General features: G+C 40.1%; 1 long non-coding RNA gene across 1 annotated transcript; it reads right to left on the minus strand.

Moving 5' to 3' along the window:
- Positions 1 to 46,308: 46,308 nt before the first annotated feature.
- Positions 46,309 to 50,608, minus strand: LOC121398321. The gene is made up of 6 exons (XR_005964247.1): positions 50,553 to 50,608; positions 50,321 to 50,368; positions 49,545 to 49,632; positions 49,170 to 49,237; positions 47,778 to 47,949; positions 46,309 to 46,855 (listed from the first exon to the last, which is right to left on the minus strand). It is a non-coding gene; the product is annotated as an uncharacterized LOC121398321 (long non-coding RNA).
- Positions 50,609 to 60,948: the final 10,340 nt, after the last annotated feature.

The raw sequence follows: 60,948 nt of genomic DNA on the forward strand, positions 1-60,948 counted from the left end.
TTTCTGAAAAAAACTCCGACCAAATCTGTACTGTTTTTTTCGGCTTATTTATTGATACACTGTCCCGAAAATTTTGTTTGTGGGAAAAAAATCTGAATTTTACAAATTTTTCGGAATTTCCACCCAAAAACCCCGAAAACTTTTGATTATTGCACGAAACCCAGCACAGATGAAGAAATCTTTGGGATTTTTCCTATTGACTTATATGCAACCTAGGCAGGTCTGAGATTCCAAGTTTTTCAGAATCTTTTTTAGGATTCAGACTTTTTCCATCCTCGGGGTATAATAAATTCAGAAAAATGTGTGATTTTTTAAAATTCAGATTTTATACTAAAAAAACAAGATTTTTTTCAGATTTTCTGCATTCAGAGTTTAGTAAATAACCCCCTTGGTGTCCGAATGCTAAAAATTCAAATTGAGATTTATTATACCCTGAGGATGCAAAAAGTTTGAATCCTGTAGAAGTCAATGGCACAGGTCATTTTTGCAATTTGAAGATATTATAGTCTGCGCTGGGTGTACGTTAATCGGAACATTTTGGGTTTTTCAGCTGATTTCATAAAAAATCGGACTTTTGGGGTGTCAAATCTGAAAAATTTGATACCCCACGCGGCAATCCAAAAAGTCGCAGTTTTTCCCGATACGATTTTTTATGGCTTTTTTAATTATAAATAAGGATAAATGGATTCTAGTTTGGTAAAATTCGGATTTTGGTAAATATCCCCCTTGAACTGCTCTCAAGAGTGCTTCTTTAGCTGCAAATTACTATAGTTTTTTTTACTCAGAATGTTACATTTCTTCCTCTGAATCCAATACAAAATAAGCCAGCAGTAAATTTCATCCACCACAACTTTCAATGGGATCTGCTAGTGGGACTCTTGAACTACTGCCTCATCCAAGCTGGGTTAATTGAAGGGTTCCTTTGTCCCAATGTGAGCTCTTGTGCAGAACTCAGCATCAGTGAGCGAACAATTTTTGCCACGTTTTAGCACTTGAACATAAATAACGGTTCAGTTTTTTTTTAAAAGAGTACAGGTATAGGATCTGTTATCTGCAAACCCTTTATCCAGAAAGCTTCAAATTGAGGGAAGGTCGTATCCCATAGACTCCACTTTATCCAGCGCCGGATTTCACTTTTGGGCGCCCCTAGGCCGCGCGGTCCGACCAGGCGGGCGCGCGGTCCTAGCGCCGCCTTCCCAGCGTGCCGGCGAAAAAACGCCGGCGCAGCTGGTGCAGTTGAACGGCGGCTGGGCGGCATGCTGCCCCTATTTCTTTGCCGCCCGGGCCTATGCGGCCTTGCCGCAAATCCGGGCCTGACTTTATCCAAATACCAAGTAATCCAAATTTTTTTAAAAATATTTCTTATTTGACTGTAAAAATAAAACAGTAGCTTGTACTTGATCCCAACTAAGATATAATTAATCCTTATCCTATTGGGTTTATTTAATGTTTACATGATTTTTTTAGTAGACTCAAGATATCAAGATCCAAATTATGGAAAGATCCATTATCCGGAAAACCCCAGGTCCAGAGCATTCTGGATAACAGGTCCCATAGCTATATTGCATACAAAAAAAATCTAACATCATTACAGTTAGACTGTAAGATCCACAGTACAAGAACATCCTTCCTATTGACTCTTTAACACCTGCCCCTTAAATACAACAATACAGTTTTGCACCAGACACCCAAAGAACAAAGATAATTCACCTGTATGAGAGGGGACGGCACCAAACTGGGGTGCTATTTTTCCCTGGAAAGATAGGGAGGCCAATGAAAGGAGGGAGGAGTTATTAGCATTAATCTAATTTGCTCTGCAAACAGTCAGTGTGTTTGTTATTGTCGGCCCCTCCCATTATTTTGGGAGCACAAAGTGTAAGGTACCTCTTTTTGTTCCAGTGGTTAAAGGGATACTGTCATGGGAAAAAAGTTTATATTTCAAAATGAATCAGTTAATAGTGCTGCCCCGGCAGAATTCTGCACTGAAATCCATTTCTCAAAAGAGCAAACAGATTTTTTTAAATTGAATTTTGAAATCTGACATGGGGCTAGACATTTTGTCAATTTCCCAGCTGCCCCAAGTCATGTGACTTGTGCTCTGATAAACTTCAATCACTCTTTACTGCTGTACTGCAAGTTGGAGTGATATCACCCCTCCCTTTTTCCCCCCAACAGCCAAACAAAAGAACAATGGGAAGGTAACCAGATAGCAGCTCCCTAACACAAGATAACAGCTGCCTGGTAGATCTAAAAACAACACTCAATAGTAAAAACCCATGTCCCACTCAGACACATTCAGTTACATTGAGAAGGAAAAACAGCAGCCTGCCAGAAAGCATTTCTCTCCTAAAGTGCAGGCACAAGTCACATGACCAGGGGCAGCTGGGAAATTGACAAAATGTCTAGCCCCATGTCAGATTTCAAAATTGAAAATAAAAAAATCTGTTTGCTCTTTTGAGAAATGGATTTCAGTGCAGAATTCTGCTGGAGCAGCACTATTAACTGAAAACTGATGTTTTTTCCCATGACAGTATCCCTTTAAGCTACAGCTACCAAACAATGAGGGATGCTGGGAGTTGTAGTTTAATAGCAGCCAGACAGAAACAGGTCGCAGGTCCCTGAGTTGTATTCCCTTTGGGAAAAAAAGCCACCCAAATTGCAGGTCTGTGTTTTACAGCCGTTAGGTTAATTATCCTGATGTTTTTACTATGTCTGGGCCACTTTCTGGCTTGTAAAGCAAACAACATGATGGCTATAGAGTGCTAAGCAATTATCAGCTTGTAAATAGCTCTGGCTGATTAGCACAAAAGGTGCAGAGAGGGGGAATGTCCCAACTGTAATCTTAACCACATTCACTGTAACCTTAATCCCCCTTAACCATAACTTTTCTCCCCTTTTATTGTAACCTTGTCCCCTGTCCCCAAGGTTTGGACAATAGATTTATAATGGGCCCACAGAGGCCAAAAGAGCCAACCACAGGCCCAATAAATAGTGAGTGTCTATGGCATCTTACAGCAGCCCCTCTAGCATTTGCCAGAACTCACAGATTGCCAGTCCAGGCCTGTTTGCAGAGTCGGACTGGGAAGTCAGGGGCCCCCAGAAAACCTTAGACCATCTGTTTAGCCTTTTTGTTCCCATTCAAAAAATAGAGCAAATGGTTAGAACCAGAAAGGTCCACTGACACCTGGGCCCACTGTGAGTTTTCCTGGTATCCCAGTGGGCCAGTCCGAAACTGGCTGTTTTCCCACCATTCACCGTACTCTGTCGCCCACCTCCTCCCAGGCCCCGGGGCCACATGCTGTGACATGACAATGGCACTTGGAGGAGAGCGGGACGAGCAGTTTACTCACTTTCAGTAAACACATTACTGTGGCTCTGCTCCAAAATCACTTTATGACACTTTATGCTCTGCCTGCCAACAGTTGTCACTGTACATTGGGCCCAGTGAAAAAGTAACCTTTAGCAACAGCAATAGCCTTTAGTTGTTATGCATTTGGGAATCAAAATGGAAACATGATTGATTGGATTTAAAGGATTGGATGTGGGGTACAAACAATTGTCTAATGGTCATGGTTTAATAAAAACATGACAGGTTGTGACTACTTAGATTGCAAGCTCTATGGGACAGGAGCCTCCATTCAAGGACAGATTTTGGCTGCTGCCTTCACCTCATAACTTTAACTGATATCTGATCAATTCTCAGTCACTGGGGAAGGAACCTGTTGCTCTGCAGAATTTGTGTTTTTGCCTATGGGGTTTTTTTCGAGACCCCTACCTGCAACCTCTGATCGGATCAGCCTAATCTGGCCCCACTGTTCCTCTGGTGAGGTGGCCTTATGAATATTCATCTTCACTAGTACCAGGTCAACAGTAGAAGTGATCGAAACACTTGGCATTTATGGTAGTGGGAAGCACTTCAAGAAGACCTTGGCATCCAAAAGAAGATTTCATCTACAGATGCCCCTTTTTGGTGTGGCCATTAAAAGAAAGATTGCCCTGTTTTTGAATATTTTTTGTAATTTATCAGAATCTGGAACTGGAGTGCGAAGATGAAGATGTCAAGTTGCCACAAGACTGTTCTCTCCACTTGTCACACAAGACTGGACAAACCCCAAAAGCATGTCTTTTTTTACCCAGAACAAGCAGCGGAGGGTTGTATTTACCCGATCCTATAACTTTCCCTTTCACTTGAATCCTGATGAGGACAAATGAGCAGAGTATGAAGAGCCTTTTGTTTTGCTAAACAGCCATTTTTTCCAGCGGAGATGATGACAAAGGTGTGTCCAGGACCACTGAATGGAACCACTGTGACCGATAGGTTGATTTGTTCAGCCAAGATGGAGAAAAACAGGCTGGGGTTGAGAGGAGCAGTAGGGGGGCTGGGTGCATGAGTCGCCTCAATTAGACTCATAAGGAAAGAGATTCTTCCTATTGTATCAAGTGTTATAAAGCTGTCAGGGCCGGGAGCATTTGAATTTTCTCCCATGTCTGCACTGCTACTTAGCTCTGAGCGCAAGCCCCCGCTCCCAGCCTTTGTTTCCATGAGAATTCCTGGCACCTTCCATTTATTAAGACATCTAAGATCTTCCCTATGAAAAATAACGGCTTCTCCATGAATAGTCGTTTTCACTGGTAACAACCATGCATTGCTGTCCTACCTCTAACTGATGGAAAGGTAATTTTTTTTTTATCTCACCCTTACAGAGAAGGAACAGGCTTTGGGAAAGTGCCCACAAAAAGACAATTAATATTTAAACTGCCATTGGGAAGTTTTCCTCTATTTCTCACAGGAGGAACAGATGGGAAAGGAGCTTATATGTGGGCACAAAGGGATCCTTAGGTTACTCTTGCATGGAGCTTTAAATAAATGCAACATGGACATTATCCTTAGATATTGTCCCTCACTTATTCATATGAAATACATATTACAAATTTGAAAACAAAAGAAAAGATCTGAATTATATGGCTCCGTGTACTGATTCAGTTCTGCACCAATCACCTCCTAAACTGGATATGCTGTTTTCCATGGATCGTTCCTGATCTTTTTTCAAGGCCAAGGAAAGTGTAAATCACTGGGGGTGCCAATATGTTCTAAATCAGTGATCCCCAACCAGTAGCTCATGTGCAACATGTTGCTCTTCAACCGCTTGGATGTTGCCCTCAGTGGCCTCAAAGCAGGTGCTTCTTTTTGAATTCCAGGCTTGGAAGCAAGTTTTGGTTACATAAAAACTAAGTATAGTGCCAAGTAGAGTCTCCAGTAGAGTCTACCAAACAGCCAATGGCAGCCCTTATTTGTCACCCAAGGGACTTTTTCATGCTTGTGTTGCTCCACAACTCATTACATTTGAATGTGGCTCACAGGTTAAAAAGGTTGGGGACCCCTGTTCTAAATAGTCTTGTAGAGTTCCTGGACCACATACATAGACAGTATACTTAAAATGATTTTACTGTACATCACATGCCCTAGGTCCTGCCAACCAAATTCAACCACTGGGACCTTTAAGAACATGGCGGTATGGCAGTGACAGTTTTGACTCTAGACCAGTACCATATTCATTGAACATTGACCTTGGGAGAGAATGACCGGATCATACTGAAGACCCTCTGGAGACCCATTGGGTTGGGACTACTTCATTGTGCTAATGTGGACCTCACCCAACAGGTTTTCCAAACCTGCCATGTGAAATCTGGCCAAATGTTGGGCAGGCTTTTCCAAAGGCCCCATATATGAGCCAATAAGCTGCAGATTTTCCTACAACAAAACTATATTTTACAAATTGAATCCTTACATACATAATTTCCCCCCTATAAGTGAGTTTTCTCTATGCCGCCAATACTATGACCAGTATTGAAAATAGAACACCAGCAAGATAGTTCTCTGTTTGGAAAAAAACCCGATGGCCAGTCTTTTACCCCGTGCTGTTGTTTGTATTATTTGTTTATATAGGGACACTAAACAGAACTGGCGGGTACATTGCAGCCGGACCCTCTAATCTAAGGGAAATCTAATAGCTACTGTAGTCAGGAAGATATTTATGTGTTTTAGCTAATTAATTTCATTATATTTTTCTGTTTGGTCTCCCTAGAATCAATTTGAAATCACTCATCAAAATCTATCACAGTTAAGGTTGTGTCTCTCTAAAGAGTTTATATGACCAAAGAGAACATTTCTAGAACCTCTGAGCATGTACAGAACTGACAGTTAAAGGGACAATAACACCAGAAAATGTAATTGTTGTAAAAGAAAGACAATGTCATGTACTGGTGCCCTGCACTGGCGAAACTGGCGTGTTTGCTTCAGAAACAAAACTGTAGTTTATATAAACAAGCTGCTGTTTAGCCATGGGGGCAGCCATTCAAGCACAGGATACACAGTAGATAACAGATAAGTACTACTATAGTTTATATAAACAAGCTGCTGTGTAGCCATGGGGGCAGCCATTCAAGCACAGGATACACAGTAGATAACAGTTGAGAACTACTATAGTTTATGTAAACAAGCTGCTGTGTAGCCAAGGGGGCAGCCATTCAAGCACAGGATACACAGTAGATAACAGATAAGTACTACTATAGTTTATATAAACAAGCTGCTGTGTAGCCATGGCGGCAGCCATTCAAGCACAGGATACACAGTAGATAACAGATAAGTACTACTATAGTTTATATAAACAAGCTGCTGTGTAGCCATGGGGGCAGCCATTCAAGCACAGGATACACAGTAGATAACAGTTGAGAACTACTATAGTTTATATAAACAAGCTGCTGTGTAGCCATGGGGGCAGCCATTCAAGCACAGGATACACAGTAGATAACAGATAAGTACTACTATAGTTTATATAAACAAGTTGCTGTGTAGCCATGGGGGCAGCCATTCAAGCAAAGGATACACAGTAGATAACAGATAAGTACTACTATAGTTTATGTAAACAAGCTGCTGTGAAGCCATGGAGGCAGCCATAGAGCTTACAGTCTATGGTTAGAATGCAGTGTATTCACTCATCAAATTCAAATGCATCAAAGAACTTTCAACTGTTAAACACAAACATGGACATCACAGGCTTATATTTCCATGCCAACATGTCCTTAACCATAGTTTCCTCACTTTTTTTGGAAAAATAGGACCCCCTTATAGGTCCATCATCTGGTCAGAGCATCCCTTATAGTAAAAATAGAACAGTCATAACAATTATGTTTCATGAACACCAAGCGTACCCTGGTCAGCTAATGAGCTCCAAGAGGAGGAGGCCAAAGTGCAGCACATACAGTTGCTTGGCATGAACACACTCTCGTAACAATCACACATATATGAGAAAACTCTCTGGAATATGTTGGAACTGAAGTTATTTAAGAAATTTAAGACAAGGTTCAAGAAGCAACTTTTTCTGTACATTGGTAGTCACGTCTTCACAACCACAAAGTGCTTCCAACTCCTTTAGGGGTTGGAACTTCATTATTTGGCATTTTGATGTTTAATACAAGTATTTATATTTCCCAAAATTCTTAGGAAACAGGAACAATTCCAACATTGAATTTACTGAGAGTTTTGGTCTGCTTTGAGACTATGCCACGGATCAGTGCTCCACCATAATAGATGAGTGAATTTCCCCTTTTCACTCCGCTGAAAAATTAGCAAAACTGCAAAAATAATTCGAAATGTCTGAAAATTTGCAAAAGCATTAAAGTCAATAGGCATCAAACAAAATTTTCCACGCAACAATTTTGTGATGCACACGACAATTTTTTTCACTCCAAATGCATTAAGGTCAAAGGGCATTTTTTTGTCCAGGCTACTTTTTTGTTGCAGAAAATTTTACGCTGCAAATTTTTACTGCAGTTTCTCAAAAAAAATCACAGATGAAAAATGTGGAATTTCGCCGCGAATCCATGGCTGCCGAAAAAGTTTGCTCATCACTATCCACCAGCAATTTTACAATGAAAACTGAAGGGTAATAAGGACAATTGGTTAACCTATGTTTGCCACGCAGGGCTGTACAGGTATAGGATCCGTTATCTGGAAACTTATTAAATTACAGATTATGGAAAGGCCATCTCCCATAGACTCCATTACAGAGCAAATCTGTCCCGTTTTGACTTCGCCAAAAAATTTAAGAAATTATGAGACAATTCACAAAACTGCAAAAAAAAATTGAGAAACACAAGTTTATGGGCGACATTTTAGTTGCAAAATATATTAGAGTCTATGGGCAACTTTTGTGTCTACTGCAAAAATTTTGTCTACCGTGTGACATTTTTATCTTCCGAGTGACACTATTTTGATCACATGCAAAATTTTTGTTGCACGCAAAACTCTGCCATTGCTGCCATTCCACTAGGTTTGCTACCTTTCTAAACAGTGGAGGAGGGGGGGGGGCCATGACATAGATGGGAGGGACAGTGATATAGAGTGGCGGGCCGTGACATCAGGGGGCGGGGCTATGATGCGACAATCAGCGATTGGTCGATTGCCTCTTCAATCATGGGGAATCCTGCCTGGTTCAAAACCGGACAGGTGGTAACCCTACATTCCGCAAAACTTTTTGCCGGGGCAAAACCATCTATGGCAAAAAATTCGCTCATCACTACTCCATTATAATCAAAAAATCCTAATTTTTTTTAAAATGATTTCCTTTTTCTCTGTAATAATAAAACAATACCTTGTACTTGATCCCAACCAAGATATAATTAATCCTTATTGGAAGCAAAACCAGCCTATTAGGTTTAAATAAAATTTAAATGATTTTTAAGGTATGGAATCAAATTACCTTATATGGAAAATAGGAATCCACTATTTGGAATTCGGCCGAATCCCGGAATCCTTCATGAAAGATTCAGCCAAATACCAAACCTAATTTGCATATGCAAATTAGTGTTGACAAGGGAAAAAGTCAAGTGATTTCCCTTCCTGCCCCTAATTTACATATGCAAATTAGGATTCAGATTTGGTTCAGCCAGGCACATGGATTCTGCCGAATCTGAATCTAATTAAAAAGGCTGAATTTTGAACTGCATCCTGGATTCTGTGCATCCCTAATGGAAAATCACAGGTTCTGAGCATTCTGAGTAATACGTCCCATACCTATATAATATGTCTGTAAGCCTTAAATGGAACTATCTGAGCCAAACTTAGCTACACAGCAGGGAAATTACAAGAAACAATATCAGCAGAAATGCATTGTAAATAGGAGAGGGTGGGAAAATGGAAACATTATATTTAACAGGAGCAGTTTTCATACTTTGTCGAAAGAATGACCCTATTCATAAACCATTTAAGCAATATAATTGGCCCAGTTTGGTTAAAATGTAATTCTTTTATCTAATTCTGCTCATAAAACTCCAGTTTCCATGGAAATGTTTCATTTTAATGCATATTTTAAGCTTCCCCTGACTAACAGCAAAAATTACATTTTCTTCAGTTCAGACCTGGTCCAATGCCATTATTTCCCATGGGAAGATGAAGACTTTATTTGGGGCAAAATGAAATGAAAACTGATTGGCATTCAACTAATTTTTATTGTTTGATCCACACTTGAGCTGTTGCTGAATTGGATGTAAGAAACATTTTACTACAGGAAATAAAATTCCTGGTACTATATTAACAGCTGACTATGTATCCTTGAGGCCCCAGAGAATATTTTTTTTAAAAAAACATTGGTGGCAGGAGCCTATAGAGTATTACAATAATACATTGGTGACCAGGGGTTTAATAAAATAAAAAACAGACATAGAACTGAACTGAACTCATGACCTCGAGTCTTTAGCTTTGGCTCCCTTCATAATTTCTAGTCTTTATGTAGCTTTAGGACTTCAGGTTTGACTCCTTTCATAGTTTCTGGTCTTTTTGTGCCTTCAGGACTTCAGCTTTGACTCCTTTCATAGTTTCTGGTCTTTTTTGCAGGATCAGGACTTCAACTTTGACTCCTTACAAAATTTTTAGTCTTTATGCGGCTTCAAGACTTCAACTTTGGCTCCTTTCACAGTTTCTGGTCTTTTTGCGGCTTCAAGACTTCAACTTTGGCTCCTTTCATAGTTTCTGGTCTTTTTGCGGCTTCAAGACTTCAACTTTGGCTCCTTTCATAGTTTCTGGTCTTTTTGCGGCTTCAAGACTTCAACTTTGGCTCCTTTCATAGTTTCTGGTCTTTTTGCGGCTTCAAGACTTCAACTTTGGCTCCTTTCATAGTTTATGGTCTTTTTGCGACTTCAGGGTTTCAACTTCGGCTCCTTTCATAGTTTTTAGTCTTTATGCAGGTTCAAGACTTCAACTTCAGCTCCTTTTTGACACAGTTTCACAAAAAAATTATCAGATGCCGAAGTGTGGAATTTCTCAGCGAATCCATGCCTGGTCAAAAAAATTGCTCATCACTATTTATGGCTGGGTAAGATGGGACAAAGCCAAAAAATATGGCTACGGTCTGTATGTCAGTATAGGGGTTCAGTATAGGGGTTCAGTATAAGGGTTCAGTATAGGGGTTCAGTATAGGGGTGCGTTTGGCTTGTGAAATCTCTTGAGTCCAACTAACAAACATTGCGCATGAGGTATGGGAACTTACATGTATATTTGGTTATTCCAAATTGGATTAACTTGCAATTTAAGGATGAAAAATAAATGTAAACAGCTCAACCCCCGTCCAATAGTGGCTCAATCCATTGCTTTCTATCCAACATGATAATGAATGCACTGGTCCTGGAAAGCTGACGGATTATCCGTGCGGAAGAACGCAGGAATGTTCCTAGGCCAAGCGAAGACTCTTTGCAATTGAGTTATCGTTACATTTCATCCTTCATTCCACAGCTCCCCGTGATAATAATTGTTCCTTTTATATGATCTTTGCATATCAGTAAGAGCCCGCAGTGTGTTTGAGGTAATGACAAAGAGGAGGAGAGCGAGTTCCATTCAATGGCTTATCGTGGGATGAATACAAATTTCCTCAGCCACCGGTGCAAACAAGGATTAGAAGGAACGAGGTTTGTGAGTGTCAGAGGCCATCTGTCCGGTCCTGAGAACTAATTCTTCTCACTCTTCATGTATGTTAATTAGTATTCTCATTGGTTCAGCTGTCACCCCTATACAGCTCCCTCCCAATCACGGCTCGCCTACTTTATTGGAATCAATCTAACCTTGACATTCTATATTTATCATCACCTTACAGAGGACAGGGCCTGTTCTGTTGTGTTACAGGGGTTTATGTGATTCATTGTTTTATTCTCTTTATTTTGGAAATAAATGTGTTAACAAACGCAGCCCCCCCCCATTTGCAAATCACACAATTTAAATGTGAGAATGAGGAATGTCTGGTGGAATTTGGGGCAATTTATTTATTTATTTTATTTACATGTGTAATGGAATTGTATATTAGGAAGTAGGGTTTGTTTGTTTTGGAAGGGGGCAGTTCTAGGTTGTTGTTGTTTTTTTTTAAACCTCATTTCTCAAGGTTATCAATAATCTTGGCCATATTTTGGAACATCCAATTGCCTGTGTGTTGATACTGCTAAATACTGTGTGTTGATACTGCTACTGCTCATGTGTGTGAATACAAACTATGGGCATTCTGATTGGTCAAGTTGCTACTCAGTAGTGCAGGTCAGTGGAGTGGCTAAAGGACTGATACATTTAGACAGTGGCATAATAAGTCGGCCTAGTGCCTCCTGAAAAAAAAAATCTTCAGAGAGGCCAATCATAACATAGCACCCTGCCCACCCACTCCTTGCCCGCCGGTGTCCTCCACTCCATTCCCAATGGTAAGAAAGTGGCTGGGGAGGGGGATTTCATTACTTTCTTCTTTAATTTCTTAACTAGAAAATGAAACTAGACTTAATTAGAGAGAAATCGACTGTGGGTCTACTTCCTCTATAGTTACACCAGGACTTACTTAAGCTGGCCTTAAACAAGCTGATAATAGTTGTTCTCAGCACATTCAGGCCAAGTCTGCAGCCCATGTATAGGACCTTTAAGACAGCCTGTTCAATAAATATCTAGCCAAATGTTTTCCAGGTATCCAGAAATCCCATTGGGCAAGGAAATCCTGGGCACGTTAATGTGGTCCTTGACTGTTGGCTATCCATAGGCTGACCCTGGAGCCAATGATTGGATCAGCCCAATTAAGCTCAGTGAGTTGCTGAGTCACATTGGGCAACCTCACCAAACAAGCGGATCTCAACATGTATGGCCAGCTTAACTCAAGCTATGGACCATCAGAATGGATGGCCAAAGCCTGATAATATCACAGCTATTGGCACACAGACCAGTTGGTTGAATGGTGTATGGTTATCCTAATGTAATCACACTGAGGCCTTTTAGTAATGGAAATGGCTCAAGGGGTATTTTGTCACCTGCAGTAAATCTACGCTATCATGGGTGACAAAATGTCCCCAGTTTCAGGTCTGGACTGGGATTTACAATAGGCCCTGGCATTCCAAGTATACAGAGGCCCAAACAGCCCCCCACCAGCCCAATAAATAGTGAGTGTCTATGGCATCTTACAGCAGCCCTTCTGGCATTTGCCAGAACTCACAGATTGCCAGTCCGGGCCTGCCCAGTATCCTTCTCACTGACAATAATGTGAATTTCCAGTGGGAAAATATATGTGTAGTAAAGTAGACTGAAGTTTCCTTTTTTTACAAAGTAAGTAAAAAGTAGAGCGCCTTCCCCTAGTATAATTCCATTTAAACGTTTTTGGCTTTATTAGAATAACAAACCTGCAAACTATGGGGCGGTTTGTGTTTGACGAAACTCTTACCGATCGCGTGCCCCTGAAGAAGTCAAGGATCGGTAAAGAAACGCGTTGGGCGGATTTTATCACAAACTTACAAACTTTGTAAGTGCGTTTTATTCTAATAAAGCCCAAAACTTTTAAATGGAATTATAGTAGGGGAACGCACCCTTCTTTTAACTTACTTTATAGACATACACCGGTTTGACCACCGGTTTATATGAAAAGGCAGCATCCAAAGATAAAAGGAGTGCAGCTAGACAAAATGCCTATTGGCTACTGGGACTTTTTGGACTATACATTTATTGAATAGACATTTCCTATATTTCAATAATTTTATGTTTGATTTTGCTTTTTGGTTTTTGGTTTCTGTATTTTTATGTTTATTTTCAAGTTTTTCTTTTATAGCCTCATCTAAGCACCCCTCAATATAGATATACATCTTTTTTTTAAGTCAACTTATCCCCAAAAACCCGGCTCCAAATTGCTCATGGGACATCCCATTCTCCAATTAGGAGGTTGCATTATGGCAGCACCACTACTGCCCTTTTTTTTTTATCAAATTGAGTTATGACATTGTGATTGTGTTAATAAAAAAGGTCATCTGAAACCGAAAACGTCCAAAAACTATTCTTTTTTCAGCACCGGATTCAGCGGTCAGAACGAAGGTTTATTAGATTTATGAACTTGGAACACGTAAAATTATTCTGTGGAATTTCTAAGTTCTTTCCAAAGCAAATTTTAAACAAAGTGAGCCAAAACAAAAGATTATATCATAGTCAGAGCCGCGGTAACTGCCGGCTTTAGGCAGGCCAACAGTTGAAAAAGGGAAAAATACATTTAAAAAAAATTGATGTTTGGGCAAATCACCAGTTTTTATGGGAGAAATAATCTAAATGTGAATTATTTTCCAAAACAAAATAGTTCAGACTTTTAAGAATAGACATCTGGAATGGTGAACAATTATCTGCCCTACACCTTTATACACACTACAATAATACAGGTATGGGATAGACTCCATTTTATCCAAATAACCCACATTTTTTAAAATGATTTTCTATTTCTCTGTAATAATAAAACAGTAGCTTGTACTTGATCCCAACTAAGATATAATTAATCCTTATTGGAAGCAGAACCAGTCTATTGGCTTTATTTCATATTTACATGGTTTTCTAGCAGACTTAAGGTATGGAGATCCAAATTACAGAAAGACCCTTTATCCGGAAAACCCCAGGTCCTGAGCCTTCTTGATAACAGGTCCTATACCTGTACATAGAGATGCCTAAATTTGGGAACATGCCAAATGTATTGATTGCAAATATGTATATTTCATATCAGTGGAAGTATGTGTTCTGCTTGATGCAAATCAAGAATCCATAAACACCCGTGTGTGCCTAGTCATTGTCCCCAGGCCTTAAATAAACAGTAACACCAAAAAAGAAAAGTTTTAAAGCAATTAAAATATAATGCCCTGTTGCCCTGCATTAGTAAAAGTTATGTGTTTGCTTTAGAAAGACTACTATAGTTTATATGATTAGGCTGCTTTGTAGCCAAGGGGGCAACCATTAAGCCATTAAGGAAAATTATCTTGGGGGGATAACCCACCTATTCCATAACCCACTGTGCCATAGACATTAACCATAGACATCTTGTTCCTGTATATAAGAGCAAACAAGATTGCCAGTTACCTTAATAATGTATATAATTCATGGCTGCAGCAGCTAATGCTAAGCTACTGTTTTCTATTATCCCCTGGCTGAGATTGCTGGTCTCACCCTCACATTGATCACTCACTTGTTCATAGAAGGTTTATAAAGTTCACAACCCATAGGTTACATGGAGTACAGATCCCAGCACTCTCCCAGACAATGGCTTCAATTCAAAGCCTTGATAAACACCAGACAAAGTGAACTTTGATGTACACAATAGATCAGCCAACTTGCACCAACTTTACATATGAATGGATTATTGATTTTCTATCTGAAACAAGACATGGCCCAGCATTGGGGCCCAGGATAAAAAAAATGGAGCAGACTAAGTTTTATTTCTATTCCGATTGGGGGGGGGGGGTGTGATTGTGATTCCCACAAAGTATCTGCTGCAAACTTCATGACTGATTATTACTAGTAGGAGGCACTTGTAGAGCTTCACATAATCTCATGGCTCTTTGGAGCCTTGGGAGCCACATTTGGAATTCCTTATTTTTTAAAAATAAAATGAAGCCACATATAAAGAACGAAAGGTGGCCATCCATGCTAGAATTACAATCTTGCCTACAACCATTGGGCGTACCAATGATCTATTGTCCACTCTACTAACATAAGATCTGAATCATCAGATAAGGCAAGTAAAAACAAAAAGAATTCTTTAACTCTATCTGATGATTCAGCATAGATGCTACGATGTTCAGGTACTTTGAAGGTGCCCAATCAAAATTTTCAGTCCTGCCCAATCGACAAGACTACCGATATCCAAGGCTTTTTACCGAATTTGGTCACCTTGTCTCACACCACACACACAACTTTATTATTATCCTATAAAAGACCTTTTCTACGAAAATATTAGGGTGCCTTTATGCTAAAGTGACTATTCACCCGAGGACACCATAAAACCTTCTTCAATATTTTAGACCTCCTGTTATTTATATTGGATTTCCAAGACCCACCAGTTGCACCTCTTGTGTGTCCTTAATGATTGTCCTGTTCTAGAACAATGATTGTCAAGTACCTTTCATCATGGCCTCACCCATCTAAGACTTTAAGGGTAAGAGCACACACTAAGATTCGGGGAGCTTTAGTCCCCCAGTGACAAATCGCCTCTTCTTCAGGCGACTAATCTCCCTGAAAATCCTTCCAACTGGCGATTTACATTGTAGCTTTGTTTTCCGACGTTGCCCGAAGTTGGCTCTTCTTCGGGCGACTTTGGAAAATGAAGCGCTCCAAGTGCCATCCTGCTGGCGATTTCGATCCTAGCCGGTGGGAAGGAGGGATTAGTGGTACGAAGAAGAAGAGATTTGTTGCTGGGCGACTAATATCCCGAAATAGCAGCGTGTGTCTCTGCCCTAACACTAGTCTTATTTGAATTTACATTTTAATCCATAACCAGAATACCTCAATGCGCTCAATGTTTTATCTTACAAATACTTTTCCTTGGTCCCGAGCATTCCTTTCCAATCTTTGCCCAGAAACCATGCTCAGCGCAGCAGACTGTCACTTTATATAGTTTCTATGAAGGAACAAAGGGTTTGTTTGTTGTCAACCAGAACTGGCTGAGAACAAATGTTTGTTTATGCATCTATAGCTCGTAATCGCCTGAAATTGCCATTTCATAGAGGATTTGATTATACAACATTACTGGTCTCTGTCTTGTCATTTATCTTGCCCAAGTTATTCTAGACGTTCACTTTGAGAAACACTGGCAGAAAAGGGAAAGAAGCATATGCATGAGTTCTGTGGGATTTTTAGAGGCCTGTTGCTCTTGAGGAGTGAGGGAAATTCTTCAGTAAACAGAGTAGTGGTTTTATGACTTGGTTCATGTTCCTCTTTGACAGGGCTGCTCCTGCCATGAGGCAAGGTGTGAATTGCAACAAGCTTAAGGTGAGGGTCACACAGGGGCAGAAAACTGTTACCCGAGATCCGACTGGCTGATTTCTGCCTTACCGCGAGCAGTAGCCTCCTCTCTTCCACACTGAATCTGCTTGGAACGAACAGACTCGGCCGCAATTTGCCAACGTTTGTTTGCGCCAAGCAAATTCAGTGCAAAAGAGAGAGGAGGTTACTGCCCGCGGTAAAGTCAGACAGATTTCGGCTGGTCGAAAGAAAAAAAAACAGCTTTACTTTATCAATGATTCAGCCACAGTTCCAAGAGTCTTTTGAGCAGCAAATAAGTTCTTACCCCTATTCTCACACTCACTGACTTTTTATCTGGGGTTCCAGGAGTATCTAGTAGAGTGAATAGGCATTCTAAGCTTCACCATAACTCCATGACCCTAATCTCAACACTAGTCCAACCCTATCTTGGAGGTCCAGATCCATGGTTTTGGAATCAGTATGTTAGGGAAATGACACCCAGTGTTTAAAACACCTGCTTAGACCTGTCTTTGTTAGTGGATATCCTTGTTCAAATCCTGTGGACAAATCACTCTTTCATTCTCCAGGTTTCATCATGACTTGAAGGCCACCATGATAAAACCCTGTGATGTACTTTGAGTCTAGGTGGGGAAAAGCTTTAAATAAATAATTTTCCCTTTGCAACTCATTAGGGGTTGAATCACTGGATAGCACCATGGGTTGAAACAGACCCTTGATTTCTTCTCTACCCACTTACAACATTTATAGTGATGAGAATCCTGCTGAGATCTTCTTCCATTAGCAAACCTGTTCCTAGAGCTATTGAAGTAAAGTGATATTACCTCTTCTCTCTTCATGGTTGCTAGAGCTTTGAATCAACAGACGCTTTGCCACCAATCAACCGTTACTGAGAGATGCCTCTTCTCCCATCCCAAAGTCTATCATTGTTCCACGCAAAGAAGCAGAAGCTCCAACGTCATTCATTATTTGACACAGAAATTTAGCACAGTTCAAGCTTTGCTTCCCAGAAACATTTCCTCTACAACTTCCAGCACACACACATATTACTGCTTTCTCTTAGGATCCAGGCTTGCCAGCTTTCTGAGAGTTTCCACTATCTGAAATCTCATTATATTATTCCTAATTAAAAATAATACCAAGGGAGTTATTTATCATTATTTTTTATTTTTTGCTACAAACTCTGATCATATCTGCTCGGTTTTTTACTCATATTTATTATTACATTTTCCTGAAAATTTGCTTTGTGGGAAAAAATCAGATTTTCACAAATTTTTCTGACTTTTTCATCCGATTTTCATGTTTTTTTTCCTAATTTTCACCTGAAAACTCCCAAAACTTCAAGGTATTGCCCGAAACCCAGCGCACATCAAAGGAATCATTGGGACTTCTCCCATTGACTTATATGCAACCTCGACAGGTCTGAGATGCTGGATTTTCAGAATCTGACTTTACCATCCTCTGGGTTTAATAAATTCCGAAAAATTTGTGATTTTTTAAAAGTCAGATTTTATTAAAAAAAAAAACCACAATTTTTTTTTAGTGATTTTTACATTTGGAGTTTAGTAAATAACCCCCTATCTATCAGTACAGACTTGAGGTTCCAGTAGGAGTGATGAGAATTCCTATTAAAATGTTGCAGGTTTTAGATAACAAGTCATGGAACTCTTGGGTCATTTATCAACACTGGGCAAATTTGCCCATGGGCAGTAATCCATGGCAACCAATCAGATTGCTGCTTTCATTGTTCTACTTGCAGCTGGCTTTAAAAAGCTAATCACTGATTGGTTGCTATTGGTAACTGCCAATGGGCAAATTTGCCCAGTGTTGATAAATGAGCCTGAATGCATTTTATGGGGTAAAATGATATAAGCTATATTATATATACCCTATAATGCTGACAGTTGCCCCATTATAAATTGACACTCACTTTCCCTACCTACATCTGCTACTCTGTGGGGGGTCCATGGACAATCCTCCCCCCAAGCAGTGAAATAAGTTTAGAAATGCCCTGCCAACTTGATATATTTCAGCTCCACCTGAGCGAGATTTCCCACTCCCCTTCCGAACACTGTAATAAATGGATGCTCTTCATTTTGTTGATGCAAGTGCTAAGGAAAATAAATTAACTTTGCTTTACTAGTTCTAGTTGGAGAGACAATCAGGACTTATAGCCAAGGAGCCAATGCTCGTAGACTAACAATATTTTAGGGAAAATGCCTAGGATTTTGCAATAACCAAGTCAAGTAAAGGTTTATTAGGGTCAGGGTAGGGCAGAACCCACTAATAGAGTGCAATACAATAGGGCCGCCCTAATTTACTTATTTCAAAATCCAATGAATCCATTGCCGTTCTAGACCAGCAGTAGAAGATCAAGACTGAAACATGCCAGGGTCCAGGTGGCCAAAATAAAGTAAGCAGCTGGGGTCAGGGGTCTTTCTCCCCGAAAAGTGATGAGAAATAGGAATTTAGACTGAACTGCCGGGAATCCATCTGAATCTCGTCACTTTTAAATAGGGATGCACTGAATCCAGGATTCGGCTTTTTTCAGCAGGATTCGGATTCGGCTGAATCCTTGTGCCCGGCAGAACCGAATCAGAATCCTAATTTGCATATGCAAAGTAGGGACGGGGAGGGAAATCGCTGTTTTCCCCTTACCACCCCTAATTTGCATATGCAAATTTGCAAATAGGATTCGGTTTGATTCGAATCCAAAATAGTGGATTAGGTGCATCCCTACTTTTAACCATTGAAAACACAGCGGCCTTGCTTTTTATAATTATATTTCCCCTTTAAAAGTGTTATTTTCTGTTTTTCCTCTTTCTATCTAAACCTGATTTCATGGGGATTCGGAGCAGAGGGAGCCGGAATTATTGCACTGACAGGATATAATCTAATTATAGCAATGCACAAAATGTTGTCATATGATGTATGAGTGCAGCCACCCCGCGTCCCTGTATTGTACATCATCAGTTCTAATTACTGGGCCACTTGTTATGGATTGGGAGTTAATAGTGCGTAGATGGCAAGAAGCTTCAATAAAGGGTTATTAAGTGGCACAGGGAAAGAATATGACCCCATCCATCAACAGCAGAGGATTATTTACTTGGGTTTGGTGTCTTGTTTGAACGACTTACACTGAGTCATTCAATGGCGCTTCCCATAACGAGTCTCGTGTTCTTTACCATTCCCTGGTCACTTGAGAAAGAATCCTGTACTGAGGACAGTTCATCAAAGCTCGAAGCATGGGGTTTGTTTTTAAAGCAATAATAATTTCCTTTTTACTACAGAGATTTCCTTTTTCTGTGTAATAATAAAACAGTCGCTCGTACTTGATCCCAACTAAGATATAATTAATCCTTATTGGAAGCAAAACCAGCCTATTGGGTTTATTTCATGTTTAAATGAATTTCTAGTAGACTTAAGGCATGAAGACCCAAATTACGGAAAGATCCGTTATCCGGAAAACCCCAGGTCCCGAGCATTCTGGATAACAGGTCCCATACCTGAATTGTGATATATACGGAAAAACAATCCCTGTTTTGTCTAAAAGGCAAGGCATTTACTTGTACAGGTATGGGATCTGTTATCTGGAAACCTGCTTTTTAGAAAGTTCAGAATTACAGAAAGGCCATCTCCTATAGACTCCATTTTATCAAAATAATCCAAATCTTTACAAATGATTTCCTTTTTCTCTGTAATAATAAAACAGTAGCTTGTACTTGATCCCAACTAAGATATAATTAATCCTTATTGGAAGCAAAAAAATCCTATTGGGTTTATTTAGGGGCCCATTCACCAAGCCCGACTGAAGGATTCGAAGTAAAAAAACGTCGAATTTCGAAGTGTTTTTTTGGCTACTTCGACCATTGAATTGGCTACTTCGACCTTCGACTACGACTTCGAATCGAATGATTCGAACTAAAAATCGTTCAACTATTCGACCATTCGATAGTCGAAGTACTAAAAAACTTCGACCCCTAGTTCGCCACCTAAAAGTTACTGAACCCAATGTTAGCCTATGGAGAAGGTCCCCATAGGCTTGGCTACGTTTTTTTGGTCGAAGGATAATCCTTCGATCGTTGGATTAAAATCTTTCGAATCTTTCGATTCGAAGGATTTAATCGTTCAATCAAACAATTATTCCTGCGATCGTTCGATCGAAGTATTTGCGCAAAATCCTTCGACTTCGATATTCGAAGTCGAAGGATTTTCATTCCCAGTCGAATATCGAGGGTTAATTAACCCTCGATATTCGACCCTTGTTGAATTTGCCCCTTAATGTTCATATGATTTTCTAGTAGACTTAAGGGGTTATTTACTAAACTCCAAATGCAAAAATCACTTGGAGTTTTTTTTTTTTTTTAAAAAATCAGAAATTTATCAGAATTTATTAAACCCCGAGGATGGAAAAGTCTGAATCAGAAAATATGACATCTCAGACCTGTTGAGGCTGAAAATAAGTCAATGGGAGAAGTCCCCATGATTTTGTTATGTGCGCTGGGTTTCATGCAATACCCTGAATTTTCCCTGAGTTTTTGGGTGAAAAATTCCAAATAATCTTGGAAACTGGATGAAAAATCCGAAAAAGCTAATTTTTGGGAAAATGTAATAATAAATAACCCGAGCGGATTTGATCGGAGTTTGTAGCAGAAAATATTGAGATAAACTCGGACTTTGATAAATAACCCCCTTAATGTATGAAGATCTAATTAACGGAAAGATCTGACAACCGGAAAGCCCCAGGTCCCGAGCATTCTGGATAACAGGTCCCATACCTGTAGCTTAATGCACAAACAGGGGAATGTAATATGTTTTGTTTGCGCAAAAAACATTTGCAAAGACCATTGTGAAACGTTTGCGACCAAGATTTTCATTGCGTCCTTATTGTCAGACCTCAAACACTTCCTTGCAAAGTTTGTGCGAACAAGTGGCTTCTGTGAACACGCACAGTGTATTTAATTGAACTCAATGATGTTTAAAGCTTGGTGGCACTAACCAGCATGGTACTACTTACCCATAATATAACTGCTGGTTGCCGTGTGAATTGTATATTAAAGCAGTCTAGTCACATTGCAGTAGTAGGGTATTTATATGGAAAGCAGAACTCACATAAAAGACTTGCTGTGGGCCTGACTAGTACCCATCATTCTTTAATAATGTCCTGCAGGAATATACTCCTTCATACAACCTCTACCAACGTATTTTATCACATATACATTCCTAGGTGCATGTATGTATACACTTCCCGTGTAGCCTGAGAGTTGACCGGTGCAAGCGTCAGTCTATTGAGTGGAAAGACAGTGTGATTCAGTTTACTCAGATGGCCGAGCAATCGCTATTCGTGCTGACTAAGGTGGATTCATCTCATCCATCACAGCCCAACACCCTTGTGTTTTTTTGGACCCTGCAGTATTTGCTCCTCTTTTCTCATTGAAGAGGGCAGTCGTGGGAAACTTGGGCACGGTCGAGCAAATGCACAATAATTGAAATGAATGGGTTTTTTTTGTATTTGTCAAAAAAAGGTGCCATCATGTTGAGAAACAAAAACAATTCTATTTCTGCAAGAAAAGGTATGTTCAATATACTAAGGGGTGTTAGCTATCTTTCAATGACAGAAATTCATTGGGAGAAATTTACTAAAGGGCGAATTTTTGCCTCGAAAGGCTCCGCCACACTTTGTGCAACTTCATCAGATGTTAATTCGCAGCACATACGCTTATTCATCAAAATGCAAAAACGTTACGTCTCGCAGGCGAACGCTGGCGAAGTTTCACCAGTGAAAATGCGTCAGCACGATCAATTCAAAGCGAACCTTCGTTAGCATTACGTTCTTCCTAGCGAAACTTCGTTAGTACTCTTACGCTTAGGCCAATTTGTATAAGGTGGGTACATGTAGGCAGGGCCACCATTAGAAATCACGGGGCCCCGTACAAAAAAATTTTTGGGGCCCCCTGGGCCCCGCCCACACTGACGACCAAGCTCCGCCCCATATCCCGCCCACATCGCAGTTAAAAGACCACACAGACATCAGCGCTAAAAAAGTAACCCCCCCCCCACACAAGTTGTAAAAAGCTATTGATGGTCAGGGCCCCCTTATAAAAAAAATTGGGGCCCCAAAAAAAAAAAAATTACAATTTTTTTTTTTTAAAAAACATTGGTGGCAGGGGCCCCCTGTTAAAAAAAACTTGGGGCCCCAACAAAAAAAATGTAAAAAAAACTAAAAAATAAACAAACATTGGTGGCAGGGGCCCCCTTCTAAGTTAAAAACAAATTGGGGCCCCAAAAAAAAATTTTAAAAAAAATTAATTTTTTTTTGAAAAAAAACAAAACATTGGCGGCAGGGGCCCCCTTATAAGTTAAAAACAAATTGGGGCCCCAAAAAAAAAATTTGGAGAAAAAAAATTTTTTTTGAAAAAAAAAAAATGGTGGTTTACAAGTTAAAAACAAATTGGGGCCCCAAAAAAAATTTAAAAAAAAATAATTTTTTTTTGAAAAAAAAAAAAAACTGGTGGCAGGGGCCCCCTTACAAGTTAAAAAAATTTGGGGCCACCAAAAAGAAAATTAATTTTTTTTTTAAAAAAAAAAACCCAAAAAAAAAACAATGGTGGCAAGGGGCCCCTTACGAGTTAAAAAAAAATTGGGGCCCCAAAAACAAAAGTTTTAAAAAAAAGATTGGTGGCAGGGGCCTATAGAATATTAAAATAATACATTGGTGGCCAGGGGATTAAAAAAAAAAAAACACAAACTGGTGTTCAGTAGAATTGAACTCATGGCTTCAGTACTTCAACTTCGCCTCCTTTCGTGACTTCGGGTCTTTTCACCGCTTCAGGACTTCGGCTTCGGCTGTTTTCGTGACTTCGGGTCTTTGCGCTGCTTCAGGACTTCGGCTTCGGCTGTTTTCGTGACTTCGGGTCTTTTCGGCGCTTCGTGACTTCGGGACTTCGGCTTTTTCCGTGACTTCGGGTCTTTTCGTCGCATCGGCTTCGGCTTTTCGGCACTTCCGCATTCGGCACTGAAGAGGCAAGACGTACGGCTCGGGCGCTCGTAAGGGGGGCCCGGATCTTCAAAAAAATGCAGCGCTGCCGGGCCCCCCTTCATGCCCGGGCCCGGTACGCTTGTCCCCCCTGTCCCCCCCTGATGGCGGCCCTGCATGTAGGTCATATATACGTCTTTATTAGAGATGTTGGTGCAAATGCTTGAAGTGGCCACTTATTATTACACATGTCCAAGGAAGCAAAATAAAGACAAAAGAGATCATATAATGTCCAAGACATGAGCCCACTAGTGATGGGCGAATTTATCGCCAGGCACGAATTCACGATACTGCTGCAAAAATTAGACAGCGTCAAAAAAAATGATGCCGGAGCTGTTTCGCAAATCTTTCGCCGTTTCACGAATTTCACGCAAATCCGCCCATCACTAGAGCCCACCCTAAAACTAATGTGGCATGACCCTCAAATGGTTAAAAAAATTTAAATACATTTAAAGGGGTTGTTCACTTTTGAGATAACTTTTAGTATGATGTACAGAGTGATACCAATTTGTATTGGTTTTAATTTTTTATTATCTAAGGTTTTTGAATTATTTAGCTTTTTATTCAGCAGCTCTTAAATTTGCATTTTAGGGTCCAAATTGCCCTAGCAACCATGCATGGATTTGAATAAGAGGCTGGAATATGAATAGGAGAGGCCTAAATAAAAAGATGAGTAATAAAAAGTAACAACACATTTGTAGCCTTACAGAGCATTTGTTTTTTAGATGGGGTCACCATTTGAAAGCTGAAAAGAGTCAGAAGAAAAATAACTATAAAAAATAAATAATGAAAACCAATTAAAAGTTGCTTAGAATTGGTCATTCTATAATATACTAAAAGATACCTTAAAGGTGAACCACCCCTTTAACAGTTACAACTTTTAAACATAATCCGACTTTAAAATATTAAAAAAACGCCAGCGTTTTGTCTTTTTTTATGACTAGGAGGATGTGGCTTCATCTTATCAGTTGATCAGGTATAACCTGGCGAAGCAGACTCTGGTGAAAGGGGTAATGTCGTGCATTCACATGAGCTAAAATTCGACTGGCGAAAGGGCGCTAAACTTCATTAATGCTGAGCTCTCTCGCTAGCAAATTGTCCTCTAAGCCTGTTAGTAAATTAGCAATTTTTTTCACTAGTGATGTCCACTTCATCCTTTAGTAAATTTGCTCCATTGTCTTCACCTTGGCCATTGTACCGCTTCCCTAACAGACTTACCTGAAGTACATTGCTGCAGGGCTTGGTGGCACCATTTCCCATGTTCTTCTTGGTGTTCCTGAGTGTCTTCATAGATATTGAGAATTGGTTGAGTGCAGAGGACCTTTTGTCTTGTTTTGTATGACTTTTGTGGTCACAGTTTAATGGCACCCCCACCTAATGGTTTTAAATTTAGTGGTGAGCACAACTTTCCCTTTTTTTTTTTTTTTTGCTATAGTTTATGCAGCATCCGTGGCCAGCTCCATGTTGTAGCTCCCAAGCAGCTACAAGCAGTAGAATTCTTAATAAATCAGATGAAGGTGACTGAAAGACTGGCCGGAGAAGGGATGGCTTTGATCTAGTTGGCCATATATACAGGTATGGGATATGTTATCCAGAAACCTGTTATCCAGAAAGCTCTGAATTATGGGAAGGCCATCTTCCATAGGTTCCATTTCAGTCAAATAATTAAAATTTTTAAAAATGATGATAATTCTGCCTCTTTATAGGTCCCTGGTGAGGCCTCATCTGGAGTATGGGGGCAGTTTTGGACTCCAGTCCTTAAGAGGGATATAAATGAGCTGGAGTGAGTGCAGAGACTAAGTGCAACTAAACTGGTTAGAGGGAGGGAAGACTTAAATTATGAGGGGAGACTGTCAAGGTTGGGGTTGTTTTCTCTGGAAAAAAGGCGCTTGCGAGGGGACATGATTAGACTTTACAAGTACATTAGAGGACATTATAGACAAATAGCAGGGGACCTTTTTACCCATAAAGTGGATCACTGTACCAGAGGCCTCCCCTTTAGACTAGAAGAAAAGAACTTTCATTTGAAGCAACGTAGGGGGTTCTTCACAGTCAGGACAGTGAGGTTGTGGAATGCACTGCCGGGTGATGTTGTGATGCTGATTCAGTTAATGACTATAAGAGGGACTTGGATGATTTCTTGGACAGACATAATACAAAGGCTATTGTGATACTAAACTCTATAGTTAATATAGATATGGGTATATAGAATTTATGTGAAAGTAGGGAGAGGTGTGTGTATGGGGCTGGGTTTTCATTTGGAGGATTGAACTTGATGGTCTTTTTCAACCCGATTTAACTATGTAACTATGTACTTTTTCTCTTAAATTATAAAACAGTAGCATGTACTTCATCCAAACTAAAATATAATTAATCCTTATTGAAGGAAATTCAATCCAATTGCATTTAATTAATGTTTGAATTATTTTTTTTTTTAGTAGATTTAAGGTATGGATACAGACCTGCTATTCGGAAAACCCCAGGTCCCTAGCATTCTGGATAACAGGTCCCATACCGGCGTTGTGATTCATACGGACAAACAATCCCTGTTTTGTTTAAAGGGCAGGGCAATTTCTAGTAGCTTAATGCACAAACAGGGGAATTTAATATATTTTGCAAAGACCAAGATTTTCAGTTTTTTTAAATAATTTTTGCCAGCGAATTTATCATTGAAATCAATTAGGTCGCACTCACTGGTCTGCAACTTTGTTCACGGGTGCACTTTTCCCACGTGTCCTTCCACACGAATACAGTATTTGTTAGGAATTCAAACGGGCAGCACTCCATAAAATAAAAGCCTTTATTGTTCACATGCAGGGCAACAGCAGAGCAACGTTTCGAGCCGCCTGGCTCTTTATCAAGCTTGATAAAGAGCCAGGCGGCTCGAAACGTTGCTCTGCTGTTGCCCTGCATGTGAACAATAAAGGCTTTTATTTTATGGAGTGCTGCCCGTTTGAATTCCCAGCGAATTTAACATTGCAAACAGTGCCATGCCTTCCGAAAACAAATTTTTTTGTCATTTTAATCACATTCCCCCTAAAATGTCTAAATATTATATATATATATATACAGGACATTATTGTATTAGAGAGGGTACAGAGAAGGGCAACTAAGCTGGTAAAGGGAAAATCTTAGCTATGAGGAAAGACTGGCCAAATTGGGGATGTTCACGCTGGAGAAGAGGCGCTTAAGGGGTGATATGATAACTATGTATAAATATATAAGGGGATCATATAATAATCTCTCTAATGCTTTATTTACCAGTAGGTCTTTCCAGCTGACACAAGGTCACCCATTCCGATTAGAAGAAAAGATGTTCCGCCTAAATATTGGGAAGGGGTTTGTTACAGTGAGAGCTGTGAAGATGTGGAATTGTCTCCCTGAATCAGTGGTACAGGCTGATACATTAGATAGGTATAAGAAGGGGTTGGATGGTGTTTAGCAAGTGAGGGAATACAGGGATATGGGAGATAGCTCATAGTACAAGTTGATCCAGGGACTGGTCCCATTGCCATTTTGGAGTCAGGAAGGAAATTTTCCTTCCTCTGGATCAACTGGCAGTTAGGCAGGCTATAGACTTAAAAGGTTGAACTTGATGGACGTGTGTCTTTTTTCAACCTAACTTATTATATATATATATATATATATATATTTATTTATATATATATATATATATATATATATATATATATATATATATCAGTATCTAGCCTAAAAACTACATTTTCTGAACTCTTCCACTGACAAGATACACACAACATCCTTTTGTTCTTGTGGGAATGCTGGCGACATACTATAAGGCAACAAGGTAACTAGTGGGAGTCAGTGTACCTGGGGGGGGAGAACCAATGTCTTTGATTTAACGGTTTATCATCCAAACCAGCCTCTCCTAGGGACACAAGGGCTCAATAACATGTTTCTCCCATGGCTGGTTTATTTGCAGGAGGACATAAGCCAAGATATTGATGTCATAAATCAGTTGGCTGACCTTAGCAACCCTGTGTTATCTGTCCTGTAGCAACGACGCACCTTTTCCTCGGAGTCACAGATAATGCTGTCGTCGTTGTGGCACAAACTGCTCAAATAATCTTATTATTTAGTTAGTAATGTGTAGCTACGTGTACCAAGGCTGCACTGGATCCTGTCTTTTGTAGCAAAAGGGATCTTTCCAATAAACGCACCCACTGAAATGAGGTGGTTTAAAGGGAATGGAAAGGCATAAAAATAAAATACAATTTTTATTTTCTTTAATGAACAAGAAACCCATCTCCAATATACTTTAATTAGAAAATGTCTATAGTTTTTATAAGAAACCTGACGGTATGCAGTGAAATTCCCCCTTCATTTACTTGCTCTGACTGCTGTGGATGGGAAACTTCAGATGGTCCCTAACTGCTCTGCAGGGAAACAATCAAACAGCAGGGGGAGCCCCCGCCTTACTACTTGAGCAGCTTTGTTTGTTTCCCTGTAGAGCAGCCAGCGAGTGAGTAGAAATTCATATCTACAGCAGTCAAAGCAAGTAAATGAAGGTGGAATTTCATGGCATACAGTCAGGTTTCTTATAAAAAAAAATGGTACAGATTTATAATTGGGGATAGATTTTTCAAATAATAAAGTAAAAATTGGAGTTTATTTTTGTCTTTACATCCTCTGTTTCCAACTCCAGCTGCAGGGACAAAGATCATGGAGCCAGATTTAAACAGATAAACTGGGATTCTATTTGGAGGATTATTTTGCTGCAGACACTGGTTAATCAGTCTTGTTGTATCGGTTTCTGGCAGATATTATTTGACTTGTGCTGTTTTGATAATTTATGACGATCCCTAAGCAGCCCAGACCACACTGAGCATGTGCACAGTCTTAGTCTTGCAAAGATGTTTAACAAAGTTACAAGATAGTGACCCCCTGTGGCCAACTTTGAAAGCATAAATTATTTGTTTGATTAGGCTTCTGGTGCAGTAAGTTCATGTTTATGTTTAGTAAACAAAATACAGCATTTCTAGCCTTATTCTATTTTAGACTTGGGTGTGCAAATGGCCATTGTGTTTCATTTAAAGGAGTGGTTCACCTTTAGGCTAAAACCAGATGATACAGATTCTCTGCAGGCAGAAAATCCGCTGCCCGGCTGCTCCCCTTCTCTAACGTAAACACAGCAGAGTTCAGTGCGATATGCAAAATCTTGCATTTCGCGACAAAATAGGCAAGTGTGTTCACACAAGGGCCGACACAAGGTTTCCGGACACGAACAGATGATTTGGCTAGTCGTCAGGGTCTGGAATAGCCCAGCGGATTTCACCAAGCTGATTTCTGCCTCTATAACGTAACTTTTAGTACGTTATAGAATTACCTAAGCAATTTATTTATTTTATATCGTTTTTTAATTACTCTTCTTCTTCTTCTGACTCTTTCTGGCTTTCAAGTGGGGGTCACTGACCTCATCTAAAAAAAAACAAATGCTCTGTAAGGCTACAAATGTATTGTTATTATGGCTTTTAATTACTCATCTTTCTACTCATGCTCTCTTCTATACATATGTTAGCTGAGTCAGACTGGGATGGTGAGACACTGTGAAAAAATCCGTCCCAGACCTGCTCCCTGGGCTGACCAGCTGTTGTGCCGCGGTACCATGTTTTTCGCACTGGGAGTTTAGAGGTCGGGAGGGGGCCAGCAGGGCCCTTCGTTTTGCAGCCCCGTTGAGCCAACAAGGCTCCAATTCGACTCTGAATGCCAGCCTCTGATTTAAATCAATGCATGGTTACTAGGGTAAATTTGGATCCTAGCAACCAGATTGCAGAAATTGCAGGCTGGAGAGCTGCTGAATGAAATGTTAACTCAAAAACCACAAATAATAAAAAAATGAAAATCAATAGCAAATTATCTCAGAATATCACTCTCTACAGCAGTGATCCCCAACCAGTGACCCCTTGGATGTTGCTCCCAGTGGCCTCAAAGCAGGTGTTTATTTTTCAGTTCGGGGCTTGGAGAAGAGCTTAGTTGCTTAAAAACCAGGTGCACTGCCAAACAGAGACTCCTGTTGGCTGCCAGTTCACATAGGGGTTACTAAATAGCCAATCACAGTCCTTATTTGTCACCCCAGGGACTTTTCATGATTCTGTTGCTCCACAACACTTTTAACATTTGAATGTGGCTCACGGGTAAAAAAAAGTTTGGGGACCCCTGCTCTACAACCTACTAAAGGTTAAGTCAAAGGTGAAAAGCCCTTTAAACTGCCCCAAGTATTTTGTATCTAACGTCTGTGCTCTATGGAGTATTCTGCTCCTTTTGCCTCATGCACCCATGTTGCACCCATGTTGCCTAATTACTTGCACCTGTCTCCCCTCTCTGCCAATTTACCCTATTTTGGATATGGTGGATTGCACCTGGGTTTTTTTGCATGTTGTGCCCTGCATGTACTAAGTGAAATGTTTCCTTAGATTCATATCAATCTTTCCTCCCTTTTTTGCAGATAACATAACTACAAATCCCTGTGCCCAACAACACAATTATTGTAGGACTTCCCTAAACTTTAGGAATAGAAGATGTTCCATAAACATTTATTACAACTGCATACTTGTTAGTGGCCCAGTTAGCCCTCCTGCTTTTCAATAACCATCACAGGCTCTGCTTTCTCTATCGTTATGCCCCTTTGATCCAAACAGAATATAAGTCTATAGGTCAATGTATGGACAGCAGATCTGGATGGGTATACACTAACTTGTAAAAGAGGCAAAAATACCTTCAAGGAAGGGTCTATCCAGTAAATGGGTGTAGACTTTGGCCAAGTTTTCGTTGAAATATTATAATATGTAACCCTTTAAACCAGGTGTGCCCATACTTTACTAATGGGAGATCTACTTTTAGTGATGTTGTCCCATTATGATCTACAGCCATAAAAGCATTGTTAGCATTCTGTTCCATGCAAATATTACTTAAATACTGATTAAGGGGAACATGTATATTGCTCAATTTAACAAACATCTATTTCTTAACCTTAACATAATAAATATCTGAATGAAAAGCATGAAACAAGAGGGTGATTTAGAAAAACTATTGGTTGACAGTGTCTTGAGATCTACTGATCACCAGCTAAAGGTCTACTGGTAGATCCCGATCTACCTATTGGGCACCCCTGCTTTAAACTGTAAGAAAGAATGCAATATCTCACCCTCATGGTTTAATAGTACACTTTACACTCTACAACCCTGCAATGTGACCTAGCCGGTGGATGATGGTTTCTAGCCTCTGTCTCCTGGGAAGAAGAGGGAAGAAGATATTGTGCACCTTCATCACAACAAGAAGAAACCTGTCAAGGGACCGTAGCAATTTCCATTGTCTGGTAGTTGATTAAAACTCTCCAATCGGTTGTACATAAGAACATTCCCAGCTGACACAACATGTTCCACTGTGAGAACAACTTGTGATGGATGGACTCCTTTATCAGCTCCGCTGGGGGCTGAACAGAGCTGGAGAGGAGCTCTACATCATTCCAATTTGCCAGGACTCAACACAAGCTTTAACATTTAATTACAAGAAGAATGGCAGGTATCTCTGAACTCCATTTTCCATGTATCTGCTGCAGATATAAACCTGGAACTTAGAAAAGAAAAAAAATTCTTTTTCGGGGCTTGTGTGTGTGTGTGTGAATTATAACCCAGAATCTATATGTGAGTACAAATCCACTTCATATATTTTATTGATGTAAAACATTCACATTTTCAGTTATTTGGGTACAATGTGACCTAGCACATTTCAGCTTTGTACATATAACATAAGCTTATGTAGGGGTTCAGAGAAATCCTTCCCGTTTTTCGGTGTCTGTGACCTCATCCAGCCCAGTTACAGGCTGGGCGCCATCTTGCTCCCCCCATCTCTTAACTTTCCTGCACCAGAAGGGATTCAGGAAGGGACTGCATCGCTAGTGCAAAGAGTTTATTAAAACAAAAATTTGGCTCTTTCAGTTACCAGGAGCTGAATTTTGCCATCCCTGGGAACCTGTTTGGTGCCACCGCCCAAGGCAAGTTGCTCAATTTGCCTCATTGGCAAAACACCCCTGCATGTCAATAGACTGGAGACCAAAGAATGACATAATAACACGGTTACAATTGGGGTGCCAAAAGTTAGGCACCCCCAAATGACTAGTTTTACTTACCTGACACCCTGGGATCGTTGCTCCGAACAGCAGAAAACCGCACCGGCCTGGATTTTTTCTAGTGAGCGTCATGGATAGATCCTCTTCCTGCTTCATTGGTTTTCAAATTTCCCGGAGCAGACACATGCGCAGTAGAGCAAAATGGCTGCCTTTTTCGTTAAAGTTCAGCTTTCCACTCTACTGCGCATGAAAACCCGAAGAAGCAGGAAGAGGATCTCTCCATGTTGGTCGCTAGAAGAATCTCTGGCCGGTGCAGTTTTCTTCTGATAGGAGCGCCGGACTAGGGTGTCAGATAATTAAAAATAGTCTCTTGGGGGTGCCTGACTTTTGGCACCCCCAAGTATAAGATGCTATTCCTTCTCCTTTAACGATAAATCCGAAAGTGTTAAATCTCAGTTATATCCACAACATGGCTAGTGAGTTTTTTGCTTGTTCATACTTTAAAATATTTCCTAAAAGTCTGGTGTACAAAAGGTAAAACAAATAAAAGCGGATTTTGTATTCTGCAAGCTTTCCTGTAGCAGCCTCTGAGCCTGATGTAATAGTCTGCGGCATATAACAATGTCTTAAAGAAGATTTGGGGATGAAAATGATTTATTGCATAGATAATCTCGCAAGTACTTTGATGTGAAGGAAAGTTAAAGTTGAAAATCCTCCTGCTGCTTTTTAGAAAAGAAAAAATCCCTGCGTGAGATGGACGAGCCCTAATAAATACAGAACTTTGTTGGGATGATGAGTGGAGAAGGTTTGGGTGATTTTGAGCACAGGAGAGACATTGGGAAAGGCAGTGTCCTAAGATGGAGAGTCAGACTCTGTGGAATCCCAAGAATTTTCTCTTAAATCTTGCAAGGCTCTGTGGCAACTAAGGAGAGGCGGCTTTCATTATATAGAACAGCAGGGATACCAGCAACAAGGAACAGACCTTGCCCTTAAATCTTAAAATTAATACTATCATCCCTGTTTTTATAAAGGAACAAGATATGTATATATTGATGTCTTGCTGGGGCGGAGACGGCTGTTATTACACGGCAGGAAAACATAGATTCCTGAATGCTAAAATATGCCCATCTGCATAGGGGAATCTTATATATATCAAGTACAATCCCTTGATGAACCTTTAAAGAAAAACAAAATAAAATTGGCAGCACTTCTTAATATTGTTGCATAAGTAATGGCGGTACGGCCCTCTGCAGCCCTTCCGTATATCTTCCCATCAGGGAGACACCCAGCAACGATCCACATCGTCAGAACACCGTGTGCCCAAGGCTACTTTATGTAAACACGTTGATACTGATCAAACGATGCTCATTAGATTAAAAATGAGAAAATAACCGGGGGGCCCTGTGCAGAGCCAGGTTTTGTTTAAGAATGAAGCATTTAAGTCTGTCTTGCAAGCCAAGCGGTATGTTTGGAATATTATATGAACTTCTTCTTTCCAACATTTCATTAGCAACTACCTGTGGTCTTTCAATGATCTTTACCCAAATTCCTGCTTCCAGTATTTAAAAACCCACTTCCTGCACCCAGGACTCTTTACCAAAAGTCTTGCTTCTTTACCCAACTCCCTGTTGCCAGGGTCATATACTCAACTGCCAGTTTCTAGTCCCTCTTTTCTTCTTTCAGAGTTCTTTAACCAACTTCCTGCTTTCAGTATTTCCTGCTTCTAGTGTTCAATACCCTCTTTCTTCTCTCAAAGGATCTATACCCAAATTCCTGCTCCCAGGGTTCTATTTACAACTTCTTCCTTCCTGTGTTTTTTTTGAAGGAACTTCCAACTTCTGGTGTTCTTTACAGGCTTTCCAACCTTTAGGGTTCTACACCTCACGACTGCTTCCACGGTTGTGTTCTTAACGCTGCTTCCTGGATTCTAAACCCAACTAACTGCTTTTACCATTGTGTTCTGTGCCCTGATTGCAGGGTTCTCACTTACAGTATATTATGTTATATCCAAGTTCCAGCTTCTAGAGTTCAATACCCACCTTTCTTCTTTCATCTTTCTATACCCAACCTTCTCTTTTCAGAGTTCTATATCCAACCTAAATTCCTTCTTTCAGGATTCTTTAACCAAGTACCCGTTCCCAAGGTGCTTAAAGGAGAACTAAAGCCTAACTAAATAAGTAGCTATAAATGTTGTACATTATGTTTTGTGCTTCTGTACCAGCCCAAGGCAACCACAGCCCTTTAGCAGTAAAGATCTGTGACTCCAAAGACACAAACTTGTCACAGGGGGTCACCATCTTGGAAAGTGTCTGTGACACTCACATGCTCAGTGGACTCTGATTGGCTGTTGAGAAGCTAAGCTTAGGGCTCGTCACTAATTATCCAGCAGAAAATGAGCTTCCCTGGCTGTAATATAAGCTGATGCTACAGGTTTGCTGATTATTAAATTCTGATGCTAATTGCACTGGTTTCTGTGCTGCCATGTAGTAATTATCTGTATTAATTACTAATCAGCCTTATATTGTGACATTTCTATTCTATGTGTACTGTATATTGTGAGTGGCTCCCTAAGCTCAGTAAGTGACAGCAGCACAGAGCATGTGCAGTGAATCAGCAGAAAAAAAGATGGGGAGCATCTTTGGAGACACAGATCTTTACTGCTAAAGGGCTGTGGTTGCCTTGGGCTGGTACAGAAGCACAAAACATCATGTACAACATTTCTAGCTACTTCTTTAGTTAGGTTTAGTTCTCCTTTAAATGGCATACACAAGGCCAAGAGAAATGTATAGCTAAATTAGTGAAAAAATCCCTTGTTTTATATGTATATATATATATATATATATATATATATATATATATATGTGTATATATATATATATATATATATATATATATATATATGTATATATATGTATATGTATATATATGTATATATATATGTATATGTATATATATATATATATGTATATATATATATATATATATATATATATATATATATATATATATATATATATATATATATATATATACTTAAGAGGCCTAACAGTAAAGATGTGTACATCAGATCACACTGGCTGTAAAGGTTCACATTGCATACTTATTTGGGGTAATGTAATGCAGTTGTTCCAGGTCTAGTAACCCATAGCAACCAACAGCTTCCTGGTGGCTGACCATCACATACTAACTGCTGATTGGTTATGCTATTGCTATGGGTTACTATACCTGTTAAATCGTTGATTACATTACCCAAGTAGAGATTTAAAAAATGTACTTTTGAAGTCAGAGGGAAGTAAAGCAGCTGTTAATGCAGTTAAATAAATTTTGGCAAAGTTGTACAATGTTCTCTAAAATCCCAACACTTCAATTTGTTCAGTGACTTCAACAAAACACCCGGCTGCAAGTCAAACATCAATATGATTTTTCTCTCATTTTGCCAAAGAGAAGCTCTTTACCCTCCCAAACAAAATAAAGGGATCTTTCCAGCCAGGGCTGAGATGGCAAACACATTTCAGAGTCTTTTGATGGAAGAGGCTGTTGGTGTTGGATAAACAGGGGGAAGTGAGTGGAACCCTCGCATCAAAGTCGTATGGGGATCAAACGTTTCCACTGGAGTTCTATATACAGACAAAGCTGCAAGCTGGTAAAGTTTGATTTGACTCTGTATAAATATTCATTTTAGAATAAACTTGCCCTTTAGCCAACTTGTAATCGCAAACATAATATTCTGTTTTAGACAGTTCTTTATTTTTTCTGATACATTTTGCTGCTTTTATGGACCATTAGAGTCCATTTTGGGCTGAGAATTAGTTATGTGCGAATTTATTCGCCAGGCGCGAATTCGTGGTGAAAATTCATCTGCAACAATTCCGATAACGGTGACAATTTCGACACCAGCTTCAATTAACAGACGTTAAATGTTGCTGGCATCGGAATTGTCGCCAGCATCAATTTTTCATCCGTCACCGGTGTTTTGCAAATTTTTTGCCCATTTTGAGAATTTTGCAAATTTCGTGACAAAGCAAAACGGGACAAATCTGCCTATCGCTGCTGAGATTCCCACTTGAAAATGGTATGGGATCTGTTATCTGGAAACCTGTTATTCCGAAAACTGAATTATGGGAAGGCTATCTCCTATATGCTCCATTTTGATCTAATAGTTTACATTTTTTTAAAAAATGATTCCCTTTTGCTTTGTCATAATAAAACATAATAATCCCAGCTAAAACAGAATTCATCTTTATTAGAGGTAAAATGGACTTCAAACCAGAAATTGGAAAACCCATCTATTGGTGCTGAATTCAAGTTTTTGGTCTTGCCCAAGGTTCAGGTTACCACTGGCAACATCTGGGGGCAGATGTATCAAGGGTCGAATATCGAGGGTTAATTAACCCTCGATATTCGACTGCTGAATTAAAATCCTTCGACTTCGAATATCGAAGTTGAAGGATTTTGCGCAATTCGTTCGATCGAACGATTCGAAGGATTATCCTTCAATCAGAAAAGTGTTAGCAAGCCTATGGGGACCTTCCCCATAGGCTAACATTGGCCTCGGTAGGTTTTAGGTGGCGAACTAGGGGGTCGAAGAAATTTTTAAAGAGACAGTACTTCGACTATCAAATGGTCGAATATTTGAACGATTTTTAGTTTGAATCGTTCGATTCGAAGTCGAAGGTCGTAGTCGAAGGTCGAAGTAGCCAATTCGATGGTCGAAGTAGCCAAAAAAAACATTCGAAAATCTAATTTTTTTCATCTATTTTCCTTTATTCCTTCGATCTTAGTGAATGGGCCCCTTAGAGAAATTAGGGAAATTAAAATGATCGGGTTGTGATGTTGAACTCACCAATAAAATCAATAATAAAATGAGGTATAGGAAGTGCGGTCCTCGGCCCAGGTCAGGAAACCATTATATATGTTAACTGGGGAGGTATTATCCATCTATTTTACCAGTTATCATATATAATGGTTTCCTGACCTGAGCTGAGGACCGCACTTACTATACCTCATTTTATTATTGATTTTAATGGTGTTAACACAAAAGAGGGTTCTTAATTGCAGACCTTACACCAGCACTCAAGCTCTGCTACTTTATAACACAAACGGTCTAGCTAATAGCAATTGTATACAAGACAGGAAATGTTTGTTACTTAGGGCACATTTACTATGGGTCGAATATCGAAGTCGAAGGATATACCGCATTTCCTTCGATCGCACAATCGAAGGAAAAATCTTTTTTTTTTTTTTAAATCCTTCGGATCGAACGTTTCGAAGGATTTTAATCCATCGATCGAACAATTTTCCTTCGATCAAAAAAAGCTAGGATAGCCTATGGGGACCTTCCCCATACTTCGACTATCGAATGGTCGAATAGTCGAACGATTTTTAGTTTGAATCGTTCGATTCAAAGTCGTAGTCAAAGGTCAAAGTAGCCAATTCGATGGTCGAAGTAGCCAAAAAATACTTCGAAATTCAAAGTATTTTTTATTCTAATCCTTCACTCGAGCTAAGTAAATGTGCCCCTTAGTATTGTTTTTAATTCTACATGTTTTTAATTCTTTAGCTAGCCAAATGAAAAGGGTTTTTCCCTATAGCAGTATTGACACAATATATGTAATTTGTTGTTTTGTAATGTTTTTTGTAATGGTAGTTCAACTATCTGATGACGATGTTGATAGGTCAGCCAATTAACGTTTCCCTCCGTCATGTGTATTTAAGGCATTCATATTGTGCTTTTCCACACTTTGAGAAAGGCCTCGGAGAGGCCGAAACATTAGTCATTCAATAAAACTTTTTTCTTTTTATTTAAGTCCTGAGAGTGCGGACCTTCTCTGTGTGATACATATTCTACATTTTGGACACTGGTTTTATATATATAAATATGGGTCCAGCAGCACCCAGTGAAGTCGAGTGAAGGCTACGAGTGATAGATTTGTTTTACAAGCTGTGAGTTTGTAATTAATCCAAACAAAAAAAAGGAATCCGAGGTGAAAAGCCAATAGAGTGACCTGATCTTTGCTGGTTTTTCCAAATGCAAACGTAACCCACAGGTCACCAAAAGGGACCCAGAGATTCCCCCCCCCCCAGGAGATTGTAATTGGAAACGCTATGGAATATACACATGGCTTTTAACCCAAGCTTGATGCAAACGATCAATAAACGAGGGCTCAGTCTGGGAGTGTGACATTTGCGTTGCTTGGAAAGGGGTTTGTCTTGTTTCCCCCATGTAGGAATATATTTGTATAGGACTGAGCTCATGTAATGAACATGGGAATGAAAAACATTTTCTCAGTCGCTTCTCCCATCAAGCTCTTGGATTTCAGGGCCATACTTTGTACGTTTATGGGACTGTCCTTTGGTTGGCAGTTTATTTTAGACCCCCTCCCCTGATCTGCCGGCCCCCCAAAAAAAGTTTGTGCCACGCAACTGGCGTTCTCGTATGCACGCAGGGGCCCTGGAGGCAGGGTCTTTTTCACGCTACTTCCTTCCTGCCGCGACCGGTGTAAAGTGCAGTGCACGCCTGTGCAGAAGCGCACACACTCATCGGAGCTGTGGTGCGTCGGGGGGGCGGTGGGGGCTCTGCAGCAGTGGGGGCCAGGGGTCCAGAGGGGGCCATGGACAGCAGCTCCGGGGGGCCCTGCGGTCCCATGATGCGACTGCCCGTTTGGCCTCCATTCTGATCTGATCATTGGGCCCTAGGGCCCACAATCGGATCAGCCCGATATCGCCCACTTCAATGTGAGCATATCGGGGAGAGATCCGCTGGTTTGGCGACAAATAAGGAGATCTCCCTGTGTATGGCCACCTTTAGGCCTTGTGTCTCCATCTTGTCCTTATGTATATTGCCCTGCCATATCTACCAGCCCTCACTATCCTGCCTGTAAGCAGTAGTGTAACTAGAACCAAGTATTTTTGCACTTGTGTGCCTGGGGTCAAAGCAAATAGCTACTACCGATGGAATAATAGTCCCCGAAAAAGCCAATATATATGTAAATCCCTGGGATTGGAATCAATAAAGGGGAAAATAAATCCTGGGGAAAATAGCAGCAGTTTTACTTTTCAGCTAGAAAATCGCTAGCGCATGTATCAAAAATTGGAGAGGGGGGCGTTAATAATCCTTAATAAACTGCAGTAGTGGGGTCATAATATTGGCACAATTCTAACCAAATTGTCCATTACCTGCTGGTGTGCTAAGTGTGCAAATGGATTTCTGACCAGACTCTTTAAGGTAGGGATGCACCGAATCAACTATTTTGGATTCGGCCGAACCCCCGGATCCTTCTCGAAATATTCACCGAATACTGAACCGAATCCTAATTTGCATATGTAAATTAGGGGTGGGAAAGGGAAAACACGTTTAACTTCCTTGTTTTGTGACAAAAAGTCAAGCGATTTCCTTCCCCACCCCTAATTTGCATTTGCAAAATAGGATTCGGATTCGGCCGGGCAGAAGGATTTGGCTGAATCCAAATCCTGCTGAAAAAGGCAGAATCCTGGCCGAATCCCGAACCGAATCCTGGATTCAGTGCATCCCTACTTTAAAGAGTCTGGTCAGAAATCCATTTGCACACTTAGCACACAAGCAGGTAATGGACAATTTGGTTAGAATTGTGCCAATATTATGACCCCACTACTGCAGTTTATTAAGGATTATTAACGCCCCCCTCTCCAATTTTTGATACATGCGCTAGTGATTTTCTAGCTGAAAAGTAAAACTGCTGCTATTTTCCTCAGGACTTATTTTCCCCTTTATTGATTCCAATCCCAGGGATTTACATATATATTGGCTTTTTCGGGGACTATTATTCCTTCACTTCTTGGATACCTTTAAAGCCCATGTTAAAAACACTTCACTTTATTAATCTTTAGTTGAACGCTCTTCGCTTTATTGCTTTTCAGTTTATTCTATTGAATTTCTAGTTCTCTCATGTTTTCAGGTGAAAAGCTGAGGGCGCTAACATAACCGCTTCTATTCCCATTTGTTCAACGTAACAAACATTCGAGTCCCCACAATGTGTCTGTATGATCAGAAGCGCAGTTGCCCCTAGAAGCTCTTCGGGAGAGTTCCATGTTTTTCATACACCACAAAGTGTATATCAGCCTCTTCTTTACCACCTTCACCAATATATCAGCTGTACGTAATATATATTTTTATAGAGAGCGATGTAAAGGGCTGTCGTTTCTCTTTAAAACTCAAAACAATAACTGGTTACAGTGATAATCAAAAGTCGGGAGGGGGTAATTTTTTCTTTAATTATAGATGATGACATTTAAGATTCTGTAATTTTGGATTACTCTGGCATCTGTTTTCAAGTACAGAGAGAATTACAAAAGTCCATATGGTCTAAAGGATTGAACTTACCCTTCCCTGCCCAAAACAATTCATACAGAAAGTTTGGCACACCCAGCTTCTCCACAATCAGCAAAGTCAGCAGCTTATTGGCCCATTTATGGTGCCTTTTAGCCTGTCTCACCTATACTGGTTTGAACATCTAGTGAGACATGGACCACTTTAGCTTGTTGCAGTATCTCTAATGACTAAGCAATGAAGCTTCTGGTCTTCTTATTCCTTTGCCTGCAGATCACAATCCCCTGCCTGCACCCTCAGACTAGAGCGCTGCATCAGGTTAGGTGCCTGCAGAATACCCACAAAAAGGATGGTTTTCAGATGGATAATTCCCAATTGCCTGACTGTGCCTGTCGTCTGCAGGTTTCCTTCCTGGGTATCTGGATATCTAATCTGGGCATTTGGTCTTTCCACTCCATCACAAGAGAGAATTTTATTTGTTGGTCTGCTTCTGGAGTGACGTCACTTACGGTAAATAGCAAATAGTCATGGGTCAAAATTAACCACAGCTGGGGTCAAGCAGGAGGAGATCAGGGACAGGAACAAAGCATTTAGGTAGACCTGAGACAGGTTGCTAGTCAATTGTCCAGGGAGGTCCAGATTTGTGGCAAGAGCACTGGTGATGAGCAAATCTGTCCGGTTTCGCTTTGCAGAAAAATTTGTGAAACTGCGAAAAAATTTGCAAGCTGCGAAAATATAGCAAAACACATTGAAGTCAATGGGCGTTTTTACACATACATTTTTTTTAAGCATTCAACAGTTTTTCTTACTCAAAATGTAGTTGTGCAAAAAGTTAGTGGGCATTTTTTCCTATGGTGACTTTTTTGTCCAAATGCATTAAAGTCAATGGGCGTCAAACAAGCGAATCTCTAAGTCTTTGGCCACCTTAATGCTGGCCCAACCAATGAATGGAACGTCTCACGTTCACAGGCGCCATCTTCTTTCTTCAATCTTTTTCAGAAGTTTCAGCGCATTCGCAGTTGGAGTAAATTTCCGGTCTAGAACCACTTTGCATGCGCCGAAAGTCACAAACATTTCTGTGAAATTTTGGGAAATTTATGTGACTTTCGCCACATGCGCAATTGTTCAGAACCAGAAATTTACTCCAACTGCGAATGCACCGAAACTTCCAGCAAGACAAGAAGATTACCGGAAAAGAAGACAATGGCTGCCGTGAACTCCAAGGCCAGAATCTGCACGGAGGGGTGAGTAAAAAAATTAGGGACATTTGCCCGGGGGGGGGGCAGGTAGGCTGGGGGAGGAGGGAGGGGGGGTCTACCCGGGGGGTCTACCCAGGGTAGGGGGGGTTTAATTACAGGTTGAATTCTCCCTTAAAGTCAATGGCCATTTTTTTCTTATGGTGAATTTTTGTCCTATTGCAATAAAGTCAATGGGTGTTTTTTCTTATGGCGACTTTTTATGTCCTAATGCATTAGGGCAGAGTCACACGCTCAGATTCGGGGAGATCCAGTCGCCCAGCAATAAATTGCCTCTTCTTCTGTGATTTAGATTATAGCCACTGGGAGGCAGTTTGGGGAGATTAGTCGCCTCAAAGAAGGCTCCTGGAAGACAAATACGGCCCTGGTCTGCCCCACTGGACCTAAACAACATTTAACAATCATAAAAACATTGGGAAAATACTCAGATAAACACAGATAAGGCTTGTGCGTGGAACAAAGTACATTTGTTACCTAAATTCAACCTTTTCTTTAAGTAGAATAAGATTTTTCAAAATTGCATGAAAATAAAAATATTTTTGTATGAAATTGCTGGATTTTCAGTTGGCAATTGAATGTTAGAGAGCCACCAGGTCAAAGTACAGTCCATACAGTAGCTGGGCCAATGTATTAGTGAGACTCTTGGTTGGTAGAAAGTGGAATGAGGCAGTGGAAGGCTGTTTTGATGGAGGTTCTCTGATTAGATAGAGGTTTATTTGTTTTAGTTGGATCCAAAGGGGTCTTATTCAAAGCCAATGGCCTGGCCAGTGACAACTCTGTAATAACAAATACTGATTTATCTGCTGGTTGATCATTCCGGGGCAACTGGTTTTTAATGCTGTGAGGTCTGGGGATAACAGCTGCCTGTTGAAACACATCTCACCCTTCAAAATAAATACATCATCTCTGTCCTATCAGCAGACACCATGCAAAGGAGTTCTCTCGGCCGCTCCTGATTCATTGGGGAACCGGTTCCTCTGGTGGAAGATGGCTGGATCTAATTGCTTATTTGGAGGATGGGGTGGTGCTGTGATAGAGAGGAAAACTTTGTTGTGCCAGGGCCAGCAGTGACACATGGTAATGGGGAGGCTACAGTAAAACAATTACAAACAACCAGGGATTATTTACATCGATGCCTCCAGTCCCCCCTAGTTGTGTGTTTGACGCTTGTAGGAATAAAGTAATTATTAGCTGCACAGGTGGAGACATCCTGCTGACTTAAATTAGTATCTAATAACAACATTATGGCCTGGCCCTTCCATCCTGCTGAGCAATAGGTGCAGGGCAACATGACCACCTAATTAGTAAATCATTCTATTTTATTTCTTTCAGTGTTTTTGCCATTGGCCAATCAGGATGCATGATGTTGGGCAGTTGGGACCAAGGCAGCAGACAAAGGTAGTTCAAATTTAACTCTTATGAACGGGGGCTACTTGAACTCAGTGTGGATAACACATGTATGAAATCTGTATGTTTCATGTATAAATAAAATTTTACTACAGTATGTATGTATGTATGTATATTTTATTTGTATAGCGCTCCTTGAGGGCAAAGCACTGTACAGCGAAACAATAAATTAGTAGTGACAAACAAGGGGTCACTGCAATAATAAGTAAAAATAAGTGAATTATTAGAAATACAATTCATATAAATATAAAATATAATTACAATATAGATTAAGTGCTCAGTGTCAAGGAGACAAAACGATTTAGGACCCTAACCCGAAGAGCTTAGAGTCTAAATTGGAGGTAACTTACAAACACAATTCGGAGGGGTATTAATTGCTGTAGGTTACAGTGGGTGACATTGCCATATAAGTGCCAGTTCAGGAGTTATCCAGGTGTTCCCAGAGGGAGTCTTTGAGTTTAATTCTAAAGACATTGAAGGAGGACTCTTTGAGGAGAGTTTCGGGAATGACATTCCAAATATAAGGAGTCGCAAGAGAGAAGGGTTTGACGTGGGAAACAGCAGTAGTAGTGGGGGGTACAACCAAGAGGTTGCTCTGAGAGGAGCGGAGGTTTTCGGGCAGGAACATATAGAGAAACACGAGATGCAATTTAATTAGGTGCAGAGGAGTGAAGGGTTTTGAAGGTTATGAGGAGGAGTTAATAAGTTATTTTTTGTTTTATAGGAAGCCATGATAAGGACTTCAGCAGCGGAGGGGCCTGTACCTTTGGATGAGAGGAGGATAATTCTTGCAGCAGTGTTTAATACAGACTGTAGGGGGGAGAGATGGGAGTTAGGGAGGACAGTTAGTAGAAGGTTACAGTAATCTAGTCGGGATAGGATGAGAGCATGCATGAGCGTCTTGGATGTATCAGGTGAAAGGAAGGGACGGATTTTGGCAATATTGCGTAAGAAAAAGTGTCAGGTTTTGACAGTGCTGTTTATATGATCAGAGAAGGAGAGAGAGAAGTCAAAGATTACTCCCAGACAGCATGTTGAGTTTTTCATGGGTCACCATAGGACCATTTACAGTTAGGGTTGCCACCTGGTCAGTATTTCACCGGCCTAGCTGGTAAATGACTTGTCAGGCCCAGGGTTGGTGGCAGAAATGTACTTTCAATATATTTGCCAGTAAATTAGTAATTCCCTTTTGGCCCATCCATTTAGGCACAGATCCACCCCAGTTTGTCTTCCATTGCAGGTATCTCACCATCTTCCCCATCACATCATAGTCCCACGGTCTACTCCACACTTCACTGATGTCCCACATCATTGTCCGGGCTGGTTTTATGTTTTTAAAAAAGTAATCTCTCAAATTTAGCGATCTTTCAATTTTTGTCCCCTAAACCCAAAGTTAATGAAGCACTAATAAGACACTGAACATGACAATTCCATAGAAATATGTCCACTGTCCAGTCATAGTTGCATTGTGGTGTTACAGCCATGACAATCCCATCCCCTTTGGCCAGTCTGAACCCCCAAGCTTGGGCCTCATAGTTTTCCCTAAAATTTTCTGATGCTGAGTGCTTATTGTGATTTGGCACAGGCGTGGAGAGGACACAGTTAGAGAAGGGAGTATCTTGTAGTAGGTTGTGGACCACGGCAATCCACTACAGTGTGACATTGATCTTGTTTTTTGTTGGGGAGCAGGTTGAATTCACTAAAATATAGTTGTGTGTTCACTTTCTGGTTGTAGGGGACACAAAGTATAAGAGTTAGAAGGCACTTTTAGTGCCAATTAAACACACAAATATTGGTGTGTTTAAAATGAAGTCATAACTTCCTTAGTATGACGAGTAATTACACTCTCATGTGCAGCAACTACTCCTCAACAGCCCCATTCTTCATAATAGAATCACTTACATATTATTAGATCTACAGTCAAACCTCAATTTTATGCCCTCTCATTTTATGTTTTTCTACAATAACTTAAATCCCTTCACGTTCTAATGCATTTCAATGGGGGGGGGGGGGCATTTCCTGGATTTTGTGTCTAGTTTTCTGCATTTCTCATCAAATTTTTGGCCATTTTCATCAAAACTCCCCGTTTTCCCCCTTGAATGTTCATTTTAAGTCCTTTTTTACAGTTTATACCATTTTTACAGGAAATTCCAGATTTTTCTTTTTTTCCCCTGATTTTAAACTTTTTTTCTGCAGTGCCCTAGAAATCGTAAATTCAGGGTTTAACTTGTAGACCCCAACCGGGGGCAAAAATTTTTTTAAAAAAATTAGAATATCGAAATTTATCATGTACTGTCTCAAATTAGACCGACTATTCACCATCTAAAACCTGCCAATTGCTGTTTTAGCCTATGGGGGACCTCATAGAACCTACTTGAAATTCTTTTTTGAAAATACTTCGAATCAATTAGGATCCGAATTTAATTTGAACGATCAAATACAGCCTTTTCACTTGAATTTAAAAGAAAATCAAATAAAATCAATAAAAACCTGGGAACTGATTTTTATTTTAAATGTGTGGCGTTCTGATATAAAGAAGCGCTAACCTGGTACAATAATTCAGGGTTTGACTGTAGTTATTGAAACACCTAAGCACATAGATATATTTATTTTTCTGTATAATTTATAATAACTATACCCAGGGTCAGACTGGGGGCCCATCGGGGCTGCAGTTTCAGGGCCCCCCTCCGGACCGGACCTCCTCACCCCGCTGCAACGTGTGCTGGTGCATGTGTGCAATGTGGTTTTGCCACCACCGGCCCATATAAGGGAGGTCGCAGCCTGCCTGCTGACTATTCTACGCTCTCCAATCCTAATCCTAGCCTGTCTGACCATTCCTTGAACTCTGCCTGCACCAACCTGGTCTGTCTGACTATTTTCCAACTCTGCTTGTGCTGGACCACTCCTTGGTATAACGATCGTGCCCCTGGTTCATTCAGAATCTTTTGCTTGGCTCCTCTCTTATTAAGACCTGGCGGCAGGCCCGGATTTGTGGAAAGGCCACCTAGGCCCGGGCCTAGGGCAGCAGGATTTTAGGAGTCCAAGCTATGCTTCACAAAGCCAAGGTCAAGAAGGTCAATTTGGTTCCTAAACATGGAGTCTCCCATCATGTTCAGAACATTGAACATTCAGGACCTTGTTCCACCTCATGGAAGCCACCAATGTCCTACTGCCTTGGCATTAAAATAAGGCTTAGGAACTTGTTTATATCCTGTGCTATGTTATTTTCTATAACTCACACTGAGCCAAACTACCAGCAATATGTTTACTCCTATGAAATGTAATTTAATGAGAATTTCTATGGACCTGAGATAACCAGTGCCGGATTTGCCACAAATCTGAGCCTTGAGATAACAAAACTGTCCCTTTCTCCAATACAATACCGCTGATGTATCTTTACTCCATTTGTAAATGAACTTAGGGAATTGTGACCAGAATAAGTCACAAGGCTTTTAATTAACTCTCTGAAAAACAGGATTGCATGTGTATTTAGGCTCTGAAATCTCACAATCTTATGAAAACTACAAATCCGCACATATTCAATAAAATTGTCAAAAAATCCAAATACCGTGACGCCCGAAAACTACAAAATCTTTGGATTATTGCACGAAACCCATCGCAGAACCGGATATCTTCCACACATCTCCCATTGACTCATAGATGAATTCAGTAGAACTCAGTTGGAGTCCTTTAAAACCCTTGAGGTTTAATAAATTCCGAAAAATTAGATATTTTTTTCCACTAAAAAATTGTGTTTTACTCCAATGAGATAAATTTTTAAGTTTGACAAATAAACCCCTAAAAATTAATTTAAAGATGAACCACCCCTTTTAGCAGTAATAACCAATCCATAGCCCCACCAGGACTGAAACTACAACTTTCCGCTCAGCCTCTGGTAGGATACTTGGGGCTGCAGCTCAACATAATCTCAAGGGTCACATGTTGCATTTTCCAAGTGGTCCCTGTGATGCTAAAAGGGCATTTTATTACCACGTGTGTGGGAGAAGAAGCCATGCAACCCAATAAAAAGGATGAAAAATGAGATCTTTATTTATGTAATGCTTTATTTATTTATTTATTATTGTCTACGGGAAGTGGTGACAGGCATATAATGGTGTTATGCCCATCACAGTCCATCCGGGTGCCCTAATCCATAGGGATAGCCATAGTCTGAGCCGCAAAGGCCTGTTGCAAAGAGCTACTGTTATTCCATTGTGTATTTTGAATGGCGGCTCCTTCACATCTTGGCTTTTATTCTCTCACATAACTGTCATTTCTGCTCTTTACTTTTTGAGATTCCTCTTTCCTCTCTTCTTCTTCGTCTTCCCTTGGTTCTGTTTGGTCTCATTTGCTTTCTGAGCTGCATTGTTCATATTATCAACTACTTCTTTCTATTTATGAACTTCTGGTTCATCTGTTTCCTCAATCAATATCTCAACCTGTTCTGTTCTTTGTATTTCCTTGACACCTAAAACATGAAATAGATCAGTACAGAGTATCTTCCCGCGTGCTAAGGCACCTGTCATTGTTCTTTGTCATCGTTATCAACAAACAGAGCTGTCGGCAATTGGGGATAAACAGGAGCAGCTACACTGAGCCACGCACATAGTGGGTCTATATAGGAAGAGTGGGGGATATCAGGGTTAGTAGGGAAAGGTGGCAACAGTAAGACAGGATAATAGTAAGTTTTTATATTAGTGTCACCAGCCATGTAATCTTTTATCTCTCGTTGGAGTACAAATGTAAGTCATGTCAGTCTCAGAGGCTAGAACTATATTTTTTTATTTCACTTATGTTCCCCTTAAAGGAGAAGGAAAGTCTTTTTGCAATTGGGGGTGCCAAATGTTAGGCACCCCATGTGATTGTATTGACTTACCTGAAACCCCGGGCCGTTGCTCCTATCAGCAGAAAACTGCACCGGCCTGGGGTTAAACCAGTGAGCACCACAGAGAGATTTTCTTCTGGCTTCTTCTTTCTTCAAATTTCCCGGGGCAGACGCATGAACAGTAGAACGAAATAGCCAACTTTTTAGTTAATGTTCGGCTTTCACTCTAATGCGCATGCGGAGCCGCGAGAAGAAAGAGGAAGACGGCAGAGGATCGCTCAGTGGTGCTCACTGGTATAACCCCGGACTGGGGCAGTTTTCTGCTGATAGGAGCACCAAGCTGGGGTTTCAGGTAAATCAATACAATCACTTGGGGTGCCTAACATTTGGCACCCCCAAGTGCAAGAACACTTTCCTTCTCCTATAAATTGAATCGATGAGGGTACTACTAGCTCAGGTTGCACTTTTAGTCTCCCCTAACCTGCCATTGTATTAGTCTGGCTGACCTAATATGCCTACTCTCAACCTTCAGCTCATTTCTTCTTCTCTCTTAGTTTGTACTTACTTTCTTCTGTTTCTTTTCTCTGTATCAGCACAGCTCTCATGAGGGGGATCAGTCTTTATAGTAGACACTACAGTAGACTCTGTAGGTATTTATATCCCTTCAGTTCCTATTTCTTTAATAGGAGTATCTTCCTTTGTCTCAGGGTCTACATCTGGCTTCTGTATTTTGACTCCTAAAGAGTAAAAGTTCAACAGTTCAGTTCATTCAAGCAATGGGTTTACTATAATAACAGGGGCAGAGATTGCTTGGAGACAACCCATAGTAATTAATTCCTCCATTTAATTGATATATAAATAATCATATGATTGTTTTCTTTTATCTACCTGCAGTTTAAGCCTTGTTTAAGCTGCCATTGCCTAAGGTTGTCTGACCACAGCCTTCCTTATCACCCCTCAGCCCTTCTGTTTTGTTACAATCTCATTACAAAAATGTATAAGTGGGCATGGCATCATGGCTTAAGAAATGTTAGAATTCTCTTACTATTACACCAGATTCTTTTTTTATTGTTAAAGAAAAAAACAATGAAGGTGTTATTTTATTTTTGGATCAAAATCCAAAAAAACTCACTATTTCCTGAAAACCACTCCAACCAAATCCGCGTGGACCCTTTCCCCCATTTATCAATACATTTTCACAAATTTTATCTTGTGCAGAAAAAGTCAATAAAATCGTTAAAAAATCGACACCCTACAATTTTTTCAGATTTTGCACTCGTAACCTACCTTTTTTTTAGTGAAATTGCCTGAAAGCTATTGACTTTTACATGTTTTTGGCTATTTGGCAGGTCTGAGTTGAAGTACGTTTTTCATCTGACTTTTAACCATTGGACTTTAATAAATCTCGAAAAAAATTGTATTTCCAACCAGAATAATTTGGAGCTTAATAACCTAACCATAAATGTGAGTTCCTCCAAAAAGTAGGACAGCAAGTAAAAAAATAAAAAATATTTATTAGGACATGTTGGCAAAGGCCCTACATGTTTCGTCCCTGTTGGGGCACTTACTCATAGGTTATAAGTAAGTGCCCCAACAGGCACAAAATGTGTTAGGCCTTTGCCAAAATGTCCTATAAATATTTTGTATTTTTTTTACTTGCTGTCCTACTAAATGGAAGAACTCACATTTATGGTTATGTTACTGTGTTCATACTCCTTTGGACTGGCGTGAACTGTGAGTATCCCCTCCTGCCTACATTAGTTTTCTTTTTTTCAATTTTTGAAATTGGATTTATTTTGGTAGTACTTATATTGACTTTGTGCACCATTTATTTTTGTAATTAATAAATAACCCCCTGACTTTATAGAGGCAACACCTTTCTATCCATATTGACCTATTTCAGAGGTTTATAGCATAAAAAAAAGCCACATACAAAAAAAGCGGTAACTTTTTTTACCTTCTACAACGATTTGGAGGCAACGCAGCTCTTCCTCGGCTTCTCTTAAATCTTTTACACGTTTGTTACTAGGAGAGAAATAAAAAAATAATTAATATTTTTAGTAAATAAAATTTATAGCAATTTTAACGGGAAGTTATGAAGACCAGCACTCACTACAAGCTTTGTTTGGCTTTATAGAATAATGAGACTATGTCATTATATTGGCAAATATATTCTTGAGGTCTGAAGAACAATAACATGAATGTAACTCAGTTTATACATATATAGAAGTCACACTATTTAAGTGTAGTAACCCATAGTAACAAATGAGCAGATAGCATATATTGGTCTCTTTAAAGCAAAGATCTCATTGGTTGGTATAGAAGTACTCACCAGAATCTGATGCATAAAGCCAGGACTGAGATAATAAATAATCCAATGCATCCACCAGTAACACGGATTAGAAGATGAATAGGGATATCTGAAACACAACAAACACATATGTAAGTGATTAATATAAACATGTAAGTACTAGAGAAGTTTAAGGCGAGGGGTCTAACATAGATTTTTCATCATATAAAAGGCTTTAAAAGGCCCTTGCTAGAAAATTTTCAATTTAAAATGGAAATATTACATTATAATTAGTATTCAAGTGTGATGTTAAAGGGGTTTTCCCCTTTTGAACTTTTAGAATGATGCAGTTTGTTCACATTTTTTTATTATTTGTCTTTTCTTAGTTATTTCGCTTTGTATTCAGCAGTTCTCCAGTTTGCAATTTCAGCAGACTGGTTTCTATGATCCAAATTCCCCTAGCAACCATGCATTAATTTGAATAAGAGACTGGAATATGGATAGGAGAGGCCTGAGTAGAAAGATGAGTAATAAAAAGTAGCAATAACAATACAATTGTAGCCTTACAGAACTTTTTTATGGGGTCAGATACCTCCATTTGGAGCCAGAAAGAGTCAGAAGAAGAAAACAAAAAAATAAAAAACAATGAAAAATAAATAATGAAGACTAACTGAAAAACATTGCTTAGAATTGACCATTCTAGAACACACTAAAAGCCAACTAAAAGGTTCAAATGAAGTGAAGCATGAAGGAGATCAATAGAAGAAGTAGCCCAAAATAATAAATAAAAGAGACAGATAAATAGACAGAAATCTTACCAATTCCAATTACACTGATGCTGCCAGTAATCTGGGTGGGATGCCAATCTGGAGGAAAAAGAGAATTCAATGACTTGAGGAAAGAACATTTAAGTTCAGTGAATCAATAAATGGACAGGAATAAAATATAAAGAATAATATGAAGTGCTACAAGGGGGGAAGCTGATGGTCTCCTGAGATGGAGATAAAAGGATAACAACAGAGACTCAGTATATAATAATGATTCTATTACCTCTTAATTCCTTAGTATAGGTTGTTGTAACTGCTGCCTCTTGATCATTGGGTCCTATAAGGAATAAATAAACACAATTAACTTAGACATTACAATTAAATGAATAAAATATATATAAATATATGCTGTATACACACTATCCCACAGTTGAAGACTCTTTATCTAAAACCTTCCCAATTATATGCACTACCTATCACATTTCCTCATAGAAAAATATGTAAATATAAGTCAGGATACATTACCATCCAGTCTGTGAACTGGGAAGCCCGTAGCAATAAAGGTAAAATTGATTAAATATAGAAAAATAAAGATTTGGGTGAAGATAAAACTCTGCATAACTGCTTCGTTCAATCTCCTGCTCCAACTGATGATTGTGTTGTTGTTACTGGTCAGGATACAGGATGGTGTCACATGACTGTGCATTGTGAAGTCATAGCCTGCATTGTGATGTCAGGGCTGCAGTATGGCTGGTAACTGACACATTACAGTTATATAGAATGGCAAAAGGATATAAGAATACAAGCTAGGGATGGTGTGTGTGAATAAAATACATAAATACATTTATAATTGTATTAATATCATTATAGGTGTTATTTTACTTTCCTGTGTAATGTTATTTAGAAAATACATTATATTTAATCTTTCACATTGAGATTACAGGAGCCTGTGCATTGTGTATAATACTGAGTTGCTAATAGTTACTATATATTACACTAAGAGACCAACACACACTTTTTAACAAAACTATTTATCCCATAATGACATAATGGGGATGATACTGGGATTTGTAGGTGTTGGACAGATCTGATATACACCACAGTTATGGTTTCTACTATTAACACCCTCTGCCTACGATATACACTCTGTCCCACAATTACACCCCATCCACTGACATCTTGTCTTACTATATACACTCTGTCCCACAATTACACCCATCCACTGACATCTTGTCTTACTATATACACTCTGTCCCACAATTACACCCATCCACTGACATCTTGTCTTACTATATACACTCTGTCCCACAATTACACCCCATCCACTGACATCTTGTCTTACTATATACACTCTGTCCCACAATTACACCCCATCCACTGACATCTTGTCTTACTATATACACTCTGTCCCACAATTACACCCATCCACTGACATCTTGTCTTACTATATACACTCTGTCCCACAATAACTGTACCCTCCCGACTCCATCTTGCATTACTGAATACACTGAAACTCAAAGTCCTTCCAAAAATGAGAGATAAATCTATCTGAGAATAAATATAAATACAAGATACATTACCATCCAGTCTGTGAACTGGGAAGCCCGTAGCAATAAAGGTAAAATTGATTAAATATAGAAAAATAAAAATTTGGGCGAAGATAAAACTCTGCATAACTGCTTCGTTCAATCTCCTGCTCCAACTGACGATTGTGTTGTTACTGGTCAGGATACAGGATGGTGTCACATGACTGTGCATTGTGATGTCACAATGCTAATCCATGTCAGGGCTGCAGCAATGGGATAGATAGATAAATGAATGTAAATAAAATCCATTAATAAATATGCAAGGCCACAGGCTGCTTTTCTCCATGTCAAGGTTTTTTTTTCATATTACAGTACCTACAAAGTGCCAAATCTGAACCAGACCTAAAACAATACTGATTCCATTCATATTATACACGCAGGCGTAGTAACCCCTAGCAACCAATGGGACTTCAGCTTTTCCTGCTCAAAGAGCCGATCCCCCCATAGGGTAAGGATCGTTTGCTTTCAGTTGGAACCATCTACTACTAAGTCTGGAAATGTGAAACTCCAGGGACTTATCCTATATTTTAGTGCAATGTACATTGTTGATGTGGTTCAGTACCGACCATCCAGAGACCCTATTTCAGCACTGAGATCTTTATTTTATTGATGAACTACATCTCCCAACTGGCTTGGCTAGCAATGCTACTGATACTACTATTCTTAGTTATAAATAAAATCTCTGCCTTGCTAAGGCCTTCGGTCTCGTGTTTTTATATGGTCATGAAACGCCTCGGTAACTTATAATATCCTTATAATTTACAAGAGGGGGTACTTTATTCACTATATAATACACAAAAGCAATGAATATCCTGAAAATGATATCCTTAGTGATATCTTAGTGATGTCATCAGTTATACTAATTGGAGCTTAGTGATGTCATGTTTGTCACACGACTCACTTAAACTTGTGTATTATAATAAATAAAGTTCTCCTTGTTGGAAAATATGAGGATATTAGAAGTAAAAACACAAAATAAGAGAACGCTCAAGCTCACCGCTCGTTCTCCAGCATCCCCACTGTTTCCAATGACAGAGAAATCTAAATAGATGGCACTTCTGGACAGTTTAATAAAGCAGGTTGCTGGAAAAACTTTCGGGATCAAATCAGATCAAAACCTATGATTAAGGGATTTGATCCCGAAACGCGTTAGGTTTTTCCAGCAACCTGCTTTATTAAACTGTCCAGAAGTGCCGTCTATTTTGATTTTTCTGTCATTGGATATTAGAAGTGACCTCGGGGTTCCATGACTTGTATACAGGCCCGGATTTATGGCGAGCCCTGTGATGTGAATAAAAGCCATTTGTGCAGGCGCCAAACACTTTCTCTCAAAGTGGCACAGCCCTCGCACACAACTTTCTAATAACAAACCTCTAATCTCACATATTTGGATACACAAAGTTCATCAGAGACCTTCAAACACAAGGACAAGACAGATTGGGAGTCTGACCCAGGTCAATGCAATCCCAGATAAATAAAGGACAGGAATCTGGAGATCTGCAGAGAAACCATCAAAAGATGGAGCTGAGGGAACAACTACGGAGGAGAACACAGATGGCAGCACAGTTAGGAAATTTAGTGCAAAGGGGAAGGCTCATCTATATCTCTGCATATCTCTTTACTGGAACAATATGCAGTTGTTGCTAGTGTTCTACTAAGCATAGCAACCAGGCTCCTTTGTGTAAAGAAGACTGAAAGAAGAATAGGATGAAATTACTGGTTTCCACGCATCACATCCAGTTATTTTTTAATTTCAGCTAAGGAAAAATGAGTATAGAAAGATCACTTAAACAGAAAATTGCTAAAAAAATAAAGACACCTCAAGGAGAATTTTAAATCGAATATTCATGTCTAAATCATAGTTAATTCTTCTTTTTGCCTAGAAATAATTGGCAGAAAAGTACTGTTTCTCATCTGTTTCCATGAAGCATGAAAAACCTACATTTCCCTTTCTACAGGGGCAGCTTCCAGTCCGGCTTTAATCATAATGTAAAGGGATCTCCCAGCTAAGAATCTGGGACATGTCATTGGATAAATGATCTCATCATTTTCGTTAATACATCTAATTTTTATTTAAAGCTGACCCAGTTCTGAACTCAGAAACAGAAATAAGGAATTAACTAGAGCTGATTGTACACCCTTCCTTACAGCACGTATCATAAGCTCCGAGTAGGGACAGCACGTATAGTAAAGCAAGAAGCTGTCTATAGTAGCAATGGGAAAATAATCTCTGGGACTGTGACTGGGGGATAGCAGGTATAGTAGGGATAGATGGTGTCTATAGTAACAGAGGGATAATAGTCTCTGGGAAGGGAGTGTGACTGTGGGATAGCAGGTATAGTAGGGAGAGATGGTGTCTATAGTAACAGTGGATAATAGTCTCTGGGAAGGGAGTGTGACTGTGGGATAGCAGGTATAGTAGGGAGAGATGGTGTCTATAATAACAGTGGATAATAGTCTCTGGGAAGGGAGTGTGACTGTGGGATAGCAGGTATAGTAGGGAGAGATGGTGTCTATAGTAACAGTGGATAATAGTCTCTGGGAAGGGAGTGTGACTGTGGGATAACAGGTATAGTAGGGAGAGATGGTGCCTATAGTAACAGTGGGATAATAGTCTCTGGGAAGGGAGTGTGACTGTGGGATAGCAGGTATAGTAGGGAGAGATGGTGTCTATAGTAACAGTGGGATAATAGTCTCTGGGAAGGGAGTGTGACTGTGGGATAGCAGGTATAGTAGGGAGAGATGGTGTCTATAGTAACAGTGGATAATAGTCTCTGGGAAGGGAGTGTGACTGTGGGATAGCAGGTATAGTAGGGAGAGATGGTGTCTATAGTAACAGTGGATAATAGTCTCTGGGAAGGGAGTGTGACTGTGGGATAGCAGGTATAGTAGGGAGAGATGGTGCCTATAGTAACAGTGGGATAATAGTCTCTGGGAAGGGAGTGTGACTCTGGGATAGCAGGTATAGTAGGGAGAGATGGTGCCTATAGTAACAGTGGATAATAGTCTCTGGGAAGGGAGTGTGACTGTGGGACAGCAGGTATAGTAGGGAGAGATGGTGCCTATAGTAACAGTGGATAATAGTCTCTGGGAAGGGAGTGTGACTGTGGGATAGCAGGTATAGTAGGGAGAGATGGTGTCTATAGTAACAGTGGATAATAGTCTCTGGGAACTGAGTGTGACTGTGGGATAGCAGGTATAGTAGGGAGAGATGGTGCCTATAGTAACAGTGGATAATAGTCTCTGGGAAGGGAGTGTGACTGTGGGATAGCAGGTATAGTAGGGAGAGATGGTGCCTATAGTAACAGTGGATAATAGTCTCTGGGAAGGGAGTGTGACTGTGGGATAGCTGGTATAGTAGGGAGAGATGGTGTCTATAGTAACAGTGGATAATAGTCTCTGGGAAGGGAGTGTGACTGTGGGATAGCAGGTATAGTAGGGAGAGATGGTGCCTATAGTAACAGTGGATAATAGTCTCTGGGAAGGGAGTGTGACTGTGGAATAGCAGGTATGATAGAATGAGAGGTGTAATGTTACTGATGTTACAGAAATTTGCTGCTGGATTCCTATTGTAAGGTTATAATAAAATATCGCAATTCATTTATTAGAGAGATCAAAGCCTACAGTGTAAGTTAAAACAAATCCCTCTGAAAAAGTAGATACATTCAACTGACTGCATTAAAACACAATACATTTATATATATAAACATAAGGCAGGAGCAACATATATTGAAGCAGCCATGTTTTCCTTTGCCCTCAGACTGGTTCCTGTTATGGCTAATTATTAAAATCCCATAATAATTGGCCCAGTAAGCCTCATTAAACTAATAAATGAATGTAAGATTGGAGACCCTGGTGCTCCCTGGAGCCTGCAATCTGTTTTATTAGATAATTATTTAAATGTCATAGAGCTGTGGGATGATTAAAGCTGAACGGTCCAATTTCAGCTCAGGCCATCAGATGGGTTTTAATCAGTCATAGGGTCACGTGTTGGATCACAGAGGGATGGGTTACTGTGTGGCATTTGCGTCTGGGGTCTGTCTGTCTAGTGCCCCGTTAGAAATCTGTCCTTATGGCAGGGCCAGAACCTGGGGTGTAACTACAGAGGAAGCAGACCCTGCGGCTGCAGGGGGGACCAGGAGACATAGGGGCCCCATGAGACCCTAATTAATATACAATTTTAATAAACATTGATAAAACAAGTCAACCATTATACATTTTGATGGCCTGAGAAATAATTTGCTGTAGGGCCCAGTAATATCAACTTTCACATACCTCCGCAGCGTGGCAATTTGTTGACCATGCCCATTTTTGTGACCACACCCCCTAATTATCATGTTCATTTTATAAAATGTGGCAGGTTATGAAAGTTTTAACACATTTCTGTGGTTTTTCTGTGTTATTACAGTTTTGCTAATGAAGGTGAATTGCCCTTTAAGCAGCAAGTCACAGTTTCTCCAAGAGACCTGCTTATCTTAAATTTTTACAATTGTTTCTTTGCTTATCTTAAATTGTTACAAAAGTATCTAAGTGCCCTTGCCACTTATTCTGGGCTTGTCAGGGGGAAGTCCGGACCAAGGAGGAAGCTCTAGACCAAAGTCCAAGTTCACGGTAACAGACAAGGGCTCAGGAACAAACATAGTCAAATGCAGGCAGGAGTTCAGAAGGCAGGCGGATAATTAGCAAAGTCAAGGTACAGGCAGGGTCAGGGTCAGGGTCCAGGAATGCACGGTGTACATAGCAAATTTCCTAGTTTCTTACCGGGTGCACACAAGTCCTCGGTGCAGATAGAGACAGGGGGAAGAGTGTGCACATGCGCGCACTTCCGCACAGGGGAGGGGGAAGTGGGGGGGCACAACTAGGGGCGCCGTAAAGACAGATCTGGCCCTGGGAACACCCATGAATGCTTGAAACAAATCCTATAGTCTGGCTGCTGGCATAGTCTGAACCGGCCTCCTGGAAGTCCTTTTATTTTGAATTTGGCGCCAAAACAAAGCGTCGTGACATCATCGCCTGAAACCACATCGCGACCATCGCAGTGGAGTCTATGGGAGACGGCCTTCCTGTATTTCGAAGCTTTCTGTACGATTCCAGATAACGGATCGCATACCTATACAGTGAAACCTCAATTTTACCTACCCTGATTTAAAGTTTTCCTGCATTTCATGCAATTATTTGTGGTCCCACTGATATACTGTATAATACATAATGTATTTCTGGGATTTTACATTTTTCCTGTATTTTTCTGGTCCCCTGTAAAATGTAAAAAGGGGGTTCTACTGTATTCTTGTTATCTATAAGGGGCATAAATATTCTGTAAATTAAATCCTGGTTTAATATACAGTGCTTAATGATGTCATCAATTATAATCGGTACTTAGTGATGTTATGTGTGTCGTATGACTATTTGTATTATAAACACTAATGTACCCTCAATCGATATTAGAAGTCACCTTGGGGTTCCATGGTCTATATAAAAGCACTGGGGGGTTCAATATCCGTCATAGAAAAGAGGGTCTGAACTAACAGTCCTAGGCACCTTGTCAGACAATATTTACAGTTTGCAGAATGTCTCAGTGTGTCCCATTTTGTACTGACAGAGCACATTGTACACTAAATGAATGTGTCTGCAGACAAATGATTTGGTATTAATCTCCGAGCCTTTCCAAGCTCCTCTCTCTCATAGACAAATACACACATTTCATTAAGATATCACTTATGACAGTGAGACAGACAGTACATGGGAAGCTGTATATCCATACAAGGTAACATACGGACTGTTTAAAGGGGAATGACAGGGAGTTTATACTACACTTTGTCAGTCCCTCGTTATCGATGTTGTCTGTCCTTGGACAGCTTAGACAGAAACATGGATTTTAGCGCCGTAAAGCCTGTCTCCCTACTTGGTATTAAGTCACGGCCATGCTCAGCTGCCCTGTTTTATCTCTTGCCAGACAAATAAAAGCAACAGCTCTCTACAAGCCACCCCTTCATATTCCAAAATCCTCAAATGCTTCCACAGTGGGTACAGGGGTCCAAGGGTGCCAGATTGGGGCAAATGCCAAAGGGGCTGCTGTAAGATGGCAGTGACCATTTATTGGGCATGTGCGGGGGGGCTGTTTGAGACTCTGTGTATTTAAAATACCGATTTTGAATCTCAGTCCAGACCTGGAGGGGTGAAATGATTGTGACCACTCCAGAATGAGCTAGACCACAGATTTATTTTGGCCCACAAAATAACTGAGCTTAAACCAGGGACATTTCTGTCTGAATTGTGCCCAATGCAACATCGTAACTAAGGGCAATAGCTCCACACATCCCGTTATCAAACGTTATTTTACCTTTGAAACCACATGTGGTCTAGCTGATAAAATGCCCACGTGGGCTAGCATATGTTGGGGAAACAACACAGATGGTCCAGGACAGAATCTCAAAACATAAATCAACCACAAGATGTGAGTAGGGATGGGCGAATTTGACCCGCTTCGTTTCCCCAATTTGCCGCTTGTGAAATCTCGCCAACGCCAATTAAAGTCTAAAAAAAAAATTGACACGTGTCTTTTTTTTTTTTTTTGACGTCTGACGCCATACAAGCCTATGGGCATAATTTTCCGCAGCGAAAAAATTCGCCCATCCCTAGACATGAGGAATAGAGGGAAATGTTTTGGATTAATAAATTGGAGCCTGTTGCTTGGGGAGGGGGGCAGGTTTCAACATAATTTTTGGAAACCAGTGGTATAGACAGACTTACGTGGGCCCCCTGCAAATAATATTTTGGGGGCCCCGATTGAGTTATTACTACAAGCTCAGGGTGGATATAGGGGCCCACTTTTACCCCAGGGACTGTTGTATACAGGTCATTCCACTTGTCCAAACAGAACTTTCTGTGTGACTAAACCAACCTATAGCCAATCATAACACTAAGGGGCAGATGTTTCAAGGGTCGAATTTCGAGGGGTTAAATCCCTCGGAATTCGACTGGGGAATAGAATCGAATAGGGAATTCGGGTGAATTTACGCGCTGGCGAATAGTCGAATGGGCGAATATTCGTCCAGCGAATAGTCGCACGATTGAATATTCGATTGAAGGATTTTCATTCGATCGAATGATCGATCGAATGATTGATCGAATGCCTTTTTATTCGATCAAAAATGTAGAAAAAAAGACTTTCCCATAGGCTTTTAAAGCAATTCGGTAGGTTTAATCTGGCGAATGATTTCTAAAAGAGACAGTACTTCGACTATCGAATGGGCGAATAGTCGCAGCGTTTTTTCGCTCGATCTATTCGAATCATTCTACTCAGGCGAATTTATGCCAATTCGATAGTCGAGGAGCACAAAAAACTCCTCAAAATTCGTTTTTTTACCCTCTATTCATTCACCCGAGCTTGGTGAATGTGCCCCTAACTATATGGGAATGAAAGTCACATATTAACCAGTGATCCCCTGTACTAGTCCCCTCCTGACTGTAGCACAGACTCTGCTCCCCTGTACTGATGCTCAGTGTGGCCATGTTTGTTTCCCATCCCTGCTGTGGTTGGAGTAAGGGAAGAGAGGTCAAAATAATTGACCCCTGGTTAATGTTTGCATTAGGGATCCAGGATTTGGTTCGGGATTCATCTAGGATTCGGCCTTTTTTAGCAGGATTCGGATTCGGCTAAACCCTTCTGCCCGGCGAACCAAATCGGAGTCCTAATTTGCATATTATGGATGGGGAGGGAAATCGCGTGACTTTTTGTCAAAAAACAAGGAAGTAAGAAATGTTTTCCCCTTCCCACCCCTAATTTGCAGATGCAAATTAGGATTTGGATTCGGTTTGGTATTCTTTTGCGAAAGATTCTGGGGTTCGGCCAAATTCAAAATAGTGGTTTCGGTGCATCCGTAGTTTGCATATCTCCTCCTTTAAACTTGCTTTAGGTGAAACCAATTCTAAATATGTGTTCAGCTTAATTGTCATCCAAAATGTGCAAACAAGGAGAAAAGCTCCAAAAAGCAAGCGGCACTAGGCTGGTTCTGCTGCACATAATATTAATGGATGTCCAGTGCTCCAGACAGCACATAAATCACAGTAAGAAATACCTTCACTAAACAGTCAGCCAGTGTGAAAATTGATGTGACTCTGCAAATGAGTAGCCAGAGAATCAGTGGCCAGGATAAGCATTGCAGGGATCTGCAGGGAAGAGATTCTATCATATGGAATAGACAGAATTAAAGTGTCTATATACAGATGCAGCCACTTTGGTTTGTCTGTTTGACACAGAATAACTAAACACAGATATCCCATTTATCTCATTTAACACAGAAAACTGTGACACAACATCCCATCTAATTAAAGCATTCACCATTGTGAACAATGGTGCTTTGGTATGCTAATGAAAAGGTTAAATGCATTAAATGAGTTAAGATAACTTTAGATAACACAGTTTCTTCAATTAACTCTGAGTCATGACGCATTTAACTCACAAATCCAAGTGGCTTCATCTGTAGTGTGTGCCTGAGTTCTGTCGTCCCCACAAGCCCTTTTGTTCCCTTTCATGTCGTGAGGCACAGAATGAGAGGAAAAAAACGGCTGATCTTTGGGGTGAAAAGTCTACTTTGAATTATGACAGGCTTTCAAAAAAAAAAAATAACAATTCAAGCATTCGCTATTGAAAAGTCATGAATTCATGTCATTTGCAAGGGAATAAACGTGCCGCACAGGCATAGGGAAGAATGTAGCCTCATATGAATTGGAAATGTACCTGGCTCTGATGTACGAAACAGTGTTTTATACTGGATGATAAACAATAATGTGCCTTATTGGCTCTTAAAGGGGAACTACCGCAAAAGTCAAAACTTAATATAAGCTTCAGCATACTGCAATAAGAAACTGTCTAAATACAATCAATTAAATATTCTGCATTGTTTCTGAAATAATCAAGTTTATCTTCACGATTCCTGTCTCAGCATCTGTTTCTCTTCATTCTGTCTTCACGCAGGAGCTGGGTGTCAAATCATCATTGACAGTTACATCCAATATATCTTATATCTTTTGCCTAGAAGATGTATTAGAGCTCACTCTATTAAAATCACCAGACATCAGGTCTCTCTACAT

This window comes from Xenopus laevis, chromosome 1S, assembly GCF_017654675.1.
Source record: "Xenopus laevis strain J_2021 chromosome 1S, Xenopus_laevis_v10.1, whole genome shotgun sequence".
Lineage (NCBI taxonomy): Eukaryota > Metazoa > Chordata > Amphibia > Anura > Pipidae > Xenopus > Xenopus laevis.